This window comes from Onychomys torridus, chromosome 8, assembly GCF_903995425.1.
Source record: "Onychomys torridus chromosome 8, mOncTor1.1, whole genome shotgun sequence".
NCBI lineage: Eukaryota > Metazoa > Chordata > Mammalia > Rodentia > Cricetidae > Onychomys > Onychomys torridus.
The window spans coordinates 17,029,371-17,088,367 of record NC_050450.1 but is presented as its reverse complement, the minus strand read 5'-3'; the positions used below and the strand labels follow the sequence as shown (position 1 = coordinate 17,088,367).

At 49.0% G+C, this 58,997-nt stretch overlaps 4 protein-coding genes across 9 annotated transcripts; 3 read left to right on the top strand and 1 right to left on the bottom strand.

Annotated features, from left to right (window-relative positions):
• The first annotated feature begins 7,784 nt into the window (after nt 1-7,784).
• LOC118588362 (serine protease 41-like) lies at nt 7,785-13,959 on the top strand. Its single transcript, XM_036194633.1, has 7 exons — nt 7,785-7,851; nt 7,948-7,974; nt 8,060-8,092; nt 8,287-8,455; nt 9,230-9,510; nt 13,219-13,376; nt 13,720-13,959. Exons 1-7 carry the CDS (start codon nt 7,785-7,787, stop codon nt 13,957-13,959), a joined length of 975 nt encoding a protein of 324 aa, XP_036050526.1.
• Nucleotides 13,960-19,817: 5,858 nt separating this feature from the next.
• Nucleotides 19,818-22,258, top strand: LOC118588388 (serine protease 33). The gene is made up of 6 exons (XM_036194664.1): nt 19,818-19,863; nt 20,232-20,255; nt 20,363-20,525; nt 20,668-20,939; nt 21,187-21,356; nt 22,100-22,258. The coding sequence occupies exons 1-6, from the start codon at nt 19,818-19,820 to the stop codon at nt 22,256-22,258; spliced, it is 834 nt and encodes a 277-aa protein (XP_036050557.1).
• A 5,665-nt stretch (nt 22,259-27,923) lies between these two features.
• Elob (elongin B) lies at nt 27,924-33,592 on the top strand. The gene is made up of 4 exons (XM_036194469.1): nt 27,924-28,006; nt 28,110-28,244; nt 29,605-29,710; nt 33,417-33,592. The coding sequence occupies exons 1-4, from the start codon at nt 28,004-28,006 to the stop codon at nt 33,527-33,529; spliced, it is 357 nt and encodes a 118-aa protein (XP_036050362.1). The 5' UTR covers nt 27,924-28,003; the 3' UTR covers nt 33,530-33,592.
• Nucleotides 33,593-34,161: 569 nt separating this feature from the next.
• Nucleotides 34,162-55,539, bottom strand: Srrm2 (serine/arginine repetitive matrix 2). Of its 6 annotated transcripts, none has more exons than XM_036197947.1 (15): nt 55,305-55,519; nt 51,686-51,957; nt 50,697-50,804; nt 50,336-50,500; nt 48,621-48,698; nt 48,205-48,267; nt 47,906-47,938; nt 47,603-47,653; nt 46,784-46,876; nt 45,956-46,145; nt 37,132-43,721; nt 36,124-36,411; nt 34,920-35,033; nt 34,717-34,821; nt 34,162-34,636 (listed from the first exon to the last, which is right to left on the bottom strand). In XM_036197947.1, the coding sequence occupies exons 2-15, from the start codon at nt 51,925-51,927 to the stop codon at nt 34,627-34,629; spliced, it is 8,130 nt and encodes a 2,709-aa protein (XP_036053840.1). In that variant the 5' UTR covers nt 51,928-51,957; nt 55,305-55,519; the 3' UTR covers nt 34,162-34,626. The 6 variants fall into 6 exon arrangements, 5 of the variants coding, with proteins under 5 accessions (XP_036053840.1, XP_036053843.1, XP_036053841.1 ...); XM_036197950.1 differs by having other exon boundaries at nt 34,717-34,818; XM_036197948.1 differs by having other exon boundaries at nt 48,205-48,264.
• Between the last annotated feature and the right edge of the window lie 3,458 nt (nt 55,540-58,997).

Here is a 58,997-nt window from a genome sequence, read left to right as displayed (position 1 = left end):
ACAAAGCCAGGGAATTCCACCCTCTGTTCTGTATTGCAGTGTCCAAGGACCCCAGGAGACAGGAGGGAACAGATGGACCTGAGCTGATTCCCAGGGTCTATTAGAAAGTATCAAACCTCACTCTGCCCCATCAGCCATTCATGTTCCAACCGGGGCCCAGAAGTCACCAGGAAAAGCTAAAAAAAAAAAAAAAAACCACAAAAAGTCCCTGCTATGTGACCACATAGAGCAGGCATCTTTGTGTCCATCACTGTCCACCAGAGGGCAGCCATGCTGATTCTTTGGCTCCAGGGAACTTCTCAGAAATTGTGCAGGCAGAAGGGGCTGCCAGCATTGACCTGGAACAGGAGGCATAGAGACACCTTTTTAGATTCCTGTGGTATTCGTCTTCTCCAAAAGTTTCTAATCTGTTGGCTACCCTCCACTCAGTCTCTAAGCAACTCCTTTCAAGAAGGCATTTGTTGTGTGATATTTTGTTTGTGTTCTGGCAAATACAGCTCAGAGTCAGAGGGCAGAGCTAGCCACTAGTTAACCAGAGGTCTGGAGGTCTGAACAGAGAGGAGACAGAAAATGATAAAGTGGCAAGGAGAGAGGATCTGCCTCTTTTGGAATGGAATGGAATGGAAGGAATGGAATGGAAGGAATGGAAGAGGTAGGAAGCTACCGGCGGCTGTTCCCGGTTCTCTAACCTTTCAGGTTCTGCCCCCATTATTTGACCCTGATTTTTTATTGATAAGATTAGATTTACACATCATCTGTCACCCAACAAGGGCCTCAATTAGATAGTGTTACTGTAATTCTTACTTAATAACATATATTTGTTTTGTTGTATATAATCTTACTATGGTGAAGTTAAAACCTTTTTAATAAGACAAAAGGGGGGAAATGTTGTGGAATAACCTTCTTTTACACTGTGAAGATTTGTCACTTGAATGGGTTTAATAAAATACTGATTGGCCAATAGTCAGGCAGGAGGTATAGGCAGGGTGACCAAACTAAAGATGATGAGAAGGAGAAGGGTGGAATCAGGATTTACCAGCCAGATGCAGAGGGAGCAAGAGATGGACATGCCATGCTAATAAAGGTACCACCATGTGTCAGAGCATAAATAGAAATATGGGTTAATTTAAATGTAAGAGTTCGCTAATAATAAGCCTGAGCTATTGGCTGAGCATTTTGTAATTTATATAAATTTTTGTGTGTTTATTTGGGGCAGGGCAAAAAGCACCATTTATAGGCATTACCCCTGGAAAGGCTCACTAGCCTTCCAAACATCCCAAATGCCTCATTGAAATAGAAATCATGCACAGTAATTACATCACCAGCTGTAGGGTGACTTTAATCAGTGTAAAATAACCTTATACTTCAGGTTTAAGAACACTAGTCTTGGATCCTGTCTTATCCAATATTAAAATTTCCACATCCATTTCCATCACCAATATATTTAAATAAAAAGAAAAAGAAAAACTTAGGATATGGCTCAATTGGTAGAATGCCTGCCTAGTATGCATGAAGCTGTGTTTGATCCCCAGCAGAGCATAAAACAGGTGTGGTGGATAGTACATACCTGCAATTCTAGTACTCAGGAGGTACACAAGTGAATCATCACTCAGAGTCATTGTAGGCTACAATGGTGAGTTTGATGCTGTGGCAGTGAATGACAATGGTCCCCATAGGCTCATATATTTGAATGTTTGGTCTCCAGTTGGTGGATCTATTTGAGAAGAATTAGAAAGTGGGGCCTTATTAGAGGAGGTATGTCACTGGGGGTGGACTTTGAGGCTTCAATAGTCCATACCAGCCCAGCAGCCAGCCTCTCTCTCTCTCTCTCTCTCTCTCTCTCTCTCTCTCTCTCTCTCTCTCTCTCTCTCCTCTTTCTCTCTGCCTGGTGTCTGTGAATCCAGATGTAAAGCTCAGCTGCTGTTCCACGCCATGCCTGCCTGCCACCATGATGACTATGTATGAATCCTCTGAAACTGTAAGCCCCAGTTAAATGCTTTCTACACTGGCTAGTTTTATGTCAACTTAACACAAGCTAGAGCCATCAGAGAAGAAAATCTCAACTGAGAAAATGTCTCCATAAGATCAGACTGTAGGCAAACCTGTAGGACATTTTCTTTCTTTTTTCTTTCTTTTCTTTTTTTTTGTTTGTTTGGTTGGTTGGTTGGTTTTGGTTTTGGTTTTGGGTTTGGGTTTGGGTTGGGTTTGGTTTGGTTTGGTTTGGTTTGGTTTGGTTTGGTTTGGTTTGGTTTTTGAGGCAGGGTTTCTCTGTGTAGCTTTGGATTCTGTCCTCGAACTCACTCTGTAGACCAGGCTGGCCTTGAACTCACAGAGATCCACCTGCCTTTGCCTCCCAAGTGCTGGAATTAAAGGCATGCACCACCACCGCCTGGCGGGCATTTTCGTAATTAGTGATTCATGGGGGAGGTCCCAGGCTACTGTGGGTGGTGCCCTCCCTGAGATGGTGGCCCTGAGTTCTATAAGAAAACAGGCTGAGCAAGCCATGAGGAACAACCCAGTAAGCATCACCCCTCTGTGGCTTCTGCACCAGCTCCTGCTTCTAGTTTCCTGCCTGTTTGAATTCCTGTCCTGACTTCCTTCAGGGATGAACAGTGATCTGGAAGTGCGAGCCAAATAAACCCTTTCCTCCCCAGCTTGCTTTTGGTCCTGGTGTTTCAATGCAGCAATAGAGACTCTGACTGAGATACTTTCTTTGTGAGAGTTGTCTTGGTCATGGTCTCTTCACAACAATAGACTAGTAACTAAGACAGGGGCCAACCTGGATTACATGAGACCCTGAGAACGTTAGAGAGGAGAATGGGGAGGGAGGAAAGAAGGAAGGAAGGGCTGATTTAGAAGAGAATGAAAAAGTGTAAATGTCTTCCCCCACCTGCATTTACCTGAGGATATACAGAAATCTTGGTGGACTCCTGCAAGACAGTAAAAATGTCCGTCAGCCACATGATAGACCAAGAGAATAAATATGTTCCTCAACCATGTGCTAAATAAACTCTTGTGTTTGCAAAAGAGACTGAAGTTTCATGATTCACAACCACTTTTGAGAATAAAAGGCACATAAAAGCTTAAGAATTTTTTCTAGAAATTGTGTTGGAGCTGAGCATGTTGGCACAATTCCATGATCCTTGCTGTTTGAGGGGCTGAGGCAGGAGCATTACAAGTTGAAGGCCAGCCTGAGAGATGGAGTGAGACCCTATCTTAATAGAAATGAAAAGGGGGACAGAGGATACAGCCTAGTAGAGCGTTTGCCTAGCTTTGTGGGGCCCTGGGTTCCCCCACCACCACTACTGCGGTTACACAGCTATTTCCTCTGAATGGAAACCTGCCCTCCTAGAGAGAGGAGGGGGATCATAAGTAGCCAAGGAAACTAGGAAACTCAGAGAGCTGGGAAACAGCTCAGTCAGGAAGGTGCTTGTACAGGCTTGAAGACTGAGTTTGAGTGCCTGCAGGTGTATAAAAAAAGCCAGGCATGATGGCACACACTTGTAATCTTCGTGCTAAGGAGGCAGAGGCAGATTACTAGAGCTTGCTGGCCAGCCTCATCAGAAAGCCCCAGGGTCACTGAGAGATTCTCTAAAAACAAACAAGCAAACAAACCAGCCAGGGTGGAGAGCTGGAGAGACAGAAATGACATCCGAGGCTGACTTCTGGACTCAACATGCACCTGCGTGCATGTGCGCACATGCAAGGGACCACACACACACACACACACACACACACACACACACACACACACGGGGTGGGTGGAGTGGGAAGGGGTCAAAGATTTGTGAGATAAGATCCCTCAAGCCCCTCCCTTGGGTCATAAAGGCCGTTAGTTGACACCTGCTGAGGAAAGTACACAGCTAGCAGCCTCCTGTGAGCTGAGTCACCCACATCTAGAGTACTTTGGTGACCCACCTGCCTTGAGTGACCCATGTTCTAATATGTAATCCCAACAGTCACTAGTTCACTAAACTCCACTGGGGCTGAATCTGTCCTTTGGTCTGTCACTGATGAACAGACATCTGTTATTGTCTTTCCCAGGAAAAGTCACACAATACTCCCCAAGAAAGGGGAGGGGAGAACTGGGGAGGGGAGGGGAGGACAGGGAAGGGGAGGGGAGGACAGGGGAGGGGAGGGGAGGACAGGGGAGGGGAGGGGAGGACAAGGGAGGGGAGGGGAGGACAGGGGAGGGGAGGGGAGGACAGGGAAGGGAAAGGGAGGACAGGGAGGAGAGACGGGAGGACAGGGAAGAATTGAGATTAGAAAAAGCAATTCCTCTAAGATCAGAGCCTGCGCCTACCCTATTAGTCTGGTCCTAGGTGTCACACCCATCCACAGCCCCTTCTGTGTCTCCAGGTACCTACTGGTAAATGTCCCTGGGCCTGCGAAGGATCCACCAGGAAGGCAAAGAGCTGCAGAGCTCTCCTTTCCAGCCATGTGCATCATGTTCCTTATCTCAGTAACCGTTGCTGTGGGCATAATGAACACTCGGGTGTGCTTCTTCCTCTTCACACCAAGTCACTTCCCCTGACACAGACAGACACTTAGAGTCCATGGGTCCACCTCCAACGTGCCCCACCTTTTAACATATGGGGATCCCAGAGCCTGGCTTCCTGTTCAGATATCTCAAACGCTTTATTTTACTTTAACACTCTTTTCTTAAAATTCATTCATTTTGATGTGTATGATTATTTTGCTTTCATGTATGTTTGAGCACTGCCTCTGTGCCTGGTGCCTATGGAGGCCAGAAGAGGGTGTCGGACCCTCTGCAACTAAAGGTACAGATGGTGTGAACTGCCATGCTGATACTGGAAATCAAACCCTGGTTCTCTGTAAGAACAGCAAGTGCTCTTGGCCACCAACCCATCATCTCTGTAACGCAGCTAATCCTTTTGGTTTGGGGGGGGAAAAACTCTCTGTCTCTCTGTCTCTGTCTCTGTCTCTGTCTCTGTCTCTCTCTCTCTCTCTCTCTCTCTCTCTCTCTCTCTCTCTCTCTCTCTCTCTCTCTCTGTGTGTGTGTGTGTGTATTTGAGTGTGTTGTGCATATATGTGTATGGGTGAGGGCACATGTGAATTACACATATTTGTGGAGGCCAAAGGTTGGCATTGTGTGTCTTCCTTAATTACTCTCGGCCTTATTTTTTGCGATAGGTTCCCTCACTGTGCCTGGAGTTCACCGATTTGGCTAAATTGGCTGACCAGCAAGCCCCAGGGGTTCTCCTGTCTGGACCTCAAGCACTGGGATCACAGGCAGGTGCCATTACCCTCAGCTTCTAGCAGGGATGCTAGGGATCTGAATTAGTTAGGGTTCTCCAGAGGAACAGAACTGATGGCATCAATGTGTGTTTATGTATGTGTTCAAACAGCAGCACACCCCTTTAATCCCAGCACTCAGGAGGCAGAGGCAGGATGGTTTCTGTGAGTTTGAGGCCAGCCTGGGCTACAGAGTGAGTTCCAGGACAGCCAGGGCTACAACAGAGGAACCCTGTCTCAAGAGAGCAGAATAAATAAATATATTTTTTAATTTACTTTTTGTTTTGTTTTGTTTTTCGAGACAGGGTTTCTCTGTGTAGCTTTGCGCCTTTTCCTGGATCTCACTTGGTAGACCAGGCTGGCCTCGAACTCACAGAAATCTGCCTGGCTCTGCCTCCCGAGTGCTGGGATTAAAGGTGTTCGACACCACCGCCCGGCTAATAAGTTTTTGTTTTTTTGTTTTTGTTTTTGTTTGTTTGTTTGTTTTTAGAGCTGAGGATCAAACCCAGGGCCTTGTGCTTGCTAGGCAAGCGCTCTACCACTGAGCTAAATCTAAATCCCCAACCCAAATTTACTTATTTTACTTTATGTGTGTGAGTATTTTGCTTGAATGCATGTCTGTGCACCACCTGTGTGCTTGGTGCCTGCAGAAGCCATCAGATCCCTAGAACTGGGGTTGTGGACAGCTGTGAGCTGCCTTATGGGTACAGGGAACTGAACCTGGGTCCTCGGCAGGAACGGCAAGTGCTCTTAACCACTGGCTGTCTCTCCAAAATTACTCTTTAAAATAATTAATTAGACCAGTGTAGTGGCACATGCTTTAATCCCATTGCTCAGGAGGCAGAGGCAGGTGGCTCTCTGTGAGTTCAAGGCCAGCCTGGCCTAGATTGTGAGTTCTGGGGCTATGAAGAGAGAGTGCCTCAAAACTAAATAAGTAAATTAGGGGAGAAAGGGTTTGTTTTGACCCTAGCTCCAGGCTATATATATTCCATCACTGCAGGGAAACCTCAGGAGCTCCCAACAGCTGCTCACACAGCATCCAGTGTCCAGAAGCTAAGAGCAATGGGTGCTTGTGCCCCGTCCCTCCCTCCTTTGCATTCAGATCAGGGTCCACCCCCCAGTGCTGCCCACATTTGTGCAGGTGTTCTGGTTAGTCTTTGTCAACTTGACACAAATTAGGTCACCTGGAAGGAGAGCGCCTCACCTGAGGAATTGCCTTCATCAGATGGGCCTAGGGGCATATCTGTTGGGCATTTTCTTGATTGCTGCTATGGAAGGGCCAGGCCCATTGTGGAAGGTGCCATCCCTGGGCAGGTGGTCCTGGGATGTATAAGAAAGCAGACTGGGCAAGCCAGGGTGAGCAAGCCAGTGAGCAGCTCCTCTGCGTGGCCTCTGCTTCAGCTCCTGCCTCCAGATTTCTGCCCTGGCTTCCTTTGATGGTGGGCTGTAACCTGTCAGCCACATAAAACCTTTCCTCCCCAGACTGCTTTTGGTAGTGGTGTTGATCACAGCAAGAGATAGCAAACTACTACAGAAGGCTTTCCCATTCCAGTTAACCCGACTGAGGAGACCCTCACAGGCATGCCCACGGGCCAACCTGACCTCAATAACCGAGACTCCCTCCCATGTGATTCTCGACTCCAGATCCTGCCAAGCTAACCACTGAAATTAACTATCACAGTTATCTGCTCCTCCCCACGGTGCTGGAGTGCAAACCCAGGACGCTGGCATAGCTAAGCAAATAGTTTTACTCCTGAGTGACATCTCCAGCCCTCCCTTCAGCCTCAATAGGTCCTTCTAGCGCATGCGCGGTTCTTCCATGGCCAGGTCTTTGTTCTTGGTGGTTGTGCAGTACCGGGTTAACTTCGTGTGGAAGCATATGCCTGATTGTGGCAAGCGTCCTTTACTGTACAAACCTTGTCCACGAACATATTGAGTCCTCTGAGTTCTGTGGAGCCAGAGGGTTTTGGTATGGATGTCCAGCTGGCTGGGCATTCAAAGCTGATAACTGTTGAGCCAGCATGGTTATGTTGGCCCTGCCACATCCCTACACCAGAAGAGTTTTTGGAGGTCCCCATGTAGTGTGGAGGGCACACTGCGTGGCTGCTGGCCAAGTACAGGGTTCTAAGCCCTGTCTATCCTCAAATAGGGCCAGCCTTTTTTGAGTGCACCCAGCAAAAAAACACCACTTCTAACAACACGTAACACATTGCTAGGCTCCAAGCCAGTGTACCCTGAGGCCTGCTTGTGAGTTTTCCTAGGGTTGCCGGCTAAGAGCCAGTGCCTTGGTCCTAGAGAACGCTGTCAGTACCCGAGAGGAGGCATCCAGCACCTGGGCCAGACAAGAAAAGGATGGTTGTGGTTCACTGACTGAGGCACCACAAGAAAGTGTTATGGGACTTGTCGGGGTCAAGCTGGGAGTAGGTGGCCAAGCAAGGCTCTCACTCTGCTGCTTCTCCCGTAGGGGGCGCCACTGAGCCTGGAGCGGCAGGAAGCGAAGCTTTCTGCTCCCGGCTGCAGAGGCGGCCATGGGTTTGCGGGGCCCCATGCCGCTGGTGGTGGTGCTGCTGGTGTGCGTGGTGCTGGGGAAGTCTGGTGAGCTAAGGAGATGCATCCACCGGACCAGGGGATGATGGGGGAGTATGGGGAACGCGGAGGTCCGCTGAAGCCCACCTTCTCGCCTCCACCCAGGATCCCGTGAGGAAAGCCAGGCGTCAGGTGAGGAAACGCAATCCCTGTTGAGGAACACCTACAGAGGCTGAGCATACAGAGGTCCCTCATCTTTTCCACTCCTGTCCCACAGGTCTCAAGAACACCACAAACAAGCTCCTCTCAGGTGACAGATGGGCACTGTGGAGGGCTGGGGGTCTGCAAACCACGAGGGAAGGCTTCCAGCAGCATCTCAGGATATTGGAGGAAGGGGGTGTATGGTGACGTGGTTCCCCCCAGCCCCTTCCCCACACGGGTACCCTGGGGACGCCATGGGTCTGCCTCAGCAGCTCAGCCAGGTGTCTTATTTGTCTGACCCAGTGCCGTGTGGCCGCCGGAAGGACATCCAGTCACTGATAGTGGGCGGAACAGAATCCGTGCAAGGGCGCTGGCCATGGCAAGCCAGCCTGCGCTGGAAGAAGTCCCACCACTGTGGAGGGAGCCTTCTCAGCCACCGATGGGTGCTCACTGCCGCACACTGCGTTAGAAAGTGAGTCTGGGGTGGCAGGAGCCCCCTAGGGCAGTGATCTTGAACTAACCTCCTGAGCTCCTGAGCTCCAAGTTGAGCAGCAGCTGGTCACAGTCAACTAACCTTCCTCATTGCCCCTGTGGGGAATGCTGTTCTGATTGTTTACTGAAACATTCCCATGTGGGTATGGGTACAATCGTTTGTAGGAAGATGCAGCCTCTTTCCACCTCCCTTTGGAGGAGGAGGCAGATGTTAGGCCCACACCAAGGTTGGCAGGTTAGTTTTGAGGTGGTATAGCCCAGGTTGGCCTTGAACTTTATATATAGCCGAGGATAATTCTCTTGCCTCTACCTCCCGGCATGCTGGGATTACAGGCATGCAGCACCATGCCTGGTCTGTACAATGCTGGGGATCAAACCCTGGAAGTGCACTCTGTCAACTGAGTTACATCCTCAGCCCCATACCAGATGTTTATTCTGCCCAGGCCCCACAGCAGCCCCTCCATCTTCTGAGTCATCTTTGGATTGCACAGGCAGTGTCTTTAGGAAGTGATGAGACCAGTGGAGGCAATGGTCTTCCTGTTCCTCTCAGAGTGTCCAGGAGCAGGGAATCTGGTTATGACCTGTCTAGGCTCTGTTCCTACAAGGGGTCCTTTGACCCAAAAGATGTGGAATGACTAAGGATGAGCAAATAAGTGGTGTTAGCCTCATGGTGTCCCCTCACACAAGGGTCCAGTGGGCTCGGGTGGCCAGCATTCCTCTGGAGGGTCCTGATTACTTTCTTCTTCCCTGCTAGGCACCTTGATCCAGGAAAGTGGAGCGTCCAGCTTGGGCAGCTTACTTCCAAGCCTTCTCTCTGGAACAGGAAGGCCTATTCTGGCCGGTACAGGGTAAAGGACATCATTGTAAACTACAAAGACACAATGAAGTTTCATGACCTGGCCCTGCTGAGGCTGACTTCCTCAGTCACCTATAACAAGGACATCCAGCCCATCTGTGTCCAGCCCTCCACCTTCACGTTCCAGCACTGGCCCAGCTGCTGGGTGGCCGGCTGGGGAGTCCTTGAGGAGAGCATGAGTAAGACAGGGACAGAAGGGGTGGGCATGGGGGGGGTGGGCTATCTCTGTTCCTCAGCAACAGGAGGCCCAAACTCTGGCCTCTGGAGATCTGCAGGTCTCCTGCCTGCCTGCTCGCTCACCATGCTTACAGCTTCCTTCCTTGTTCCCACCTGCCAGGAGCTCCCTCCTCTTCTAGAGAAGGTGTGATCCAGTGGCCGGATTGATATGCAGGAGAGGGGCGCTTAGCCAGGCCCACACTCCCCAGCCAGCCAGGATGGGTGCTCAAGGCCTTCTGGGGAAAGTCTCCTTTACATTGAGATTTACTTTACAGCTCCAAAACGTGGACATGCACAGTGCTCAAGTGTGCAGTTCAGTGGTCAGTAGTGCAGTCACAAAGTAGTGACACTGTCACCACTGTCGGTCAGTCTAACTAGGTGACCCTTCAACACTCTAGCTTCCAAGATCAGGCATATTCAGAGTGGTAAGGCCACAGACTGTCACCACTTCTAATTACAACATTTTTATCATTTCAAAAAGAAAGCCTGCCAGCCTGGGCTGTAGAGCTAGTTCTAGGACATCCAAGGCTACACAAACAAACCCTGTCTCAAAACAAAAAAAAAGCCTCAGCAGCATGGTGGTGTAAATTGAGGGCAGGAAGGTCAGGAGTTCAAGTCTGTCCTTGACTCCATATCCTGGACTACATAGCAAGCTTGAGACCAGCCTGTACTACAGGACTACACATAGCCTTGTCTCAAAAACAAAATGGGAAACCTCATACCCCTCCGTCACGTCTTTCAGCCTCCTCGTTCTCCTAGATTCTGTAGTCCCTGGCAGCCCAGACCTGCTTTCTGTCTCTGTGGATTTGCCAGCTCTGGAACACAATCAGAGAAGGTGGCCTTTTCTGCTGGATTTCTTTCACGTAATTAGTGTCTTCAATGTCGCCCCTATGTGGCGTTTGTGGGTACTGCTTCTCTTTAAATTCTAATTCACATACCATTAAGGAACCACCTAAAGAATATACCGCATTTAGTATGCTCACAATACTCTCAGCCAGAGATCTTCACTCCCACCCAGGTTTTACTCCCCCTTAGCCACTCCCTACAGCCCCTGATAACCACAACCCGGCTTTCTGAGCATGCAGCCTTCATTTTCAGATACTGCCCATAGATGGAAAACAGTTTGTGGTCCTGTGCATCTGGCTTCTTTCACATACCATCCCATCTTTAAGTCATCCTCTTTTCTTTTTCTTTCTTTCTTTAAAAAGAACTATTACTCTGTGTGCATGTGTGTTATATATGTGCTGTATTTGTATGAGTGTGCATGTGTATTGTGTGTATGTGTTGTGTGTGTGTACGTGTTGTGTGTGTGTGTATGAGAGAGAGAGAGAGTGAGAGAGAGAGAGAGAGAGAGAGAGAGAGAGAGAGAGAGAGAGAGAGAGAGAGAGAGAGAGAGAGAGAGAGAGAGAGAAAGCAACTTACAAAAGGAGTTGGTTCTTTTTCTATTAAGTGGATCCTGGGGATTGAACTTGGGTCATCAGGCTTTGCCTTTGCCCACTGAGCCATCTCACCAGCCCTTGCTTCTCTTTCTTACCTAGTTTCTCTGGCTGAGCTTCCAGGGTATAGAGCACAGAAAGGAGGGATCCCCACATCATCATGACTCTTGGAGGGAAAGCACGCTGTCTTTCACTTTGAGTACAATTTAGCTGTGGCTTTGTGGAGGTGGGTTTCCTTTGGATCCTAGCTTGCTTAGTACTATTATCACAAAAGAGCACTGGATTTTTTATTTCTTTGGAGGGGGATGCATCTTCATATGTGAAGATCCATGAGCGTACAAGTGTGCACGCACATTTATACAGAGGCTAGAGGTCAGAATTGAGTGTCTTCCTCAATTGCTCTTCACCTCAGGGTTTGGTTTGGTTTGGTTTGGGTTTGGGTTTGTTTGTTGTTGTTGTTGTTGTTTTGTTTTTGTTTTTGTTTTTTGAGACAGGGTTTCCTGTGTTGTTTTGATGCCTGTCCTGGATCTTGCTCTGTAGACCAGGCTGGCCTCAAACTCACAGAGCCTGGCTCTGCCTCCCTAGTGCTGGGATTAAAGGCGTGTGCCACCAGGGCCCGGCATGCCAGCTCTGCCTTTAATTTGCTCCTCTATCTATTTCCTTAGCTGTCAAAAGAAGTTGTTGGTTTGTGACCTCCTTCTTCATTAACATAAGCATTGGTAGCTATCAGCTTCTTCCTGGAACTGCTTTTGCTGTTTCTCATAAATGTTGTGGCATGTTAATCTTTTTCTTTCTTGTTTTGTTTCTGAGGTAGGGTCTCAAATGGCCCAAGTGGATCCTAAACTTTTTACATACTAGCTGAGAATGGCTTTGAACTTCTGATCCTCTGACCTGATCCTTATTGAGTGCTGAGATTATAAGCATGCTATAACACACCCCATTGTTGTTGTTGTTGTTATTGTTGTTATTGTTGTTGTTGTTTGGGAGGGGTTATGGGGAAGTTTCCATGGTTTCTGAAAAACAAACTGACTTTTGGTCTGTGTAGCCCTGGCTGTCCTAGAACTCACTCTGTAGACCAGACTGGCCTTAGACTCAGAGATCTGCCTGCCTCTACCTCCTAAATGCTGGCATTAAAGGTGTATGCTGCCACCACCCGGATTATTTTTCTTGTTTCTACTGTAGCATGGTGTACTCGAGGCTGGCTGGCCCATGCATTTATGGGCAATTCTCCTTGAAGTAGGGATGCTGAGATTATGGATGCTCAGCTCCACATCTGGCATTCACATGGGTTCTGTGAACTGAACACAAGTGATCAGGCTTGCGGGGAGGGTTGAATTCAGGTTGTCGGTCTCACACTGCAAGTGCTTTTACCCATGAGCCCTCCTATTGGCCCTAGGAGTACTCCTTAAGCATTTATTTTGTGTGTGTGTGTGTGTGTGTGTGTGTGTGTGTACCTGAGTGTGTATATGTGTGTGCACCATGAGCATGTAGGAGCCCACAGAGGTCAGAAGAGGCACCAGATCCCCTGGAAATAGAGTTCCAGGTAGCTGTGAGTCTCCATGTGGGTTCTGGGAACTGAATCTGGATCCTCTGCAAGAGTAGTGAGTGCTCTTAAAAGCTTTCCAGCCCCAACCCTGGGAATTTTGTTTGTTTTGTTTTGTTTTTTGAGACAGGTTTTCTCTGTATAGCTTTGCACCTTTCCTGGAACTCACTCTGTAGCCCAGGCTGTCCTCAAACTCACAAAGATCTGCCTGGTTCTGCCTTCCGAGTGCTGGGATCAAAGGCGTGCGCCACCACCGCCCGGCCCCTGGGAATATTTTTAAGACAGTGTTTTGCTTTGTAGTCTAGGCTGGTCTGAAACTCACAATCCTGTCACCTCAGTGCTGGGATCCTAAGCATGTGACACTATGCCTGTGAATTTGGGGATTTCCATCTTGGATCCTGTATCCCCAAACTATCTCAGCTTCCCTCTCTGCCTGTGCCTGGGCAAAGGAATCTCTCCACTGGGACACTCAGGAGCCAGTCCTTCCAGTGTAGAAGTAGAGGGACTGGGACTCAGGAAGCTTCTACTTATCCACCTATCTACCCATCGGCTCCTTCTGCCACCCTGGATTGTCCATGGGTGATCAGCAGGGGGCACCACCATCACATAGGTGTGCCCTCCCTCCCGCTCCTGCCTTAGAGAGTAGTGGAGACCCTAATACGGTGGTGCCCTGTCTCTGTCCTAACACCCAGAACCGCTGCCACCACCCTACCACCTCCGAGAAGTGCAGGTCATCATCCTAAACAGGAGCAGGTGCCACGAACTGTTCAAGATTACTTCTCTCCACCCCTTTATCAGCAGTGACATGTTTTGTGCTGGTACTGAGGATGGCAGTGCAGACACCTGCAGTGTGAGTATGCCTACCCCTCGAGGAAGCCCAGAGGGCTCTCTCCATGTGTACCATCAACCTGTCCTCAGGGTTCATCCATGCGAAATCACTTACAGCCTTTAATTGCCCAGCCGAAAAACATACCTCTCATTTTCCATTTATAATGTTTTTCTTCATCCCCGACCCTCAGAGGTAGAAACCATGGCTCCACTTTCCTGATGAAGTAGCTGAGGCTCTGCTGTTGCCAGGGGGAGAAAGAAGTAGGATCCTCACCCAGTCTTCTACCCCCCAGTGTCCCCTGTCCCCAGGGCCTCTTCCCCAGCCCCACCTACCAACTCTCAGGCTCACCCATACTGCTCCTCAGGGTGACTCAGGAGGACCCTTGGTCTGCATCATGGACGGTCTCTGGTATCAGATTGGAATCGTGAGCTGGGGAATAGGCTGTGGGCGGCCCAACCTGCCTGGCCTCTACACCAACGTGAGTCAGCACTACAGCTGGATCCAGACCATGATGACCCTCAACAGTGCAGTCAGACCTGATCTGGTGCTACTGCTGCTGTCCCTTACTCTGCTCCAGGCTCCCTGGCTTCTGAGGCCCACCTGAGCTCAGGAAGCTGCAGCTTTGGGGCCAAATCACCAACCACTGCACTCCTCCCAACCCCAAGACATTCATTATTGGGTAAGACATTCTGTTTAACCAGGCTCTTGTCTCCTTTGCCAATAAACTCTTGTGTGTATCTGAGTTAGCACCTTGCAGAACATTATGGAGACCTTGTGACTTTCTGGACACTTCCCTGTGTTCACCTCGAGCAGTCTAGCCCAGGACCCATGATGGCTTGTCTAGGCTTTGGTTGCAGGCAGCAGACCTGTCAGTAGCAGCAGTGTGGACTGGAGACCCAGTTCCCCACTGCTGCCTGCAGGGGCCTTGCAAAGTTCCCCCAGAGCTCTGCTGTGTGAAGCTGGGATTCCTGACTATATGCACAACAGAATTTCAGGACAAACCAGCGTCTAGGGAGAGCTTCCGTTGCTGTGATAAAATGCCACGACCAAGCGGTATGGCACATGCCTTGGATCTCAGCACTAGGGAGGCAGAGGGAGACTGATCTCTGAGTTTGAGGCCAGTCAAGTTCCAGGACAGCCAGGGCTACATGGAGAAACCCTGTCTTGAAAAATCCCCCAACAACAACAACAACAAAGCTACCACAATCAAAAGCAACTTGGAGAGGAAACGGTTTATTCAGCTTACAACTCTCAGGTCATAGTCCATCATTGAAGGAAGTCAGGGCAGGAACTCAAGGCAGGAACATGGAGACAGGAATTGAAACAGAGACCATGGAGGAAGCTTGCTCCTCATGGCTTGCTCAGTCTGCTTTCTTATAAAACCTAGGACCACCCACCTAAGGATGGCACTGCCAAACAGTGAGCTGTACCCTCCCACATCAATCATTAATCAAAACAATACCGCCAGACTGTATACAAGCAAATCTTTTCAAGACAGGCCCTGGCTATCCTGGAACTCCTCCATAGACCAGGCTGGCCTCAAACTCAGAGATCCACCTACCTGCCTCTGCCTCCCAAATGCTGAGATTAAAGGCACCCCTATGCCCAGACAATCTTCTGGAGGCATTTTCTCAGTTAATATTCCTTCTTACCAGATACATCTAGGTTTGTGTCAACTTGACAAAAGCCAACTAGCACAGCCATTAGAAGCAGAGTGGGAGTTTATTAAGGTTTAGCAGAGCTCTATTCGCGGGGTGTCTGAGCTTCATGTCTGTTGCTGGGATAGAATACCCTGCAAGAGCAGCCTTGGGGGAAGACTTACTTGGCTCACAGTTCCAGGTTGTAGTCTCTCATTACAGGGAAGTCAAGGCAGGAACTTGAAACAGCCAGTTACATCCACAGTCAAGACCAAGAGAACGAACCTACACATGCTTGCCAGCACTCAGCCTGCTTTCTCCCTTTTCTGCAGTTCAGAACTCAAACCCAGGAAACGGCACCACCCACTCTTAGGCTGGGTCTTCCTTTGTCAATTAGCATAATCAAGATGATTCCCCTCCAGACCTGCCACCCTGATTTAAACAATCCTCCATTGAAATTTCCTTTCCCCAGCAAGGTAGCGCACACGTTTAATACCAACACTTGGGAGTCAGAGGCAGGTGGATCTCTGTGAGTTCAAGGCCAACCTGGTCTACAAGTCAAGTTCTAGGACAGCCAGGGCTGCACAGAAACCTTGTCTAAAAAAGAAAGGAAGGGAGAAAGTCCCTTCTGAAGTGATTCTACATAGTGTGAAGTTGACAATTAAACTATCCGTCACACAGGCTTGTGACATACTAACTTTAATCCCTGAGCTGGGGAGGCAGAGACAAGAGGCAAGTGGCTCTCTATAAGTCTAATGTGTTCTGGGACAGCCAGGGCTATAGACACACAGAGAGAGACAGAGAGACAGAGACCTTGTCTCAAAAACAACAAACAAAAACTAACCATCACAAGTGTTAATAAAAAGAGAGTGACAAGATAAGACACAGCCAAGTGTGGGTGCAGGATCTTCAAGGAAGACATGGCAGGTGTCTGAGTAATAGCCACATGTGTAATTCTGAGCGGCTCCTGAAACTACAAAAAATTGCTAAGGAACTTCTTCCTCCTTTTTTGCCTCTCTTCTGATTATTATTTTATTTGGTTGGTTGGTTTTGGCTTTTTGAGACAGGGTTTCTCTGTGTGGCCCTGGCCATCCTGGAACTCACTCTGTAGACCAGGTTGGCCTTGAACTCAGAGATTTGCCTTCCTCTGCCTCTGATTAGAGGTGTATGCCACCACCACCCAGCTTATTTTTTAATATGCATTAGTGATTTACCAAAATGTCTATCTGTGCAGCATAATATGCATGTTTGGTGCCTGAGAAATTGCTTCTCTTTCAAAAACTAAATAAAAGACTCAGCAGTGAAGAGCACTGACTGCTCTTCCAGAGGACTCGGGTTCAATTCCCAGCACCCACATGACAGCTCACAGCTGTCTGTAACTCCAGACCTTATGCACTGTTCATTTCTATTCTACTATTCCTGTTTTAAATATCTCTATCTACAAGAAATACTGGCCAAATGTGGTGGCTCAAGGCCTTTAATCTTGGCACTCCAGAGGCAGAAACAGGCCAATGATTGCCATAAGTTCAAGGCCATCTTGGTCTACTTGGTGAGTTAGGAGAGTCAGGGACACAATGAGACCTGGTATCCAAAAAAAAAAAAAAAAAAAAAAAAAAATAGGAGTATGATGTCTCTATATAAGCAACCTTTGCACAGATTTTAATTGGTGACAGGGCTGGAGAGATGGCTCAGTGGTTAAGAGCACTGGCTGTTCTTCCAGAGGTCCTGAGTTCAATTCCCAGCAACCTCATGGTGGCTCACAACCATCTGTAATGAGATTGAGATCTGGCGCCTTCTTCTGGCCTGCAGGAATACATGCAAACAGAACATAGTATACATAATAAATAAATCTTTAATTGATGACGTTCTTTACCATGTATAGTGTTCTGCCTGCACACCAGAAAAGGGTGCCAGATTTCATTATAGGTGGCTGTGAGCCACCATGTGTTTGCTGGGAATTGAACTCAGGACCTCTGGAAGAGCAGTCAGTGCTCTTAACCGCTGAGCCATCTCTCCAGCCCAATTGGTGGTGTTCTTGACCTTCCAGCAGACCAGAGACTTCAGGCTCTGGGGAAAGGACCTTCTTTCTTTCCTTTATCTCTTTAATTTTCCCTGTCTTTCTGTCCTGCCTCAGACCTTCTCCTGTTAATGCAACATGAAAGATAACTTACAGAAAGATGGCTGTGCCCCCCAGGTTGTCTGAAGCCTCGGAAGACTGGGGTGAAGAATAGTGGGCAGAACTCCTAACCATAACCTGCACCCGAGTGTGCCCCATCACACCAGCACCACATGTGCCTGCTCTCACCATGGCCCATTCAGCTCATCTTAGGGTCAGGACTTAGCTGCATGTAGTTTATTGGGGAATGCAAGCCCACATCGCACAGGTGAGCATATGTGCTACTTTTCACCACTAGAGACTGAGTCTGTCAGGGAGATGGGCTTAGCACACAGTCTGTACCTCCATTAGGTTGGATTTCAGGGTTTCTCTTCCTTCTCCCAAGGTTGAGATAGCCAGCATTCAACCAGTTGCAGACTTTTCCCCTGAACTGAGCCAAATGCTCTGAAAGGACTCATCTTGCTCCGTGCGTCCCATTTCTCCATGGCCTCCGGTCTTGCCCTGTCACTCCAGAGTACAGCTTCCGGGCCCTGGGCCAGATGGGTGCCTACTCTCAGAGACTTCATGCTCACCTGACATGCAAAGTTGAGTCTGACACCCCCAAGCTGATCATATGCTCTGAGGTCCCTCCCAAACACACGAGGCCTTAGTCTTCCTCACAGCCACAGACACTGCATTAGGAGCTGACTCACCTTCAAGGGGCAGCCAAACCTGGAGCAACAGAAGGTCCCAGAAGGCCAAGGAGGATAGGCACATCTGTCTTTCATTCTTCCTGCACTTTTATAGATTTGGCCACATGCCTGGCGCTGCTACAGAGTCTGTGTGGTTCACCCAGTTATCTTCACAACAACCAAATGGTTGGTTTCATAGATGAGAAAAGTGGGGTGTGCAGGGAATTGAGTTGAATAACTCCACTGTGGGCTCAGCATTGGAAGAAGGACATGCCAAGGCCAAACTCTGGAGAGCTGAGCCAATGTGATCAATTGATACCACCACCACCCTCTGTCCCTTCCTCCCTCCCCTCCCCACTCTTCTCTCTCTCTCTCTCTCTCTCTCTCCCTAGGGGGGAGGGGTAACTGGGGGTCAAATCCAGGGCCTCAAATAGGCAAGGGCTCTACCACTGAAGTTATCCACCCCAAACAAATAAATAAATAAAGCCCCAGAAAGCGGGGGCTTTATATATTTGAGACAGGATCCCATGTATCCCAGGCTGACCTCAAACTGGCTATGTAGCCAAGGGTCATCTTGAACTTCTGATCCTCCTGACTCTATTTCTGAAGTGCTGGACTTGTAGGTGTGCGCCACCACACTCCATTCATGTCATCTGCGGTTAAAGCTCAGGGGTTCAGTTTTCACAGAAACTCTCTACCATCTTAGTCACAGTCTTGAACCCCAAGGGTAGGTTCTAAGTTTGGCCTTTGGCTGTGGACAGCAGAAGCCACGTCTGAAAGGCTGGCTTCCTCCTATATCCATCCAAACACTGGATCTGGGCTACAACAAGGTCCTCTTCTCTCTCTGTCTTGCTTCCAGCTTGTTGTCCTGCTCTGCCTTTCCCCTCACTCCCAATTCTTTAATGCCAGCTCTGTACGGAGCACAGCTCTGCGCACTGGAAACTCTCTTGGAATGAATGTACCCCCCCACACACACACACACTTTATTGGTTTCTCATGACTATAACAAAATACCAGAAGCAGATTAACTTATTCAAGAAAAGAGATTTCTCATCTTATAGTTTTGTAGATCCAAAGGCATGGCACTGGCATCAGCTCAGTTCTAGTGCTCTTACCCTGGCCATCCCCAAACCAAAGAATGCACTATTCCCCATACTGCTGCTTGTGGCCAAGAAAGGTGGTGTAGCAATTTGGAACTGGTCATTCTCCACTCCAAGCTCATCCAGACCTGGGATCCAAAAACGACTGGCCAGGTTGGGTTTGGGGCTGAGTCAGCTGCAGACCTGAGATCTAGGATGTGGGTCTGGGGTCTGAGCTTCATGTGGGGCCAGGCTGCCTGCTTGAGCTGGGATTACTGAGCAGAACAATGGAGCTCAGAGGCCTCAGTGAGCAGGTTTCACAAGGTGGCAGGATCGGCAGGATCAGGTTTAGAGATGAGCTGCCAAGGATCTTCTGGAGCTTCCTGGCCTAACCGCAGCTCCACCACCCCCACCCCACCCCACTTCTCAGCCCCTGGTGTCCTTTTCCTGCACCTCTTAAGTTCTGCTCAAAGCATCTTTGTTTGAGGCTGTTCAGGTGCAGCCACAGCCCCGCCTTGGCCTTGCTAATTACCTGGGCCTCCACCTCCTCTGTCTTTTAAGCCCCCAGGTCCTCCCCTGGCCCCAGTCACCAGAGAGGACACCAGGCTTCAAGGGTGAGAGCTAGGTCCAAGGGCTGCCAGGGAATGAAAGATGGGGTCCAGAGGGTGGGGCTCCCGGGTTCTTACTGAGGCCTAAGGTGCCCGGATCTCAGAGGTTGGGCATGCTTGGTCAGATTTGGTCACATGGAGCCTAGGCACCTACAGGTGTAGAGTCCGGGTGGCCGGGCCAGGGCCAGGACCAAGCAGAGACTAATGGCAGACAGAACTTCCACAGAGGTCCAGGGTGGGGTTGGATGTGCCCCCAAGCCTAGAATGCTCCCTTCTGCTCCCTGCCCCCTCCAGACCAGAGACCAAGCCCTGCGTAACATTACCTGCGCCCAGGTCAGCCCTGAAGATAGAATGAGGGGTGCTTCCCACCTCCAGATCCTGCTCCTGTTAGTGCTGGGTGAGTGGGGTGAGGGTTAGGAGTGTTGCCACAGAGACTGTAGCTGGAGGTTGCCCACCTCACCTCTCCCCACGCCTGGTGCCTCTAGAGCACCATGGGGCATTTTGATCTTTATTCCAAGGCATGGAGTCTCTCTGGCACTGACCTTGGGTTTTCCAATTCTGAGTATGCTGTGTGTATATTATGCCTAATTCCCACCTCCAACCTCCCAGTGCTTTGGGGAGGGTGATAGAGGCTACCAATGGCACAGAAGCTTGGCATGAGGGCAGTGTAACAAATATGTTCCACCTCCTACCTAATCTCTGGCCCAGGCTCTGTTACCTGGCACCAAGTCCCTAATCTAGCCCCTTGCCTGCTTCCTCCCGCAGGAGCCAGACTGCAGAAGTGTGCAGGTGAGGAAGCCTGGGACCCTCCTCCTCCCCAGCTTGGCCCTATCCCCTTTGCTGCACCTACTTCCCAGGCCCCAAGCCAACCTCACTGCCTACTTGTCCTGTTAAAGCTTGTGGGCAGCCCCACACATCCAGCCGAATCGTGGGGGGCCGGGATGCTCGAGATGGAGAATGGCCGTGGCAGGCGAGCATTCAGCACCGTGGAGCCCATGTGTGTGGAGGGTCACTCGTTGCACCCCAGTGGGTGCTGACAGCAGCTCACTGCTTCCCCAGGTCAGTGCTCACTCACTAGTCCAGCTCCAGAGAACACAAGCGGAAGGAAAGTGAGGGTGCCGCCTGGGGAGGTGTGGGCGGTGCCGGCTCCTGACAGGCCCTGTGGTCCAGGTATTGTCAGCAGCCCCCATGTCTACTGTAGACGGGTACTACCATCAGAGTACAGCGTGCTCCTAGGAGCACTGAGTCTGGGTGTCACATCATCCCACGAGCTCTTGGTTCCTGTGCTGCGGGTGCTGCTGCCTCCTGACTACTCCGAGGATGAGGCCCTTGGGGACCTGGCACTGCTGCAGCTGCGTCACCCAGTGTCCCTGAGTGCCCGAATCCAGCCTGTCTGCCTGCCTGCACCAGGAGCCCATCCACCACCCGGGTCTCCATGCTGGGTCACTGGCTGGGGTAGCCTCAGCCCAGGAGGTAAAAACACATGGTCAGGCAATGGGGACTTTGGGGCACCCCATTCTCCGCCAGCTCTGACTGCGAATCCTGGTCTATCACAGTCCCAGTGTAGGACCCAGAGCCACGTGTGAGGACCCAAACCTCCCTTCCACTCAGACTCTAGGAGTCCTGGTTGACGAGTCAGACCTTCCCGTTCATCCTCCCACGGAGCCCCACTTCAAGCCATGCTCTCTCCTGATGCTCAGATTTCTCCCTCTTCCCTCAGTACCGCTCCCAGAGGGGCAACCCTTGCAAGGAGTGAGGGTGCCACTGCTGGATTCCCACACCTGTGACCGCCTCTACCACCTGGGTGCCAATGTGCCCCAGGGTGAGCGCATAGTGCTGCCAGGGAACCTGTGTGCTGGCTACCGCAGGGGCCATAAGGATGCCTGCCAGGTGTGTCTGCTAATCGGTATCATCTGGAATCGGTTCCCCAGCCTCTTATCTCTCTAGAACTCAGGATCCAGGAGGTTGCAGACCCCCAACCTAGAGCTACTTCCCCATGTAACACAAATTGCTAAATGATCTTTTAATAAAAAACCCGGAGCCAGATATTGGGGTAAATGCTGAAAGATCAGAGAGACAAAGGAACAAGCCACAGCCACGTCTCACCTCACCAACTCCTCAAATCCTCAGGCTGAAATCCTGAGTCCTCACCCGAAAGGCTCAGTAGAAAAAGCTCCAGCCGAATAGGGCTTCAGTTCCTGTCTCCTCACCCTTATACACCTTTCTCTGCCCAGCATCACTTCCTTCCTGAGCTGGGATTAATGGTGTGTGTGCTTCCCAAATACTGGGATTAAAGGCAGGTGACCCCCAAGTATTGGGATTAAAGGTGTGCGCCACCACTGCCTGGCTCTGTTTCTCTCCTAGACTGAGTCAATCTCATGTAGTCCAAGGTGGCTTTGAACTCACAGAGATCCAGACAGATCTCTGCCTCCTGAGTGCTAGGATTAAAGGTGTGTGCCATCACTGTCTGGCCTCTATGTTTAATCTAGTGGCTTGTTCTGTTCTCTGATCTTCAGGCAAATGTTATTAGGGTACACAATATATCATCACAACCCCAGGAAACTGGACCTAGGAAAGTGGCCTTGAAAAGCTGGGGGGGGTTGCTATGACTTAAGCTCACCTTTTCCCTGCAGGGTGACTCTGGAGGACCCCTGACCTGTATGGAGTCTGGACGTTGGGTCCTGGTGGGTGTGGTGAGCTGGGGTAAGGGCTGTGCCCTACCCAATCGTCCAGGTGTCTACACCAATGTGGCCAAGTATAGTCCCTGGATCCAGGCTCACCTGAGCCTCTGATGCTGGAGGATTCGATAATGTGACCCTGGAGCTTCCTGGTCCATCCTGCACTCCTCTTTCTTACATGAGGCTGAGATGCTGAGAGCCCGTCTGCCCATGCCCCTGCCTCCTCTCCTCCTTGAGGTACATCTCCTGTCACTAGGGATCTTCTGTGAGTGCCCTGGACTCACACTCCTGCCCTCTCCTTTTGGCTAGTATTTACTTCTTTCTGCTCTAGAGATGGGTAGACCAGCTGGTGAGTTATCCAGCCCATGTGCCTTTTATTTCCCTGGTGGAAGTCAGACAGATTTAAAGTATAAGAGGGACTCAACACCAGAGAGAATCTCCACTGCTGACTTTGAAAGTCGAAGGGCCAGGCTTTATGAGTAGCCAGCCACAAGGCCCTGACAGCCAGCAGGGAAGAGAAATCTGTCACCTCAGGAAGCATGTTCTGCCAACACTCAGGAGACTGGACACAATTTCCCCATCTTCTGATCCCTTATCTTCACACTGGTGAAGCCCTCAACAGACAGCTAGCTCAGCTGAGCAACCCAAGCTTTTGATCCACAGATGTCTGATTTAATAAATTTATGTTGTTTGAAGCTGCTACCTTTGTGGCGATTTGTTGCATGGCCATAAAATCTAGTATACACAGGTTTTACCTGACTATGATGGAGGTGTGCCAGAGGAAGAACAGCCTCTTCCTCCTACACCAGGAGGCTCAGGAGTCTGTATGTCACATCCCAGGCTCAGACCGATAGATAGAGGCCAGCTCCTAGAGCACCAGAGAGAACAGAAACTGAGAGAGATCCAGAGAATTTCAAAGCCGTCTCTAAGGCGCTAACAATGAGGAGGCAGAGATTCTGGTGGAGAAGGACCAAAGGCCTGGGCGTATCTGTTTCTTCCCCTTCTCCCCCATCTTTTCCTACACGCCAGGAGTTCAGGGACTCTACTAGGTGGCCACGGGCCTCAAGAAAGGTTGTGTAGGGGCAGGACTCAAGGTTGCTATGCCTGCCCAAGGCTGAGAGCAATCCACTGTGGAACAGAACTGGTCCACCTTTGGTGGGGTGCTAAGGGACAAAGGTGCCCAGGGCAGGGCATCCTACAAATGGTCATGTGCATATCTCTGGCAGGACTCGAACTCCTGCTGAGAAAACGCTGACTGCTCATGATGTCATGTAAGTGCCTCACCCTGTGCCCTCTCCTCCATTACCTGCCACCACCATCCTTCCTGCCTGGGGCCAGTCAAGCAATCCTCCAGGAAGCCTAAGACAGCAGCATCTGAGGAAATACTGAAAACAGAACAACCTCGGGGCCTTGATATAAATTCATGATATAAATCATGAATCCCTATCCAGAGAGTCCAGCATTCCTAAGGTATGACCAGGTAGCCGAAGAGAGATTCTAGTAGTAGAGAACTAGACGGGTCAGTTAATGACGTCACTGTTCCTGTGACATGTGCTTGAATGAGGGGAGGGCAGGGGCTCCCTGCACCACTTCATCAAAGACAGCTTGTCTGTTTACCAAGTGAGAAAAATGGTGTCCAAAGTCAAAACAGGCCAGTCACAACTGGCATCGGGTAGAGCGGTTTATCTGACCTACAAAGCCTGCTTCTCAGAGTGTCCCGCTGCTTTCTCCACCCGGTCTGCCTCTCAGCCGACTTCTGGGACATCAGTGCACACTGCTAGCAAGGAACAGAACTCGGGTCTATACTGTCTGTGGAATCTTGTCTGACAGCAAGACAGATCCAAGGCGTGACCACCCGCTGAGGCTCTCAGCTGGCCGATCCATGGCCACAGCCCTCACTTCAGGCCTGATCTGCTAGTTGACAGGATGGGAGATTTGGGAGCTGCAGGGCTGCAATAAAGACCAATGAGGGCTGTTGCACATGAGGAGGAGAGAGATTTCAGAGGGTTCCTGAGGGGACAGAGGCTACTTGCTCAAGTAACAATTATTAGTCACACCTTAGGAAATAGACAGAGCACAAAGGCCCGCAGAGGCTCTATAGTTAGTACCACTTCAGAAGGCTGAGAAGATAGTGCAGTTGGTAGAATGCTTGCCTGGCATTTATACATAAAGCCCTAGGTTTGATCTCCAGAAGCCCATAAAACTGGGCATGATGATGTACACCTCTATAATCCCAACACTTGGGAGATGGAGGCAGGAGGATCAGAAGTGCAAGGTTATCCTCAGCTACATAGAAAGTTCAAAGCCAGCCTAGGCTACTTGAGACCACTCTGTCTCAAGACAAAAGGAAAAACTTCCTATACTGGGTATCTCCCCTGAGTCCCTGCACTGAATCCAGAGCCTTGTACATGCTAGGCAAACACACTAAGCACTAGTCTAAGACTCCACTCCTAGTCTCTCATGTTAGAGAGACTCAGGCCTGCCTGGGTGAGGTTAACTGCCCAGAGCTGCAGGGTCACATGGGGGAGCAAGCTTAGTGGGCAGTCTCGTGGAGGTCAAGCCTGCTGCACAGTGGGTTCCTTGGCAAGTGAACCAAGCCAGAAGATAAGAGAGTGAAGAGAGCTTGCAGCAGGTGGGAGCCCTGGGGAGCTTTCCATAAACAGTGTCTCCCAGAACGAAAGCACAGCTGGGGGAATTTATTGGGAGACTCCCCACACTAATTCCAGAAGGATTTGTCATTGCATGAAGAGGTGCACCCTTGCATATGTACAGTTCCAGATCATGCTTCATAACCCCACTTCCTAAAAGAAATTTTTGAGACACTTTTACTATGTTGCCTTAGCTGGCCTGGAACTCACCTGCCTCTGTATAGTGCTGGGATTAAAGCTGTGCTCTACCTGCTCAGTGTAACTGCATGTTTTTTAAAAGATTTCTTTTTTAAATTATGTGTATGAGTGTGTCTATGTCTGTGTGCACATGAGTGCAGATGCCCACAGAAGCCAGAAGTATCACATCCCCTGGAGCTGGAGTTGCAAGCGGTTGTTAGCCACCTGCGGTGAATATTGGGAACTGAACTCTGCAATAGCAATAATTTCTGTTAAGGGCTGAGTCATCTTTTCACTCACCACTGCATGTTTTAAAACAGAAAATGGGTTGTGCAGGAAAATGTTTGTAAATCCAAGGCCAGCTTGTACTACAGGGAGAGTTTCAGAGAGCCAGGACTACAAAGAGAAACCTTGTCTCAAATGAAAAAAAAAAAAAAAGAGGAACAGGGAGTGGTGGTGATGTACACCTGTAATCCCAGCACTCATGAGGTTGGAGGCAGGAGAATCAAGAACTTAAGGCCAGCCCAGGCTACCTAGAAACCTCCCCCCCACACACACTAAAATAAATAATCTCAGCACTTGGGAGACAGAAGCAGGCAGATCTCTGTGAGTTAGAGGCCAGCCTGGTCTACAGAGCAGTACCAGGACAGCCAGAGCTACACAGAGAAACCCTGTCTTGAAAGTGAAAAAGTCCACACTTGCTACAAACACAACAATAAGCATTGAGTTCCTACCTCTGTAACAATCTCAGATCCTGCCCACTCTCAAGGACCCTACAGCTTCAAAGCTGTGTGGAGTTTAAGTACCACACACTAGCTTTGTCTGATACATGATCTGAAATGGACTCTTAATGGCTGTCCACCTCTGGTAGAGAAGGTGAGAAGGCCCTTTGCCTCACAGTTTGGGATGGCACAAATCAATGTTCAAAGGGCTGCCAGTCTGGAAAGTCAAGTCTGCAGGCCCTTCTGAGTACTGAACCTAGGCAAGAAGGTGGGTTGGTGCCATAGGCTCCTGGGAGGAGGGGACATTACCCCATCTTCTCTGATCCCAGCAAGTGTACCTGAGACAGTAGGAGTGAAGACAATCAAGAGCCACCCTCTCTCTGGCTATCACACTGTCCAAACAACAGTTCCCAATTAATGAGAACTCCCAAGGAGTCTCATGCTGGAATAAGGAAAAGACTTGTTCTGAAAAAAATGTCACAGCTCATCAGACCACCTTGTAGGAGCGACTGTAGTTGAAACAATGACAGTCAAATGGTGGACCACCTTGCCTACGACTGCTTATTTACGCCACTTGAGTTTAAAACCCTTACAAGAACTCCACACAGACTCGGGAGAGTTACTGGACCTCTTCCCTTATTCCTCTTCTTCATATGGCCACATTAAATAAATCTGTCTTTGATTTCTGCTTTTCACTGTTTGTTTTTTGAGACGGGTTTTCTTGGTGTTGTAGGGTAAAAGGGCCAGCCAAAGAAACCCACCCTGACCCTGAAACCAGAGCCAGTGAAAGAAACACAATCTACTCCTATAACTAAAGCCAAAAGGCTAAAAAGGACCAGTGAAAGAAACACATTTTGGCCCTGAAACCAGAGCCAAATCTGCCCCTGACCAACTAGACCAACCAATCTCTGAGCAGAAAACCAACCAATCCCTGAGCACAAAGTCTAGCCAATCCGAGCTCAAGGGGATTGAAATCCCACCAATTCCCACCCTGAAAATCTCCCTGGAGAAACTCCACCCCTTAGAAGCCCAGTATAAGCCCTGCGCCTGTTCAGTTTGCTGCTGCTTTTCCCACCCTGACGGAGGCAATTACTCTTCTGGATTCTTCCCTCCCAATGCATCTCTTGAGTGAGGTTCGGGTGACAGCCTTCTTTCACTGGAGTGGAGCAAAGCAAGGCTGTACCACTGTCCCTGGGGAAACCTTCTCCTAGCAGAGCAGAGTTGTCACACTCTGGGGACTTGAGCAGAAGTGTAAGTTCACTGGGGAAACCCTCCCCTGCCAGGGCAGAGTTGTTACATTGGGGAAACCTTTCCCTGGAGCAGGGCCATAAGCTACTATGGTTAGGGTGACTTGTATTCCTCGGCTCCTGACTGCCAAGATCCCTTTCCACCCCAGCTGCAATGCTTACAGGTGTATCCCTGGCTGCCCTGGAACTCACTCTGTAGACCAGGCTGACCTCAAACTCAAGAGATCTGTGCCTCTTCCTCCTGAGTACTGGGATTACAGGTGTGTACCACGTGGCCAAGCCTAGCTAGTCAGGACTGACAAGACCCAGGCTTTGACCCTAATAATTACAGCACCAGTCCTCTAAAACCAAGAACTTCTCTAGCTCCTAAGAGGCCACAACGCATGCCTGAATTGGATGTAACAAACCCAAGCCTGAGGCTAGATGAGGACAACATACAGTGGTGATAAGATCCAAAATTGTGCACCTTCTCAAAATGGCTGTCAAGTTACCCCCTCGCAACCCCTGCATGCGCTTGACCCTTAAATAACTGTGGGCTGGAGAGATGGTTCGGTGATGAAGAAGACTTGGCTGTTCTTTCAGAAGCTAGCCAGGTTCCATTTCCAGCACCTACATGGCGGGTAACAACCGGCTGCAACCCCAGTTCGAGGACCCGACGCCCTCTTCTGGCTTCCCCAAGCATTGCATGCAACTGGTGCACAGACATAAATGCAGGTAAAACATTCAAACTTTTTAATGACAGACGCGCTTGAATCGTTGTCCCTGATTCTCTACGCTCCAAAGCAAGCCACGCTTACGCCTCAGACTCATGAGGCGATCTAAACCGGGGCCTCAGCCTTTGCCCAGGGGTAGTTCAGGCAACCGAGATGGCCGCCACAGACCGCGTAAGGGAGCCGCTTCTGGATCGCTTAAGATGGCGGCGACGGTATGGGCGGGGCTGCGGGGTGAGGGGGCGGGGCGGGCGGGGCCGCGCGGAGCACGCCGGGCCTCCGGGCCGCGCTTGGGCTGCCGGGAAGGGGCGGAGCGTGGCCGCGCCGGCGCGTCGAGCCAGAAGCAGCCGCCGGGATGGTGAGCGGGCGCGGGGGGGAGGGGCGCGGGCCGGGGGCGGCGGGGGCGCCGGGGCCAGGCCGGGGGCCGCGGGCTGGCGTTGACGCGGGCCCGCCATCCTCAGGACGTGTTTCTCATGATCCGGCGCCACAAGACCACCATCTTCACGGACGCCAAGGAGTCGAGTACCGTGTTCGAATTAAAGCGCATAGTCGAAGGCATCCTCAAGCGGCCGCCGGACGAGCAGCGGCTGTACAAGGTGCGACGAGCGGGCGTGGCGGTTGCTCGCGCGGGGCCCAGGCAGGACGCCCACCAGGGGGTCCCGGAGTGTGATGAGCGGCCGGCGGCATCGGGTCCCAGGCCAGCCGCATCGGGTCCCAGGCCAGCCGCCCCGCCCTGCCAGGCGGCCTTGCTCTACGGTTAGGGAAACGGAGGCCTCGGTGATCCTATGCTGCCGAAGGTCGTCGCAGAGCCAGGGTTTGAACCACAGTGTACGTGATCCAAGGCCTGCGGGCGGGGAATCCGCTGGAATCCCACTGCTGGAGGGTGGGGTGGGACCTGACGGATGGAGTGTTGTCTAGAAGATAGGTTATCCCACCAGTGCTTCACCTAGCCAGTGTTTATCCTTGCCAGTGTCCTGATAGTCTAGAACCACCTCTCATTCAAGCACACCTTTTCACTTGGGAAGCCAGCTCCAGTTTTCAGTAAGCCAGGATATGGAGTTGGATCCTCGTGCCTCAAACCCGATTCAGGTTTCCCAGAAGCATGATGTCAATCTAAGTGCATTGAGCTAATTCTGGCTGTAAAGGGGAGCTGACCTTTTGCTCCAGATTAAAGCCGGGTATCCTGTTTCTGAAGGGCTTTCTCTATGACACCCACTGAGCTTTTCTTTGAAAGACCCTTTTGCTATTCTAGGAACCACACATAGTGTTCTAGTACAGCTTTCTAGGCCTCTCTTAAGTTATTGAAACTTTTGATTGCCCTGTGGTTGGATATTCCAGTAATTCCTATTTTAAGGTGAAGGTTGATTTTAAAAAAAAACAAAAACAAACTGACTAGGAGTCAGGTGTACAACTCTGTTGAGTTATGATAACACAGCCTGCATCAAAGTCCTAGGTTAGATCATCAGCCTGGAAAAACTGGGCAATGATTCTACTTGGGAGGTAGAGGCAGGAGGATTAGAAAGAGTTCAGAGCATCTACTGTATGAGATTTCCTCTCCAAAAAAAAAAAAAAAAAATCAAATCCAACTACCTTTATTTATTTAGAGAGCTTGGAAAAGCCAGAACCTAGAGCCTTTGTGAGTTTTATTTTTGTGTGGTACATGCCAACACAGTCCATGTGCTTGTGAAGGCCAGAAACATCAGATTTGCTTGAACTGGAGTTGTGAGCCAATCTATATTATATGGGTGCTGGAAAATGAACTTAGGATTCTCTGCTAGAGCTTATAACTACTGTGAGCCAGCCAGCCAGATTTGGAAATTGTTGGCTCTGGAATGTGTGCTTTACTTAGGGATGGCTCTCCTCAATGTAGTTGCTGACATGCTATGCTGACCAGAAGGCTTTCTTTGGGACTTGTCCCTTTTAGGACTTCTCCCCCAAACCTGCTTCTCTCTTCAGGATGACCAGCTCCTTGATGATGGAAAAACTCTGGGCGAGTGTGGCTTCACTAGCCAGACAGCACGGCCACAGGCCCCAGCCACAGTGGGCCTGGCCTTCCGAGCAGGTAAGATGGCTAACCTGGATGGCAGCTGGCAGTTTGGTAACATCCAAAGAAGGACTTTGGGGAGCCTGTAGTCACCCAAAGCTTTGAGGGAATATCTTTCCAGTCCACAAATACCATGAGGTATTTATTTGTTTGCTTATTAAAAAGCAAAGCCTGGGGACTGAATTAATAGCAATTAAGAGCACTGGCTGCTCTTCCAGAGGACTTGGGTTCTACTCCTAGTACCCACACGGCAGCTAAAACAATTGAAACACATGCGCTCGGCAGGCAGAGGCAGGTGGATCTCAGTTCAAGGCCAGCCTGGTCTATAGAGAAGAGTTCCAGGACAAAACCCTGTCTCAAAAAAACAAACAAACAAACAGGAGTTGTGGAAATTAAAGATGACTTTCAGGTTCCTTTCCTAGTACCAGCCATATTTATGGAATTTATTGAACAGTTGGCCCTGTACTTGATATATTGTCCCACCTCATCTCTTTTTTTTTTTTTTTGGAGGTTGATGGGGCAGGGTTCAAGACATGTTTTCTGTCTAGCCTTGACTGTCCTGGAACTTGCTCTATAGACCAGGCTGGCCTTGAACCCAACAGAGATCTGCCTGACTCCGTCTCCCAAGTGCTGGGATTAAAGGTGTGTGCCACCATGACCAGAATGATTGTGCCAGATTTTAAGGACAAGTGAGCTGGGGTAGTTAGATCTCCTGTCAGACTGGTGGTACACACCTTTAATCCCAAACAGAGGCCAGCCTGGTCTACAGAGGAGTTCCAGAATGGCCAGGGCTCTTTAGAGACCCTGCCTAGGGGCAGGAAGAGATTTAATACTTTTATCCTTTGCCTCTTGGAATTTAAACTAGGGTCATAGAGCTTGGTTTTACAGCTGTGGACCTAGGGACTGTGTATATGGGCAAGAAAATGTGGAGAAGTGGCTCAGTGATGATGAACACTGGCTCTTGTAGAGGACCTGAGTTCAGTTCCCAGTATCCACAGCTCAACCATGTTACACCAGGTCCAGACAATCCAGTGCCTTTGACCTTCATAAGTACGAGCCATACACACATACATGAAAATCTTTTAAAATGACAGGAAGTACTTTTATTTTGAAAGAAAGTTTAACCAAAGGCTAAGGCAGGGGAAGTATGGTTCTAGTTACACTTCTTAGTTTTTATCAAGTAAATCTCCGCACACGCATAGCTGATTGCCACGCTCACCACCCAGCCTGGAGTTCCCATGTCCACAAGGCACCCCTGCTGCAAGTGCCCCACATTATGGGAATCTGCCCGAGATAACTGCCTGATAGGTGACATTGAGGCACTTGTAGGACTGGTGAAGATCCACAGGTCAGATGTCAAGTGAGGTTCCCTTTTGCATGGGCTCATGAGGATAAAAACACAACTTATCTGCCTCTTAAGCTAAGGCAAGGTTGTGTTCTCTCAAAAAGTCACCCTTTTTCTCCAAGCAGAACCTAGTACCCTAGAGGCTAACATTGTCCTAAAAAACATTGATAGCCCTATTTCATGGTTATATCAAAGCTAAGGGAAGTGACTTTGGGGAAGTGGGGGGAGGGGTTCCTGATAAGACATTGAATATGGAGGCAACTGGTCCAAAAGGCACTCTAATCCCTCTGGCAGATGGAATGTGTTGTGACAGGATGTTCAGGGTTGCTGTATCCTTCACACATTTGCAGAGACACTTCTAGAAGCAGCTGACAGTCAACATTAGGTTTTTGGACCTAATTGGGTACCATCCCTCCCTCTGCTACTCTGTCCATGCTGAAGCTTCTCCCTAACACTAACTGCTATTAGGGATGTTTTTATTAAATGGCATTTTTAATTAGACCTATAACAGGAATGAAGGAAATAAATCAAGAACTGTGTCACTGAAGATTTGTAGCACTAGGTAATGGGTCTGTCTCCCCACCCCCCAGACAGGGTTTCTCTGTGTAACCCTGGCTGTCTTCATATTCAACCTGCCTCTACCGCTGCTGGGATTAAAGGCGTGTGCAACCACCTCAGCACCACTGGCATTTGTGACCAGAATGGTTAATTGTACATACTGCTCTTACAGAGCACCTGGGTCCAAGCACTCACATGTCAGCTTGTTGGCATCCTTGAATTCCTGGTAGCAGTCCCAGCTCTTCCCTACTTCTTCCCTAGTTCTGACAGCCAATAGTATCTCCAGACATGTATGGATACCTCATCAGTTGAAAATTGAGAGCCAGGTCATAAGTGTGGGGACAAGCTCAGGAGAAAAAAATATGTGGGGGATTTGTTTTGTACTGAGTCAAACAGTGAGCACTGAAAATGAGCTAAGGAATTGAGAGTATTGCCTGAGGCATGAAGCCGGGGGTCTGATCCCAGCACTGCATTTAAAAAGAAAGAAAACCAGCACAATATGCTTGTAACCCCAGCACTTAGGGGTTCGTTATCTTTGGCTACATTAGCAGGTTTGAGGCTAATCTGGGGCACATGACTGAAGGCATGAGGTAACATTTGAATTCCATTGTGAATACCCGGGTACCCTAAATTTGGCAGCTTTAAGACCCAAAAGTACAAAGGCTGCCTTGGGTCATAAATCAAGTACTAATTGGAAAGAGAAGGGTAATGACTTTAAGGGTTTGGGGGTTTCTTTGTTTTTTGCTTTTTGAAGATTTATTTGTGTGTACAGAAGAGGGCGCCATATATCATTACAGATGGTTGTGAGCCACCATGTAGTTGCTGGGAATTGAACTCAGGACCTCTGGAAGAACAGTCAGTGCTCTTAACCTCTAAACCATCTCTCCTGCCCAGTTTTTTTATTTTATTTTTTTAAATATAAAAGTGTTTTGTGCCTGTGTCAGATGACTTAAACCAGTTCACTGCAAGAGCAACGTGCACTCTGGTTTTTCTTAACAGCCCTGGCCTAGAGCTCCCTCTGTAGATCAGGCTGGCCTTGAACTCTTGAGATCTGCCTGCTGTTTGCTGGTATTAAAGGTGAACACCACCATGCCTGATGCAACCTTAACCACTGAGGCCTCTCTCCAGCTCAAAGTCTTGTGATGCATTGGGCATATATATTGTAGTCAGAGTATGATCGTGAACAGTTCACCTTTTTGTTTGTTCGAGACAGGGTTTCTCTGTAGCTTTGGAGCCTGTCCTGGACTAGCTCTGTAGACCAGGCTGGCCTCGAACTCAAGAGATCCGCCTGGCTCTGCCTCCTGAGTGCTGGGACTAAAGGCATACACCACCACCCAGCAGAAACAGGCTCAGGGAGGGCCTGAGGCATTCTTTTTTTCTTTTTGTTGTTTTTCAAGACAAGGTTTCTCTGTGTAGCTTTGTGCCTGGCCTGGAACTCACTCTGTAACCCAGGCTGGCCTGGAACTCAGAGATCCACCTGGCTCTGCCTCCCAAGTGCTGGGATTAAAGGCCTGCGCCACCACCGCCCGGCCAGTTCGTCTTAAAAGTCTTGGGATTTTCATTTATTTGGCGTTTGGTGGCAAATTGAGATGCTGGTGGAGGGTATGGCAATTTGGAGACAGAAGGTGTAGGCGTCCTGGTCACACTGGTTGGTATCTATTGGGATCAGTGGTAAAATTAGGCCTCTAGGGACAGAAGACATAATACCATTGCCAAGTCACACAACCAAGGTTGGAAGGTCATAGCTTTGGTGGTATTTTGACTATCCTTCCAAGTGAAAGAAACATTGGGCATCTTCTCAAGCTCTGCTCCCTTCCACAGATGATGCCTTTGAGGCCCTGCGCATAGAGCCCTTCTCCAGCCCTCCAGAGCTTCCGGATGTGATGAAGCCACAGGATTCTGGAGGCAGTGCCAATGAACAAGCTGTGCAGTGAGGGCCTGAGGCCCAACCCCTAGAGACCCATTCCCTCAAAATAAAGATTTGGCTGTCCCATCTGGCTGCTTTCTCTGTTCTATCTTCCTCCATTATATGTTCTACTTGCTCACTTTTCACAAGCTTACAAGGTGTAGTCTCAGGTGTCCTATAGGACAAAGTGAAACCTAGTTCCAGGCCAGCCTGATAAGCAAGGGATGGGGATTTATATAGTGCTATTTGCTCCACCCATGACCTTGGGCTATGGGGCACTTCTTGCTGGTTGTGACTTCTCTTTAAAAGAAGGATCATATGCTTTCCCCTCCCCCCCAATCCTGGTGTCACTGGACAGCCTGCTAATCAACCCTGGGTCCTTTGGGACATCATTCAGTGCTCTTAACTGCTGTGCCTTCTCTCTCCTCTCAAATACAACTACATTATTTGTTCTATTTCAACTTCGTTTTTGAAACAGGGTTTCTCTGTGTAGCTTTACACCTTTCCATGAACTCTGTAGTACGGGCTGGCCTTGAGCTCAAAGAGATCCGCCTGCCTCTGCCTCCCGAGTGCTGGGATTATAGGTGTGCGCCACCACCGCCTGCCTGGCACTCTATTTCAACTCTTAAATTTAGCCACAAGTAAAGTCTACAGACCCAATTACTGCATTTCTCATTTTTTATTCGACAGAAAAGTTGCTTTTGCTGTACAGATTTAAAAAAACCAAAATGCCTTAAGAAACAAAGTTGGGGGGAGGGGTGTCACAACCTCATGAAAGGGGGTGCAGCAACTCCTTCAAATCAACTTCCTCACCAAGCCCCAAAACATCAGTCAGCCCCCAGGAACTTGAAGGGACAGCTCCCTGGATCATTACAGCTGCAGGCCTTGATGTCCTGAATTGTGCCCCTCCCTCCCCAAACTTTCCCTCCCACTCCAACCCCAAAACACATGAACCAAGAAAAACTCACAGAGATCAACATTTCACAGGAAAAAAAAGGGGGGGGGGGGACCCTCCCTCAAGATGCTGCCAAGGTTCAAGGGAAGGCAGACAAAGACTCCTTCCATGATTCTGGGAAAATGAGGAATACTCATGTCTCCAGAGCAGGAGGTGAGGTGGAATCCACATTATGGAGACCTGTAAGAGAAGACGGGTCAGCGCATCACTCCACAAATATCCCTAACATTCACAAGGGCCAGGCTGTTAAGGAGACACACCTGGAGGAGCGGTGGCGATTAGGTCGGGGACTGGGTGTCTCCTTCCTGCGCTTATGCCCAGGAGAACGGCTGTCCCCTCGGCCTCTCCAGGAAACACGCTCACTGCTACAAGAAAACAGAAATTAGGCACCGGAACAGTACTAATAAGACTTTTTTTCTTGTAAGTTAATGGTGGCAATGTGAGCTAAGCTGATAACACCTACCTCTGTTGATCCCTTGGTGAAGGCTGGGGCGAAGGCTGGTGACGCTCCACAGGTGAGTAACTGAGGGATCGGGAGTCCCGAAGGGAGTCTATTGGCTTTCGAGGGCTGCGTGACCTAGGGAGCAGAGTAGGCCTCTATAGCACCACATCCTCACAAACCCACCAGCCAAGCAAGCATTCAGGACCACCCACCCAGGTCCTGACCACCAAACCTCACACCACACAGGGCCAGCCTCAGACCCACCTTTGTCCGCACTCACCCATCCGCCCGCACACCATCCACCGAGTGCCCCCAGTGGACAGGGCACAGGGTGCAGCGGGGGATGCAAAGATAAAAGAGTCCCTGCCCTTGGAGTTTTGTTTGGTAGTAGAGGTCAACAATGAAGGCACACATGCCCCCTACATAGGAAACAGGCCAGCAGGGATGGATGTGCATGGGCCTGGGGATCCCGAGCAAACATGGGGGACCTGGGCAGGGGAAGGAAATGGCAGGGCAGTCTTCTCGGAGGTGCTGTTTGAGTGCAGTCTTGCAGAACGAGTTCACCAGGCAGACAAGGAAATCCCAGGCAGAAGGAACAGCATGTCCAAAGGCATGGGGCTCTCCTTAAGACTGCAAGGCGCTGGGTATGGCCGGAGCACAGGGCATGTGTGGGGGCGGGCAGGAGGAGCACAGGGCGGGCAAGGGCAGCTGGTGAAGAGCCTCACACGCCATTCCCGCAGAGGTGGCACTTTATCCTGCAGGCCACAGGGCGTCCCGGAAGGATTTGTGGAGTGAAGGGAAGTAACCAGATGTGCGTTTTAGAAAGATCCCTCTGGCTACGTGTGGAAGAGAATGGCGTGGAGGCAGGGAGACAGGGAGGAGGCTGTGGACAGAGTCGGGAGAAGATGACGGTGGCCAGACCAGAGCCCTGCAGCAGCAATGGGGAGACTTAGAGCTAGAATCTCTGAGACCAGGCTGCTTGATAGGGGAGGGGAGAGGGAGGAAGAATCCTAGATTTCCCAGTTCTGGCCTGGGCCCTCAGTTGGATAGTGCAGCCCTTGACCAGAACACAACACCACTGTGGGAGGGAGGAGCGTCGGACTCCTTCCGTACAACCAGACACAGACGTCCACACGAGGCACCCCAGCAGGAACCTCACCCAGGGTCCCTTTTCTGGAGAACTCACCCCCAACCCCCTCTCCACAACAGGCAAGGAAGCACTCACCTCCTCTCGCCAGGGGGTGGCTTCTTGGGGCTTGCAGGTTTGGGTAAGGCCTGAGGGCCAGGCTTAGCAGGGGAGGGGGAGGAGGAAGAAGAGGAAGAAGAGGAGGAGGAAGAAGAAGAGGAAGAGGAGGAGGAAGAAGAGGAGGAGGAGGAGGAAGAGGAGGAAGAAGAGGAGGAGGAGGAGCTGGAACTAGAGCTGCTAGAGCGCCTCTTCCGTTTGGCTGGGGTTGGCTCCTGAGGGCGTCCTTCTCGAACAGCCTCCTTTGGGGCTGGGGCAGGGCTGGGGACCCTGTGAGAAAAGAAAGGTGTCACAAGGAGACAAGATACCCCAGCCCCAACCCTACCTTCCTTGGCCTGGAGGAACGGCAGTGGGGGAGGGGTGTCTGAGAAAGGCCCTGGGAACACACGAAGGCAGGCCAGTAAGCACTTCTCTGGAGCAGTGGCACAGAGCTGACCAAACCTCTGCTAACACAAGCAACAGGCTGGGGCCCGAAGCACAAGGGATCAAGGTTAAACCTCAAGAATGTCCCTGATGAAGGAATAAGGCCCCTGGACTCAGATGTGGAAGCTGAAGCTGGGTGGTCTCCTTCCTTGGAGAGCCGCAGCTTGGGGAGGCCCCTGTGAGTGCAGGTTGGCTGGGGAGGGGCCGTCCTGCCTGGAGGCAGGGAGAGGGATGGGATGACCTCTGAAGATCCTTCCAGCCCAGGGAGTTCCTCTTGAGGTCTAACTGCCATCCCTCCTGCTGTAAAATTAAGTCCATTTCCTCTAGTTCTGTCCTCTGTAGAGATGGAAAACTTATCATTATCCTCTGGAGAATTAACCTTTGGAGACTTTTATCTGTCCCATTCCACCCCACAAAGCCCCCACCCAGTGTTCTTTCTACTCCCAACTTGAAGGCCAAGGTCCCCCATACTTTCTCAAAAAGCCAAGTACTTGTGAGAAGATTTCTCCCTCCCAACTCCCCAACCCATTGTAAATACCTTCCCCCTAGACTCCTTAACTCCCTCACCTTTTCAGGGCCACCTCAGGTTGAGCAGGAAGGCTGGAGCCCTCAGAGTCGCTAGAACTGGAGCCAGAGGAAGAGGAGGAGGAGGAGGATGAAGATGATGATGATGATGAGCTAGAGGATGATGATGAAGAGGAAGAGCTCCGACGTTCCTTTGCTGGTTGCAAAGCAGCCAATGCAGAAGGCTGCTGGGCCCCAGTAGAGGCTGGCGGTTCCCCACCTTCAGCATGGGACACCCCAGGGGCAGGGCCGGAAAGCATGCCATTGTGGTCACTAGCAGAGGATGTGGACTTTACTATAGTCCCAGATGAAATGGACTGAGACCCTGCTACAGGAGTGGTCTGGGCAACTGAACGAGATTGGTCTGAAAAAGCAGATGGCACAGGGGACCGAGGCCTATCCTGTGCTGGAGGGAGAAGAGATTGTGAAGGAGCCTGGACCATTCTTGAAGCAGGAGAAGGTGCCCGCTCAGAGGTCATTCTAGACTGGCTTGGGGCAGATGGTGGTGTTCTGGACCTAGCTCGGTCAAGCAATAAAGGTGAGGTTCTGCCACTGACACGCTCATAAGCAGAAAGGGGCACCCTGGGACTGGTGAGATTTGCACCAGACAATGCTGGAGCCATCCTGGCACTGGAGAGATTTGCGGGAGCCAAAGCTGCAGGGGTTCTAGAGCCAGCAATATTCACAGGAGCTGTGCCATGTGCAGATCGAGGACCCACCAGGTTTGCGGGACTAGGAGCCTGGGGTGTTCTGGAACTGGAGGGATAATTTGCAGCAGTTGGGGGTGTCCCAGAGCCTGTGAGACTCAAAGCTGCCAACGCAGCTGGTGTTCTAGCTCCTGCTAGGTTCACAGCTGTGGCTGCAGGGGCTCTAGGATCAGCAAGATTCACAGCTGAAGGAGCCACTGCTGTTCTAGGGCTGGCTAAGTTCATGGCTGCTGCTGCAGATGGTGTTCTTGAGTCAGCAAGGTTCACTGATGTTGGAATAGCAGATGTCCTGGCACTGGCAAGGTTCATGGCTGCTGCAGATGCTGCTGGAATCCTGCTGGCAAGGTTGGCAGCTGGGGCTGTTCTGAGGCTCATTAGAGGTACAGGAGCTGGAACCTGGGACATTCTTGCTGCGAGGCCAGCAGCAGACATAGATGGAGGTGGCCGGGCAGTGCCAAGACTGATGGCTGTCAGAGCAAGTGCAATTCGAGACTGAGCATGGTTTTCTGGAACAGATGTTCTTGGGTGATCAGGAATCCGGGGACCTGGACCATCCATCATTGAGCCACCAGTTTGCTGTAGGACAGACATGGGTGTTCTAGCACTGCCAAGGGGTTCAAGCATTCCAGGTGATCTACATCGGTCAAGAGGAGTTGGTGACATGCTAGGACGACTGAAGCAGCTCATTCTAGAGCTACTGAGTGCTACAGGAGGTGTGCGAGATCCAGAATGATTCCTTGTTGCTGGAGGAGTGGCAGAACGTGACCGATCAGAACTACTTCCAGATGCAGACCGCCTACGGATGGCTGGAGGAGATCTTGTTAGGGACCGCTTGCCTCGAGCTGCTCTAGGAGTACGAGACCTAGAACGGCGACGGATAGCAAGTGGTGAGCGACTTCGAGAGCGCTTGCGTGGCAACAGTGGTGTCCGGGACCTAGAGCGTCTCCGAATAGCTGGAGGAGTTCGGGACCTGGAGCGGCGGCGTGTCACTGGAGAGGTACGAGATCGGGAACGCCTCCGGGTAACTGGAGATGTACGAGATCGAGATCTTCTCCGAGTGACTGGTGATGTCCTGGATCTTGATCTTCTTCGAGTAATTGGTGAAGTTCTGCTTCGAGATCGCCTCCTGGTTACTGGTGGAGTCCTAGATCTGGACCTTCTTCGAGTCACTGGAGGAGTCCTAGAACGAGAGCGACGGCGTGTTGTTGGTGTTCTGGACCTTGAACGACGTCGAGTTACTGGTGGTGTTCTGGACCTGGATCGCCTTCGACTCACTGGGGATGCTCTTGATCGAGATCTGCGCCTATTCACTGACCTTGACCTTCTCCTACTCACAGGTGAGGTCCGAGACCTGGACCTACGTCGGCTGATAAGGGGTGTTCTGGACCTCGATCGCCTATGAGTAGCTGGTGAGGCTCGAGATCTAGAGCGCTTCCATGGAGCCGGTGATGTTCGTGATCGAGATCGCTTCCGACTGGTCAAAGGTGTACGAGACCGGCCTCTTCTGCGTCGAGATGAGGTTCGGGAACTCTCTTGTCTGGTAGGTGATCTTGAATGGTAACCAGAGCCACCCCTCCGTCTACGAGTGACCCTAGACCTAGACCGGCTCCTCTGTCTTCTTCGTGATGTTGACTGAGATGATCCAGACCTATCTCGTCGTCGGGTTGTTCTGGTTTTCTCTCTACGTGAGCGGGATCGGGATCTTTGGAGTCCACGAGGTTTTGGTGAAGGAGATCGGCCTCTCCTTGAAGTTGTCTTGGTACGGGGTGATGAAGCTGAGCGTCGCCTCCGTGAAGACCTTGACTTTTCAGTTGGCTCTGGTGAAGATACTGAAGGACTTCTTCGACGTCTTGGTGGAGTTCTGGAGCGAGTTTCTGGTGAGGAGGAGGCAGAGCGGCTTCTATGAGACACTCTAGCCTTCCTGGTTAGCTCAGGAGATGAACGAGAACTCCGACGTCGAGGTGGTGTACGAGACTTTGTCTTTGGCTCCATTGAAGACCTGGAGTCTCTTCGAGCACTTCTGGATTTGGGTGGGTGTTCTGGAGAAGACTCAGAACTACTGCTTCCTTCAGGTGAAGCGCCCCTGTCTTTGCTTGATGAACCTGATCTACTACGTCTTGGCAGGGCCCGAGGGGCAGGTATTTTGTGTTCAGGAGAAGAATCAGTACCGCTCTGAGCTCTCTGTAGCACTCTTGGCTTATCTTTCAGTTCAGGAGATGAGCCAGACCTACTGAGCCGGGGTGAGGGTCGAGATTTGCTGTCAACCTCTGGAGATGATGCAGAGCGACTCCTCTGTCTAAGAGGGGTTCGAGTCTTGGGTTTAGAATCTGGAGAAGAGTCCGATTCACTTCTTTCCTGAGGGGATGTGCTAGGTTTCCCATCAAGCTCTTGGGAAGACCCAGATCGACTTCTTTGCCCAGGAGAGGTTCTAGCCAGAGTTTTCTGTTCTACTGAGGATTCTGACCCACTTCTTTCTCTCTGAGGGGTGACACTCTTGTTGTTGAGCTCTGGGGATGATGGAGAATGACTTCGTGCTCTGGGAGTCTGAGGCAACACTTTTGGTTCAGGGGAAGAGTCACATTCACTTCGTCCCCGGGATGGGGTCTGAGGTGTATCTTTGATCCCAGGAGACGACCCAGATAGGCTATGCCTAGAAGGAGTCCCAGACCCATCTCTAAGTCCTGGAGAAGACCCAGACCGGCTTCTCCTAGATGGGGTTCTCGGTAAACCATCTTTCAGTTCAGGAGAAGATGCAGAACTACTCCTTTCTCTTGAAGGTGTTCTGTGTACAGTCTCAAGTACAGGAGAAGACACACTCTGACTTGAAAATATTCCTACCTTTTCCACTACTTCTGGGGATAACTCAGAACTACTGCGCCTGGAGGACCTCGTTGACTGTTCTTTCATGTCCAGAGATGGATCTGTCTCTGTTTGATTAAGGAATGGCCCATTCAATTCTTCTTTAACTTCAGGAGAAAATCCAGCATTTCCTTCTGAAATGGGGCCTGAGTTTCTAAACTCTAAAGATGACTCAAAGCTATTCTCCCCAGGGGGAGAATGAGATAGTTCTTTATGTTCTGGAGAAATTTGTGGCCCACTCCAACATGAAGTCACTGCAGGGATTTCTGCTGCTTTTGAAGAGACCTGTGCCTGGCTTTGGTCAAGAGCAGACAATACAGCAGGCCCTTCTATTTCAGGAGATGATTCAATGTTACTTCCAGGCATTTCTTTATGTTCTGGAGATGAACTGGGTAGTACCTGGCTTAAAGTTTGCTCAGATTTTTCTACTTCCATTAATTCATCTTGGCATGAATTAGGTAATGAACTACTTTGGTCTCTTGTGCCTGGAGGTGACCCAGCTCCACTTCTTTCCTTTGATAGTACTCGAGGTGTATCTTTTAGTACTGTGGAAAACTCAGGCCTATCCTGTATAGGACTAAATTTATCTCTTGATAAAGATGATGCAACAACATCCTCTTGAATTAAACCTAGTTTCTCTTTTAATTCAGAAGGCTCCAATCTGCTCTGTACCAAAAGAGATTTAGACTCTATTGAAGGATATAGATTAGAGTCAGGTTTAGTCTTACTCTGCTCAGGAGACATTCCTGATTTCACCTTTGGATCTGTTGATAATTCACTTTTATCTTGTTTTACTGGTGATGTGAGTGTCAGCTCAGTGACTGGAGATGAAGATCTGGACAGGCTACCTTTTGGAGATGTTTGAGATTTGCTCTGTAGCGATGGAGACTCCAAGTGAGTGTGCCTCACTTCTGGACTTGAAGTATCAGACTTGGGATCTGGCCAAGTTTGAGATTGTCCTTTCTGCTGCACAAATGAGGAGCCAAAACCGCTCTCTCCTGGCAAGGTACTAAGTGTTACACCTGGACAAAGAGAAAAGGTTCCAGAGCTTTCTTTTGGTGAATCCTTAGACTTCTCCTGGGGACAGGGTGACTTTGATGCACAGAGATTTTGCTCTGGAGGAGTCTGGAGCATGCCTTTGGGGTATGGCGATGTAGACCCAGAGTGACTGAGTCTCAGCGGTGTTTCTTGTTCCATTTTAGTGTCTGGTGAGGAGGATCTAGAACGGCTATGTCTTGGCAACAATCTAGAATCTACATTGCAGCAGGGAGATACTGATCTGCTTTGCCTCTGAGGTGTTCTAGATGTCACTCTAGTAGGACTTGGAGAAGAGGAGCCAGAACGGCTTCGTCTTGGTGATATTACCGTCTTTATTTTGGGTTGTGGAGATGACGATCTAGATGGGCTCTGTCTTGGAGGTGTGCTAGATTTCACTTGAGGAGGAGACCCAGAGCAGCTTTGTCTTGATGGGGTCCTCGATTTCACCTCACCATCAGGTGATGATTCAGAACGGCTCTGTCTTTGTGGTGTTGCAGAGTGTTCATCCACCTGTGTGTTTGTTACAGACCCTGATCTTGGTGGTGTTCCAGATTTTACTCTGGGCTGAGGAGATGGACTTGAATGACTGTGTCTTGGTGGAGTTTTTGACTTCCGTTTAGGTGGTGAAGAACCAGAGCGGCTTCGCCTTGGTGGTGTCTGTGACTTTCGTTTAGGACACGGAGAAGAACCTGAAAGGCTTCGCCTCAAAGATTTTGTTTTGGATCTTGGTGAAGAAAGAGACCTGCTCCGTCTTGAGGAAATGTGAGATTTTTTCACTTCTGGGCTTGAGTTGGATCTGCTCCTCCTCTGAGATGTTCTAGATTTGTTCTTCCTCTCTGATGATGAGCCAGATCGTGCTCTTCTTTGTGGTGTTCTAGAGTGAGATCTTCCACGTCTAACTAGACTTCTGCTGCGAGATCTTCGTCGTGCTGGTGTTCTAGACCGTGACCTCCCTCTCCTGGCTGGTGTTCTAGACCGTGACCTGCCACCTCTCCTGGCTGGTGTTCTAGACCGTGACCTCCCTCTCCTGGCTGGTGTTCTAGACCGTGACCGGCCACCTCTCCTGGCTGGTGTTCTAGACCGTGACCTGCCACTTCTCCTAGCTGGAGATCTACTTCGAGACCTCCTTCGAACTGGTGATCGGGTCCTAGATCTGCGCCTAGCAGGCGTTCTTGAGCGAGACCTGCCCCTCCGAGCTGGTGTTCTAGACCGAGACCTACGCCTGGCAGGTGTTCTGGACCGTGATCTACGCCTGGCAGGTGTTCTAGAACGAGATCTACCCCTTCTAACTGGTGTTCTAGAACGCGATCTGCCCCTAGTGGCTGGAGATCTAGAGTGTGACCTGCCTCGCCTTGCTGACCTAGACCTGCCTCTTCTCTGGGTATTTCTACTCCTGGACCACCCTGGCCTCTGAGGAGATCTAGACCGGCCACGCCTCTGGGGACTTCTAGATTTTCCCCACCTCTGTGCAGACCGTGACCTACGCCACTGAGGGGACCGGGACCTAGAATGACCTCTCTTGGTGGGGGTTCTAGATCGAGATCGTCCCCTCTTAGTGGCAGGACTACGGGATCTCCCTGTTCTGTGAGATGGAGTATGAGAATGAGATTTATCCCGCTTTGCTCGGCCATGTGAACGACTCTTAGATGTGGGTGAAGAAGAAATCTCTCGGCGACCCCCAGGAGCTGCTGTGGGTTTAAGACTTTCAGGAGAGGAGCTGGCATGCCGAGAAACTTTGGTAGGCTGGGGGGATGGTGGGCAGCTCTCTGAGGAAGATGAATGGGGAGGTTTCTCAGGAGACTTAGTTGGTGAACAGCCCCGGGTTGGGGAAGCCCCAGATGAGGGGTTAACTGGCTCCTGACTGGACGGGATAGCTGCAAGGGGTCGTGGGGAGTCGTCATGTTGCTCAACAAGGAGCGGAGTAGGGGCAGGTAGTTCTGGCCCTGTGCTGCTCCTTTCCGGAGAGGGACTAGGTCGAACTGTAGATTTCTAAGAGTGAAAGAGAAAGTAAGGATAGTGATAAACACCAAAACTTCAATATCACCCCATAAGATTCCAATAAGATTCTAATACTTTCCTCTATATACCCTTTACACCAATTTCCCTACTCAAAGTCACAATTAACAAGACATCATGTAATGCTTAGTGAAGACATCAATATAGCCTTGTGGGCTTCAAACTATGGGAACCATGGGGTGGAAAGGGAAAACCCACTCTAAGTTGTTCTCTGACCTGTACATGTAATGTACATCCACCTCACCCACACATACAAAATAAATGCATTTTTAAATTAAGAAAATAAAGCGCTACTAGGGGAAAAATCTGACTGTACAGACATTCTCTGACCTCAAGTAATAATTCAGAAGAAAGACAAATTGAAAACAATGTACTACCATTACCAACAAATACCAGTGTCCTGAGAATAAGGAAGTTTTTTCTTTACAAGGGAAGAAATCTGGCAATGTGTGTGGGATACATATGAACACAACCACTCCCCCCCAAAAAAGTTATGATTCAATGGAAAGAGAAAAGTTTGGTTAACAATAACTTTACTCAAGTATGGACTAAATTAAGTTATAACAGCATAAAAAGGGGCAAAGTTTTGAGAGTATGATTTGTCTTAGAATGGTGGTACACGCCTTTAATCCCAACAATCAGGAAGGAGGCAGAGGCAGGTGGAGCTTTGAGTTCGGAGGCCAGCCTGGAATACATAGTGAGTGCAGGACAGCCAGAGCTACCTAAAGAGACCCTGTCTCTAAATATATAAGTAAATAAATAAATCATTGACCAATAAATAAGTAAATAAGTGAGATGGCACCTGCCACATAAACCTGGTAACCAGAGCTCAATCCCCAGAACCCATATATAGATAGAAATAGACAACGGACTCCACAAGTTGTCCTCTGACTTCCAAACATGCATAACTCACACTTGCCTTCCCCTCATCATACACACACAAAAATTAATTCACCAAGTTCTCACAGGAATAGGCCAAGAAATAGGCCAAAACCATAAACACTTTAACTTGAAAAATGTGAGATATTAAGTTATACTAATTACTAAAACCAGTAGAAACAATCAGCCATGGGACTAGAATAGAGGGTATAAAACGGAACTACCAAAAAGACCACTCCTTAATGTTTTCAGACTGGCGGCACCAAATCAAAGGGTCAAAAAATTTAGTCAATCATGACAAGTACACAATAAAAAAAGGAACACAATTTTAAAAAGTAAACAGAGACACTTTAAATAGAAAAGTTAAATGGGGGGGGGGGGGGGGTGAGACAGGGTTTCTCTGCGTAGCTTTGAGCCTTTCCTGAAACTTGCTCTATAGACCAGGCTGGCCTGGAACTCACAGAGATCCGCCTGGATCTGCCTCCCAAGTGCTGGGATTAAAGGCATGTGCCACCACCACCTGGCAGTGAAAAATTAATTTCTTAAAAAAATGTTTGTTCCACTGTACGGATATAAACAAATTACTGATGTAAAACCTATTAATATCCACAGAAGTTTCATTGTGAAGACTTCACAATTTAGTGGGTCATGACTGTGTAAAAAGGACTTGGTAAACTGAAAGAGCAATGTAGAAATAGAATCTCAAATTTATTTCTCAGCAGTTGCTTATAAAATGTCCATCGTGCAGCACTGCTAAGCCTGCCTACTTTACTGAGTTCTAACTCAGCGAAGTCTTCCTTTCTCTTATTCTGTATCCCCTTTCAATACTGTCCAAAACCTTCATGCTTGCTATTACACTATTCCAGTCTGTTTCTCTGAAACCAACCCCCAACCCATTCTCTCTCTCTCTCTCTCTCTCTCTCTCTCTCTCTCACTCACTCACTCACTCACTCACTCTCTCTCTCTCTCACACACACACACACAAATTCTCACTGCCTTCTATAGCTCCTTGCCAACCTCCACAGCTAAACCTGACCATAACTCAAAAGGGCAAGATTTTCTCTTAATAAGATACCTTGCCAGCTGGCAGTGACACACACCTCTAATCCCAGGACTTGGGAGGCAGAGGCAGACGTATCTCTGAGTTCGAGGCCAGCCTGGTCTACAGAGTGAGATCTAGGACAGGCACCAAAACTACAGAGAAACCTTGTCTCGGAAAAAATAAACAAAACAAAGCAGATACCTTACATTACTTTGTCATACTTGTCCCTTTAAGGCAGATTCCTGAGTAAAAACCTTGAAACCCAATGAACTAACTTAGAACATACCTCCTTCTTATCTTTGTCTTCATATGGACTGCTAGACTGCTTTGTAGAAGCGTCTGGACTAGGCTGCTGTATGCTGGTGGCACCTGGTTCACTAGAAGGTGCATCTCCCTCCCCTTGATGCCCTGAAGCAAGGGGAGGACTTTGCCCACTCAATGCTGTTGTATGAATTTTAGCAGCAGCACTTCGAGACCTGTGAGTTGATGGAGGGCAGGGGAGAACAAGGAAATCAGCTCGAGGGAGACTAGAAAACCCCCTCCACCCCCAGCTTGCAATCCACTTTTTTATATGTACAACCCTCTTGGGGGGAAAAAAAAAAAGTCTTGGTCACATGACTCAAATCGTTTTCAAAAACACAAGTGTTAAGTCCTTTTTTGTTCCATCTCTTCCCAATATAAACCCAAATACCCCTCTACCCCTTTATTCACCACCCTCCAACATACCCATACCTTCCACCCAGGCCCTTCCCTACCCACTTCATTCACAACTCACCTCTGAGCCCACCATCCGGAAGCCTTCCCCGATTAAGGAAGCCAGGGTAAGGACTCCTTCCTCCCCAAGACACCACCAAACCAGCAAACCACCCCCGCCCTATTCTGGTAGTCCATATACATCATAACAAACAAAAAATAAAATAAAAATAAAAAAGACAAGGGGAAATGTATATATGTCTGTCCATCCTGTTGCTTTAGCCTGTCAGCTTCTAGAGGGCAGGGACCGTGTCTTCGGAATGGTCTGTGCAGCGCCTAGCACACCGTGGGCGCTCAATAAATATTAAATTGATTAACCCATCATTCCCTCTCCCTCCATTCCTCCTGGACTACCCCTTACCGACTACGAGAAGTATCAGAGGAAGAAGCAGAGTCAGCAGAAGTTGACCGATGGGCTCGGCGGCTCTTAGGTGCTGGTGTTGTACTTCGAGACCTAAAGAAGGACCACCACAAAGCTCAGGAGACTCTTATACCTATTCTGAATTCTCCAAACTCATCTCTTTTTTAAAAATCTGCTAGGCGTGGTGACCCCTGCCTTTAATCTCAGGACTTGGGAAATAGAGGTAGGCCAATCTCTTCCAGTTGAGGACAACCTGATCTACAGAGTGAGTTCCAAGACAGTGCGCCACAGAAAGACCGTCTCAAAAATACACACAAAAAAATTAAAAAACAAGGGCTAGAGAGGTGGCTCAGCGGTTAAGAGCACTGGCTGCTCTACCAGAGGTTCGGAGGTCAATTCCCAGCAACCATATGGTGGCTCACAACCATCTGTAATAAGATCTGGTGTCCTCTTCTGGCATGAAAGGATACACGCAGGCAGAACACTATATACATAATAAATCTTTGGGGAAAGAAATATATTTAAAAAATTTTAGAAAAACCACATCACATTCAGTTTGAGTGTACATGTATGCAGAAGGAAGTCAGAAAACAATTTATAAGAGTTCATTCTCTCTTTCCATTATATCGGTCCCAGAGATAAAACCCTGATCTCTTTAGGTTTGATGGAAAGGGCCTTTTACTCAACCATACACAACACTCATTCAGGTTTAGTTTTTGGGTTTCCCCCTTACATACCCATCTGTCAATCCTTAACTACCAGTGATTTCAATCCCTCCCCATAAGGGGGGCATTTATGTATTTCTTCTAAGACACTTACCGCTTCCTCTTCTTGTCCTTTGATTTACGTTTGCTCTTTGGAGTAGGAGACCTGGAAAATAAGGAAATGTTGTCTAAAAAGAATTTTTTAAATATTAATTAAATTAATAAATTTTAATTATTAAAAATTAATTAAATCTGAAGTGAAATGGAAATATAATTGGCCAAATTTTATTGGTAAAGGGTAGGTAAAGGAACACCACGTCCTACAAGCTGAATATAGAGTAACAAAGCCATCAAGCAGTAGCTCACCACTCCCATGTGCCATTATCTCTCCCCCAAGGATCAATAAGTTCTTTCTTACCTGTGTTTCCGTTTCTTGGACTCAGATTCTGACCTGTTGGTGGGGGGAGGGGGGACAGAAGAGAAAATCATTAAACCACAACTACTTTTCAAGAGCTGCCTCCAATCACTACCAAAAACTTCCATCTTAACCAGGGGGTGATGGTACATGCCTTTAATTAACTCAGCAGAGGTAGGCAGATCTCTCTGAGCTAGATAGAGGCCAACCTGGTCTACATAGTGAGTTCCAGGACAGCCAAGGCTATATATGTAGAGACCCTATCTTTAAAAAACACTAGAAAAAGAAATTCCATCTCATACCTGTGTTTCTTCTTCTTTGAGCTCTTCTTCCTCTCTCGTCGAGGAGAACTACTCTCTGACCTGCTAAAATGGGTTCAGAAGCAAGTCATTTTATTTAGCTTTCTTTTTGGACTTCTAACCTGTAATTCTCAAAACTGCACAATCAATGACCCACACCTTATTTACTTCTATAGTCAATTGATAAACATAAAAACTGAAATCTGAAATGATACTGGCTAGCTTTTTTGGCTGGGCGACAGATTCAACCATTTCCCACTAAGCACACATTTCTCAGCTGAAACCTGAAAAAGCAATTCTGTCCCCTTCAACTATCTTTGCAATTTGGATTCTTCACTACCTGAAAGCAAACAACTTCTTGAAGTTCAACAACAGGTAAGGTCCCTCTAGAGACTAGAGTAACTTTCCAACTGACTTACCGTCCTCTATCTTTCTTCTTTTTCTTCTTTTTTTGCTTTGGAGTTGGTGATCGAGAACTGCTTGTCTCTCGGACAAGGCTAGGAAAAGGCAAAGAGATTCTAGGTGGCAGGACAAATTTCCTTAAAACATTTCATCCTAACGAATATACTTGCAACAGTTCACTGATAACTGTTTCACCTAAGGACAACTGCTACATGCCAATTCGTGTGTGTGTGTGTGTGTAAACTTCTGAACGAAAAGATATAAATTTGCTGGGTGGTGGTGGCACACGCCTTTAATCTCAGCACTGGGAGGCAGGAGCAGGCAGATCTCCGAGTTTGAGGCCAGATGGGTCTACAGAGGGAGTTCCAGGACAGCCAGAGATACACAGAAAAACCTTGTCTTAAAAAACAACCAAAACAAAAAGCTGTACTATAAAAGTGGTTGTGTATCTAATAAGTCCTAGGTTTTGTAAGTGGGGGGGGGGGGTGTATTTTGAGGCAAGTCTCACTATATAGCCCTCCCTGGCTGTCCTGGACCTACCTATGTAGAGAAAATTAGCCTCAACTCAAGAAATCCTCCTGCCTCTACTTCCCAAGTGTTGAGATTAAAGGTGTCTGTCACATCTGGTTTCATTAAATTGTTTGATAAAGGGTCTAACTATGTAGCTCTGGCTGGCCTCGAAATCAAAGATCTGCCTGCATCTGCCTTGAATAGTGGGATAAAATGTGTGCACCACCACACATAGCTTAATTATTTAAAAAATAAATAAAAATAGCCGGGTGGGGGTTGGGGATTTAGCTCAGTGGTGGAGCGCTTGCCTAGTAAGCTCAAAAAAAGAAAAGAAAAAAGGGAGGGAGGAAGGAAGGAAAAAAAATAGCCAGGCCGTGGTGGCCCATGCCTTTAATCCCAGCACTCGGGAGGCAGAGCCAGGCAGATCTCTTTGAGTTCAAGGCCAGCCTGGGCTACAGAGCTAGTCCAGGATAGGCTCCAAAGCTACAGAGAAACCCTGTCTCGAAAAACAAAAAAAATTAAAAAGAAAAGCCTTGAACCCACAGAGAAAAAAAAAGAGCCTTGAACTCACAGAAATCCATGTGCCTCTCCCTCCCTGGTGCTGGCATTAAAAGTATGTGCTATGGGTTAGAGAGATGGCTCAGAGGTTAAGAGCGCTGCTTGCTCTTCCAGAGGTCCTGAGTTCAATTCCCAACAACCCCATGGTGGCTTACAACCATCCGTAATGAGATCTGGTGCCCTCTTCTGGCATGCAGGCAAAGCACTGTATATATAATACATAAATAAATCTTTGAGGAAAGCAAAAAAAACTTGGAAAGGCATAGTAGCACATGCCTTTAGTCTCAACACTCGGGAGGCAGAGAAAGGCAGCCAGCCTGATTTACAGAGTGAGTTCCAGGACAGCCAAAAGCTACATAGTAAGACCCTATCTCAGAAAAACCAAAAATAAATAAATAAATAAAAAGCTTAGGCCGGGCGGTGGTGGAGCACGCTTTCAGTCCCAGCACTCCGGAGGCAAGAGCCAGACGGATCTCTGAGTCCCAGGCCAGCCTGGGCTACAGAGTGAGTTTCAGGAAAGGCGCAAAGCTACACAGAGAAACCCTGTCTCGAAAAACAAAACTAAACAAAAAAAAAAAAAAAAAGCTTAGAAATACTAGTAGTAACTACTAGCATAACAAATACTTTTAACAAGGAAGCAGACCTGGGCCTCTCTCCTGATTACCTGTATGGTTTGGGAGGCTCAGGAGCTGCTTGTTTAGCTTCCCGAGCTCGTCTCTGGGGATCGAAAGAACTGCCATCCACATAGGAATCACTGATGCCAAAGGCAGCACGGAGCCGCTCATTCTTCTTCTCATTCAGTTCTGCCAACTGATGGGTCTCAGTTACCCTGGGGGGAAAAGGCCAAAATCTGAAGGATACAGGGGAAAAAGTGAGAGCCCTGATGCAAAACTTAATTATAAGGATGAGTCAAAACAGCTATGGACTAAGGAAAGTGAATGAAGGCAAAACCAAGTCCCAGGTAAAAAGAAAAGAGAGTAGTAGGTATAATAGCATAGACTCCAAAGAACGAGAACACCACTCACATTGGCCTCTGCCCTGGGGTTTCTTCCTTGCCCCCAGGGTTCACATCCTTCTCCAGCAACATGAGTCGAAAGGTCGCCACTTTCTCTTGAATCTGCTGTTCTTCGTACCTGAACGACAAATCCCTTCTATGTTAGAGCTTGACAGGGGTTTTCCCAAGTCCAAATTTGTAATTGCTTCCTTCTCCAACAGGGTCCTTTTTCCTTCTTCATGCACACAGTACTTGTCACTCAAAAAGTTCTTTTAAGTCTTCCTTATCTTTCCCCATACCCCCCTTTTAAGTCTTCCTTATCTTTCCCCATACCCCCCTTCCTTCTCTACACTATGCTCTCTAGAACAGTGGATTTTAAACATGCTACAATTCAGGGGCCAAGAGAGGACAGTTTGCTTGCTGGCAGAGTTCCCAGTGCTCCTTTCCCAACTTCAACACAAACAGATCTTTTATTTTCTGGGACTTCAAAGAAAACATAATGTATAAAAGGATACCATTGCTCAAGTTTGAAAACCACTGCTCTAAACGGGTTTCTACCTGAATGTGCTCCTTTTCCAAAATTTCACTTCTCTGCCAAGCTCATAATAGCCTCTATTCAAATGCTCTTTCAATTCCAATCTCCTGCCTTTACCACCTTCCATGGCCGCAATCCTTACATCCACCTACCTTTCTCTTCCTTCCAATAACAACACCTGTCAGGTTACCTAGCTCTTCTGCCTAACGCTACCTTCCTATACAGCACATTTTTGTTCCTTGATGGCCCCCTTCTTCATAAATTCAGATAAATAATTCAGACCCCCTTAGGCTGCTATTAATGCTCCAAACAGTTCCCTTGACATCCCACTATGCACTGACCAATTCTTCAAGCTCATTTTCTTTCTTCCTTACAACTCCTTTTTAGGATGCTTTCAACCTGCTCTAGTTTCTTTCTACACATCCCACCTAACACCCAACTAAGCACTCACTCAGTGCTTGGCTTCTCCCCACCCATTCCCTCACCCCTGCTCTTCCATCATCTCCTCCAGCTCGAGGCATCGCAGCTCCACGCGCCGCTTGCGCTCGTGGTCCAGGATGTCAGGATTAGGACGCTTCACCAGGGCAGCCTCCAGGCGCCGCAGTTCCTCCTCTCCCTTGTAGTCAGGCCGCTCACCACGGCGGCCCCGCACCAGGGACAGGTTGCGCTGGACGTAGCCGTTGGTGCCGCTGCCCCGGGGCGTCGGCAGCCCGATCCCGTTGTACATGGCCCTGTGCCCAGGGGGGCACCACCGCTCCTGAGGGGGAGCGGGGAGACACCAGTCAGGCTCCTGGCCCCAGGCTAACTACTTACCACATCTCCCACATCCCTGGCTCTCTTAGCCTTTAGTTCAATGCTTAGTCTCACACTGAACCTCCATTAGCAAAATGATGCTTCCTCATTTCACTGGTCTGCAAACAAAACCCTCCCTTTATCCTCCCCACACTTCATCCTTTCCACTAAATCACCATCTACTTTTAAACTTTCTCACAATGTACTTTCACTAAACTCTAAGCTATTCTTTGTACTTATCCTTTCTACACGATAAGCAAACAAGAATCCAGTTTGTCTCAAATCTCTCCACACTATCCCTTTATTCTTCTTTGGCCACAATACATACAAATGGTTATCTTCACCAAACACTGAATGTAACTACCGGTAACTAAAGTCCTCCAAATGGCACAACAAACACCACAGATCAGAAGCACCTTAAAGCCTATAGTCCATTTTCAAAGACTCCTCCAAGAGAATATTTAGACTAACTTGAACAAACAAGAAATAGAATAAACAGTCCTCGGTATCCAAATACATAAACTGACTAGTTAACATGAACCAAATGTCCTATGCAGCCTCACACCCAAACTACAGGCAAGCAAGAATATCAGAAACACAGAGGAACCATGGGTACATAAGCTTATACTTAACATGGGGCAGGTGAGCCATCTCTGATTCCAAATATTCATAGCTCCTACCAACTACAGTGATTTTATTATTTTAGTTTCCTTCCCAGTAAGGTTTACCACATCCCTTGTAGTTCCTCCAAGTCTGGCTAGCTCTTGTTAAATATTGCCTGTTTTTAACTGGATAGTCTAAGCATAAACCATCTTTCTCTGTTCTCACTGTCCCCATACTTTCTCTATACAAGTCTCTAGAACCTTCAAACTCCATCTCTTAATGTAAAAGCTGTTGACTTTCCCTGTCAATCTCTGTTCTGGCACTTCATTTTTTTTATCCTAGTCCTGCTTTACTCTTCAATTTAACCCTATGTTTTCCTGTCAAGTTCTACCTTTTCATCTTGTTCCAACCTAAGCATGATTAAGAACCCCCAAGCTCCAGTTTTTTGGACTGTATTATTCATTCTCTAGGCCCTTCTCACTATATATGCTTTATTTTTTTTTCCTCCAATTCCAACACATTTTCTCCAAAATGGAAATCTCAAAGCAAAAGAAAACCACCCAAGAACAGGGGAAAGTGGAGGTTAGTAAAAGCAGACAGAAAAGATGGAGCTGTTTAAGAGATTACATTCAAGAAATTTCAGAACTAATGTATCAATTCCTAAACAAAACACCGGAAGTATGAGAAAACAAAATATAGGCAAATGTTGAATGTAGACCAAACACCAAAATATACTTTTGCCCCATCCCACTCTCAAGCCTAGCCTAAGTTTACCCTACTCAACTGAAACAACTTTTAGAAAACTAAAAGCAAGTAAGAGACATCTATCAGGGTCAAGAATGACAGATAAGGCTAAATAAATCTATGAAAGGCAAGTAGTGTAAATTTAGGGAGAAATGGAAAAAAATTTTTAGAGCCAAAGAATCTGTATTACCTTCCAACAATCATTCTTAATAGTCTAAAATTACCAATCCTCCCTTCCTCTAAATCTAGGGCCTATATCGATTCCTCACCTTATTTGTATCCTTTGCAAAAGGCTTTTAACAATCTTCCATTCTAACCATTCACCCACCCACACTTCCACCACTGCACACAAAAATCTGCCCACTCACTACTTGATGAAAGCTAAGCAAAAGGTATTTAAAAAAAAATCATGATTTTGGAGAACTTTCAGGGAAGAGCTAAAAAATAAAGGGGGGAGGGGTAGATATGTTATACCCAGTATAAAAGCAGTGCTCAAGACACTAAAAGGAAAACCACAACTACCAACTACCAAAACCAGACAGCACTTAAAACAGGAGCACAAAGTAGGCAAACTTCCCAAGGTTAACAGCAGAAAGAAAAAGCAAGTTGCCAAGAGAAAATAATTACCAGAATGCCAAACTACAAAAGAGGCAGAAACTACGACATTCAAGAAAAGAAACTGCAACCGAGAGAACTGCAATGGGTGGGGTCAAGGAGAAGGACAGAGACATACACAACTCAGTGCTGCAACGCTACTAACTGCGAGGGCACCGTGCAACATACACAGCTCAATATCAACCCGGAAGAGACCTAACCTAAGCCCACCCAAAGGGAGAAAAAACAAGTCTCCTCTTGAATCTTTGATTCTGAAACATCTTCAAAGAACTGCAACGGGGCTTGGAGAGATGGCTCAGTGGTTGAGAACTGGCTGTTCTAGAGGACCTGAGTTCAATTCCCAGCACCCACGTGGCAGCTCACAACTGTAACTCCAAGATCTGACAACCTCACACAGACATACACGCAGGTAATGTAAAACACCAATGCACATAAAACAAAAAAGAAAAGAAAAAAAAAATTCATGCCAAGTAATGGCTGACACAAGGCAGTCTGTTTAAGTCCAGAATGTTCTTCCCATCGAAAAGCTCCCAAAGCCTCCCTGGCGCTAACATTTGAGGAGACATGTTTAAAGAGCGGGGTAGGAGCGGGACGTGGTGGCGCACACCTCTAACGCTAGCGCCGGGCGGGCGAGGGCAAGCACGTCCCTTTGCGTTCGAGGCCAGCCTCCTCTACCATCTACAGAGTGAGTTCCAGGGCTGTGCAGAGACCCTGCCTCACCGCGCCAGAAAGGGAGGAAGATAACAAACAATGGCAGGGCGGGAGGAGGCGGCACACGGCCTTCCTTGCTTTCACCTTGGGGACCGCCGCCCCCGCCACCTCCCGCACACTCGGCCGCTCAGCACGCAGACTAACGGCGCCCGTCCGAGCCCCAGGCCTTCCGGCCCTCTCCGCGCCGCCGGGCCTATTTTCGGCCTTGGGAGTGGGGGAGGGGGCGGCGCGGCGCCCGCAGGCCGAGGCTCCGGCCGGCCGCTTCCCAGGCCCCGGCGGGGGCGGAGGGCGAAGACCGGCCGGAACGCACAAAAAAGACCCGGAAAGGGGCGACCGCGGAAGGAGGGGCTGCCCAGACCCGGCGAGCAAGGGCGGCGACCGGAGAGCGCCTCGGGGGCGCGCGGGCCGGCGAGCGGGCGGCGGCGGCGGCGCGCGCCGTTGCCGGGGGCGCCGGGGGGGGGGCGGGGGGGTTGGGGGCCGCGGAGGGGGAGGGGAAGGGAAGCCGCGGCGTCCGCGCGGGCGGAGGCGCCGAGCACGCGTGCGCGCGGCGGCCGGGGCCGTTCTCCGCACGCCCTGGCCTCGAGCCGAGGCCGCCGCCCCTCCCCCACCCGGCGAGCGAGCGCGCTCCCGGTCTCTCACCCGCCGCCGCTCCGGCCGCCGCCCCCGACGGGGAGAGGTCCTGCCGCAGCTGCTGCTCGGGTCTGCGAGTCCCTCGGGGCCTGAAGCCGCCGCCTGGCCGGTCCGCCCGCCGCCGCCGCCGCCGCCGCCGCCTCGCTCGCTTCCTCAGGGGCCGCAGCGGGCTTCGACTGCGCCACTCGCACCCCGCCTGGCCCGCGCTGCACGTCAGCACGACCGAGTGCGTCAGCACGCAATCACGAGAGCCGCGGGGCCCTCTGGGAGCCGTAGTGCGTTGTGCGCAGGCGTGGAAGCCCCGCGGAGAAGTATAGTTTTGGGGGGTTTTTTTTTGGTTTTCTTTTTTTTTTTTAGGCGCTAGAGAAGTTCGACTGCGAAGTCGAAAAACCCCGAGTCCCGTCGGGCACTGCGGGGAGAAGCGGGGGAAGGCGGGGCACCATACCCAAGAGGCAACGTCTTCTGGAAATCCTCTGTAGGAGGGGGAGGGGCACGGGGCCGCCACCCACCTCGCCGGAGAATAGCTCAGAGCCACGCCTTCCGCGCGGGGAGTTGTGGGAGTTGTAGTTCACTTGTGGAGAGAGACTCGTCTAGCGTCTTCTCCGGGCAGCGCCGCCATTTTGTCTCCCTGTGTTGTGCGGCAATGGCTCAGCAACTCTACCTCTTTCTTCCCTGTGACTGCGGGTTTCCTTCGCAAGAGTGAGGCCACACAGCACCTGGTCTTCCGCTCTCGGGAGGAGATGCTTCAGAGTCAAGCCTCCTGGCTTGAACCCGGCGCTGGGCCAGATTCTGAAGCAAAAGCCAAGCTAGTCTCCTGTGGTGTCCATAGTTTTCACCTTCTTAGATGGAGATGAAATGGGGCGCGAAGGCCAATAAGAAATAGTTTCTCTAGCTTGACGATGGTGGCACACACCTTCAATCCCAGCTGTCGGGAGGCAGAGGCAGAGTGGTCTCTGAGTTCGAGGCCAGCCTGGTCTACAGAAGGAGCTCCTGGACAGGCTACGCAGAGAAACCCTCTCTCAAAAAAAGAAAAAGAAAAAAGTGTTCATTTACCTTAGAGTAGAGAGACTAGATAGACTCATACACAACGGAGTACTACTCAGCAGAGAAAAACAATGACAGCATGAAATTTGCAGACAAATGGACGGAACTAGAAAAAATCATCCTGAGTGAGGTAACCCAGACCCAGAAGGACAAACATGATATGTACTCACTCATAAGTGGATTTTAGATATAAAGCAAAGGACAATCAGACTGCAACCCACAGAACCAGGGAGGCTATATAGCAGGGAGGACCCTAGGATGACTGCGGCTTATAATAAGTTTTGGTTTCAATTACTGAGCAAGCCTCAATGAAACATTTCACTATTAGGATAGGAATTTATACTGTATTAAGCTGATAATAGAAAAATTAATTTTAAAAAAGAAAAATTCATTTACCTTTGAGTAGAGAGACTAGATAAAGCGATTTTGCTTGTAAAATCTGTGCCATGTGTGAAAGAATGTGTAAGAAGGAACAATTTAAAAATTTTAACTCCACTGGACCATTTCCTGTGCAGTATAGTGCGGTGCTGGGAATCCAGCCCCGGGTCTTCATATGTGCCAGCAAGGGCTCGACCACTGAGCTACACTCCCAGCCTATTTTCTATTTAATTTATGTGTTTAAAATTATGTGTAGACATGTTTGTCTGTTCAGGGTATTCACACATGAGTGCAGTTCCTGCAGAGGTCAGAGGTATTGAGGGCTTGTGAGCCAGCTGAGGCGGGTGCTGGAACCGAACTTAGTTCCTCCGCATGAACAGTAGTAAGGACTCTCTAAGACATCTCTCCAGCCCACCCCCATTAATTTTTAGAAGGCCTTTTTTCTAGGGCTGATTAAAAGATGGTCTCCCGCGAAGCAGAGTTGTAGGAAGCTGTCCTTGTAGCCTTCAAGCTAATGTCTGGATTGTCTTAGCAGATGTAGCACCAACCTGTCTGCAGTCTTGAGTACCAGAAATTAGATTTGATAGTGTTATTTCTTTTTTTTTGTTTTGTTTTTTGTTTTTCAAGACAGGGTTTCTCTGTGTAGCTTTGTGCCTTTCCTGGAACTCACTTGGTAGCCCAGGATGGCCTCGAACTCACAAAGATCCGCCTGGCTCTGCCTCCTGAGTGCTGGGATTAAAGGTGTGCACCACCATTGCCTGGCTTGTTGTTTCTTTTTAATTTACCATCAAATACTTTATTTACTCAGGTACTAGAATTCCAAAATTGTGAGATTCGAGACAAAGTTTCTCTGTGAAACAGCCTTGGCTGTCCTGGAACTCACAGAAACCCACCTGCCTCTGCCTCCTGAGAGCTGGGATTAAAGGCTTGCGAATCACATTTGAGTTCACATTTCTGTGCTCTAGAATTGTGCTTTCCCTGTTTGTTTGAAGTCCCCAATACTTGTAGACTTCCATAAACTAGACACACCTTTGGAGTTAATATGGCAAGGTATTGGAGGATGTAAGTAAAGGTGGCGGTTTCTTTAAAGATCATATCACTTCTAGTGAGACCTTTCCTGTATGCTAAATTCCCATCTAAATCCCTCATATCTTGTGCCAAATTTTGTTCCTGAGTTATGCATTAAATGTTTATGACAACCCTATGGGGAAAATGTTCTTTTCCCATGACAACAGTGAATTCCTTTACACGTCCACGGTGTAATTTTCAAAATCAAAATAACATTGAAATCTGGGTATGCATGTCTGTACTCCCAGGACTCAAGACTGAGACAGGAAGCTCCCAGCCTGGACTATTATGACAAGACCCTTCTCAACAACAGTAACAGCAAGAATGTAGAGCTAACGAGATTGGCTCAACTGGGAAAGGGATTTAACGTGTGGTTAAGGACAGAACCTACTTCTGCAAGTTGTCCTCTGGCTTCCTAATGTGTGGCATGATACCACCCCAGTCCCCCAAACACGCACACAGAATAGATGAATAAGTAAAAGACAGGTATAACATAGAAGCAGTGTATAGTCTACACATCTTATTGAGAGGAGACATTGGTTTTTGTTCTGTTAACATCTTTTCTAACAACAAAAAATTCAAAAGCATGCTTAAACCACTTGAGCTGTTTAACTATTTCTTCTGAGTTGAAACATTCTCTCCTCATGGGAGGCACTTAAGACCTAGCCAGACTGGTGGCACATGTCTTTAATCCCAGCACTCAAGAGGCAGAGACAGGAGGGCAGCCAGAGCTGTTAAATAAAGAAAACTTGTCTCAACAAACAAACAAACAAAACTGAAGGCCTAGCAAAATGTACAAGGTTCGGGAAGCTCAGAAAGTGAAAAACCTCATAAGGCTGTCTCAAAGGTGTATATAGATCTATAAATATAGATATCTAGGCGGTAGGCTGTTTCTGGGCAAGAGGAAACTGGTGGATTGCCTGCAGATTGGGTTGGGGGCCTGAGACGCAGCTGTCTTAACCGTGCTGGAGTGGCCTTGCTGGGATGTGGTTGCCCCAGTACCCACACTCTGATTCCTCACCCAAGTAATACCAAGAAATTACTTGGTTACCACACTAGATTTGATTTGGGTGGAATCATTTCTTTGAGGCATCATTGGTCCCCTAAGTAAAGTAAGTAGATATTTTCTTCTCAGGAAAAGTCATGTAATACATGCATGCATTACATTCACTTACAGCTTTTTTTAAATTTAGTGTGTGTGCACTCACATGT

Bases quoted from the DNA above. Each gene is read 5' to 3' on its own strand.
- Srrm2 (XM_036197947.1), bottom strand. From the start codon at position 51,927: ATGTACAACGGGATCGGGCTGCCGACGCCCCGGGGCAGCGGCACCAAC. The intron at 50,805-51,685 runs GTGAGGGAATGG...TTTGTCGTTCAG, and splicing joins GAGATGATGGAAGAGCAGGG to GTACGAAGAACAGCAGATTC. The intron at 35,034-36,123 runs GTGAGTGCTTCC...TCTGCTCCCTAG, and splicing joins CCACCCCCTGGCGAGAGGAG to GTCACGCAGCCCTCGAAAGC.
- Elob (XM_036194469.1), top strand. The intron at 28,245-29,604 runs GTGCGACGAGCG...TTCTCTCTTCAG, and splicing joins ACGAGCAGCGGCTGTACAAG to GATGACCAGCTCCTTGATGA. The intron at 29,711-33,416 runs GTAAGATGGCTA...TCCCTTCCACAG, and splicing joins GGGCCTGGCCTTCCGAGCAG to ATGATGCCTTTGAGGCCCTG.
- LOC118588388 (XM_036194664.1), top strand. From the start codon at position 19,818: ATGAGGGGTGCTTCCCACCTCCAGATCCTGCTCCTGTTAGTGCTGG. The intron at 19,864-20,231 runs GTGAGTGGGGTG...TTCCTCCCGCAG, and splicing joins CCTGCTCCTGTTAGTGCTGG to GAGCCAGACTGCAGAAGTGT. The intron at 20,256-20,362 runs GTGAGGAAGCCT...GTCCTGTTAAAG, and splicing joins CAGACTGCAGAAGTGTGCAG to CTTGTGGGCAGCCCCACACA.
- LOC118588362 (XM_036194633.1), top strand. From the start codon at position 7,785: ATGGGTTTGCGGGGCCCCATGCCGCTGGTGGTGGTGCTGCTGGTGTGC. The intron at 8,456-9,229 runs GTGAGTCTGGGG...CTTCCCTGCTAG, and splicing joins GCCGCACACTGCGTTAGAAA to GCACCTTGATCCAGGAAAGT. The intron at 9,511-13,218 runs GTAAGACAGGGA...CCTAACACCCAG, and splicing joins AGTCCTTGAGGAGAGCATGA to AACCGCTGCCACCACCCTAC.